General features: G+C 40.3%; 3 protein-coding genes and 1 non-coding gene across 6 annotated transcripts; 2 read left to right on the top strand and 2 right to left on the bottom strand.

Moving 5' to 3' along the window:
* Window positions 1–7,702: 7,702 nt before the first annotated feature.
* Window positions 7,703–18,521, bottom strand: LOC121880260 (probable acyl-CoA dehydrogenase 6). Of its 2 annotated transcripts, none has more exons than XM_042387424.1 (8): window positions 18,328–18,521; window positions 14,391–14,511; window positions 13,685–13,814; window positions 12,935–13,209; window positions 11,762–11,901; window positions 11,104–11,299; window positions 10,652–10,779; window positions 7,703–8,684 (listed from the first exon to the last, which is right to left on the bottom strand). In XM_042387424.1, exons 1-8 carry the CDS (start codon window positions 18,493–18,495, stop codon window positions 8,559–8,561), a joined length of 1,284 nt encoding a protein of 427 aa, XP_042243358.1. In that variant the 5' UTR covers window positions 18,496–18,521; the 3' UTR covers window positions 7,703–8,558. The 2 variants fall into 2 exon arrangements, with proteins under 2 accessions (XP_042243358.1, XP_042243350.1); XM_042387416.1 differs by lacking the exon at window positions 7,703–8,684 and adding an exon at window positions 8,730–9,058.
* A 1,356-nt stretch (window positions 18,522–19,877) lies between these two features.
* Window positions 19,878–23,126, bottom strand: LOC121854355 (ficolin-2-like). The gene is made up of 2 exons (XM_042348977.1): window positions 22,447–23,126; window positions 19,878–20,734 (listed from the first exon to the last, which is right to left on the bottom strand). Exons 1-2 carry the CDS (start codon window positions 23,109–23,111, stop codon window positions 20,560–20,562), a joined length of 840 nt encoding a protein of 279 aa, XP_042204911.1. The 5' UTR covers window positions 23,112–23,126; the 3' UTR covers window positions 19,878–20,559.
* A 1,116-nt stretch (window positions 23,127–24,242) lies between these two features.
* On the top strand, window positions 24,243–32,976 carry LOC121880242 (altered inheritance of mitochondria protein 44-like). Of its 2 annotated transcripts, XM_042387400.1 has the most exons (3): window positions 24,243–24,733; window positions 30,433–30,570; window positions 31,375–32,976. In XM_042387400.1, the coding sequence occupies exon 3, from the start codon at window positions 31,383–31,385 to the stop codon at window positions 32,868–32,870; it is 1,488 nt and encodes a 495-aa protein (XP_042243334.1). In that variant the 5' UTR covers window positions 24,243–24,733; window positions 30,433–30,570; window positions 31,375–31,382; the 3' UTR covers window positions 32,871–32,976. The 2 variants fall into 2 exon arrangements, with proteins under 2 accessions (XP_042243334.1, XP_042243341.1); XM_042387407.1 differs by lacking the exon at window positions 30,433–30,570.
* Window positions 32,977–60,332: 27,356 nt separating this feature from the next.
* Trnav-uac lies at window positions 60,333–60,405 on the top strand. The gene has a single exon. It is a non-coding gene; the product is annotated as a tRNA-Val (tRNA).
* Window positions 60,406–63,602: the final 3,197 nt, after the last annotated feature.

The raw sequence follows: 63,602 nt of genomic DNA, 5'->3' as shown, positions 1-63,602 counted from the left end.
GACCGCGGAAGCTGTAAATAACTTAAAGTGAGCGCTCACTAGCAAGCAAGCTGGAAAGGCACCGTGCCAGCTGAAACCAAGTCGTGTCATAGGTGCCACAGAGACTTTAAATTTTATTTTGTTTGTGTGCTTTCTCAAGGACTGAAACTGCCTACAATACACCATTCACAGGGAGATACAGTGTACGCAGTCGCAGACGACAACTCTATAGGCAACAGAGAGTAGCTAAGTACTTTTTCTCTTTACTTTTTTAAATAGGTGTAGATCTATACACAGTCTGCACCCCCCTCCCTCCCCCACAACAACAACCATGAGTTTGATATGTGATTACTGCAGGGAGACGTCGGATATGGAGGATATAGGCCTGACTAATGCAACGTTTAGGAAGTTACTAACTGCCATAAAGCATGATGGCTGTTGCTGGTATTGCTCTGGCTGCATAGTCAAGGTGAATGAAGCGATTGCAAGCCATAAGGGAACGCGTTCTCTAGGGACGAAAATAGATGAAGCAGGAGCCCTGCTGGTTGACAAACTGGAGCAAGTTGGGAAAGAGATCCTTGCTAAGACTGAGGAAGTAGCTGATAGAATGGAGGTGGTTGCTAAGAGGAGTTATGCTGACGTATTAGGAGGGCCACGGGGGGGGGGGCGGAGAGTAATGCAGAATCAGTACAGGTTCTACAGCAGATTGGGACTTTGAAGAAGTGTGTCGAAGAAATGAAAATTAACGGACCTACTGTTAGGGGAGAGGAGGAACACCAGGAACGGCTCCAGCGCAGGAACAATGTAATAGTTTTTGGAGTCACAGAGAGCCAGGCGGAGGGAACTGTGAGTAAGGAAACACACAATAAGGTGCTGTTTCAAAATATTTGCACAGAGGTTCTGAAGATTCCATCAACCCCTCAGGATGTGAGGAGGCTGGGACAAAAGCAGGGGGCTAAGCCTCGCCCCTTCAGGATCACACTAGTGAGTGAGGAGGAGAAATGGCAAGTTATTCGGCAGGCAAAAAACTTAGCAAGGAGCGAGGCATTTCGGGATGTATTCATTCACCCAGACCGCATGGTAATGCAGAGGGAACAGCACAAGAAGCTCCTGCAGGACTTGAAGCAGAAGAGGGAGGAGTCGAGGAGGAACGGGGACAGGTGTTCATGGGTTATACTCAGGGGGAGGGTAGTGAAAACAAGTGTGCCGACACAGGGCCAGGGGGCAGATATCTAGACGGTCCATCCCTCATAACGACCTTCAGGAGTGAAGTGCTTCCCCATCTGGAGTACTGTCACCCCATCTTGTCCCTGAGATATGCTAGGGTCTGTCAGTTGGTTGAAAATGTTCAAGGAGGGCCACCGGACTGGTGCCTGCACTTCGGCACCTCGGCTACCCTGAGAGATTGGAGCGCCTGAACTTGCCTAGCTTATACTACAGACGGGCAAGGGGGGACCTAGTTGAGGTGTATAAGCATCTCAAGGGGCACTACTCAGTTGAGTGTCCTTACTTGGAGCTGGCGGACGCTCGCCCCACAAGGGGTCACAGCTCAAGATTGAAGAAGCCGCAAGTCCAGAAAACCGTGAGGGCAAACTTTTTTGGAGTAAGGGTTGTAAACTCTTGGAACAATCTACCAGAGAGTGTTGTGATGGCACCAAGTGTGAGCTCTTTCAAGACAAGACTTGACCAACACTGGAGTGGGTTCAGGTACATTCAGGAGCCGGTGCATGCCCAGTATTTGCCAACAGTGCGTGACAGAGACGTGACCGATCGCCCGGGCGGCTAGCGAGCCGATCTTTTGGTGAAGAATATAAATGAGGAGACGTGACCGATCGCCCAAGCGGCTGGCGAGCCGATCAGTGGCGAAGAGGATAATAAAAAAAAAATATCTTGGTTAACTGTTAGTCCCCTCCCTTTAATTTAATTTTACACCACTTGGACTCTTCAAAAACATCCTCTCTCTGTACCCTCGCCTTGCTGGCTCTAAGGTCTTGCCTAGCGTAGATAACCACACCCCTCCTGCAGGATTCTTGAGATAGGTTCGTAAATGAGTCATATCCAGCAATACTGAACTCGCATTCCTCTGGGTTATAATGAGACAAATCTCACAAGAAGAAGATTACATATAGGTAGAATATTGATAGTATAAGAGTATAAAAGAGAGGAAGATTTTGGTAGCGTGGCCGTGATAGATATTTACTCTGTCAGTACACTTATCGTGTCTTATACGTCAATACACATCTATTACGTTCTTTAAGGCGACTTCTCAAACACTGCTTCGTTACAACTCTTTATTAATTACGAACATGACATGGACACATTAATAACACCTTCTATTGAAGTTACTAGGACATTATATTTACGTTACTAGGACATCATATTACGTTACTAGACGCTCTGACTCTCGGACACGAACATGAAATGAATACACTTCCCACATAAGTAACTCATCCCGTGGAAAGCTCTGACAAACACTCACGTGACCTAGGGAAGGCCTAGCAGGGAGACTGCTTAGCTGGAACACTGGTGTCGGGAGGGCGACTGCTTAGCGGGGACACTGGTGTCGGGAGGGCGACTGCTTAGCGGGGACACTGGTGTCGGGAGGGCGACTGCTTAGCTGGGACACCGGAGGGAAGTCCTGCATGACTCTCCTCCCAAGAGCGGGACTCGGCTGTGGTGGACCTCCTCCTCCGATCCCTGTGTGTCTCTCTCTCTGACTCTGCTAAATTCCCTGAGGGAGGACTAGGACGTCCTATATATTGGGATGCGAGCCGTCAGGTTCAGCTGGTCGGGGGGGTGGGGGCGGCGAAGGGTCTCCTTACATTTGACCTGGCCAAGGTGAGGTCAGGTCTGGACTTTTTCAGAAACTATAAGTTTTATCTTCTGGGAAAGTCATCAGGTGGGGCCGTGTGTATATTGGGAGAGAGCCTGCCGGTGCCCCCTTACATGTGTAACATGGGAGGGGAGCCTGGCTGATTTACAATCCTTGGTCAACCGTGAGAGTTACCCTACACTTGACCTCCCTAATGTCGGGTCAAGTCTGGACTGTTTTCAGAGACTATAAGTTATATCTTCTGGAGAAGTCATCAGGTGGGGCCGTGTGAGTTACCCTACACTTGACCTCCCTAATGTCGGGTCAGACTGGAGTTTCTGAGATGTAAGCTGTGGTCTGACAACCCATCACTACAGGGTCGATTCTCCTGTTCTACAGTTCTACAACTCCTACAATATCTGGTTGGTGTACTCTTAGTAGTGTTTCAAACTCCTCTCTTATCAAGGAACGTGTCAGTATTAGTGTACCTATACATGACATTCAAGCCAGAATTTGTTCTCGGTAACGTCTCTGCTCTTAGTAATAAACCCGCTCCCCCCACATTCTCAGAAGCTGCAGCATTTGCTAAGCAAACTGTATTTTGCAGGGTGTGGTTAGAAATGTCATTGTTTACACGGCGCTCGTTCCCTCCTGTCCGGTAGGCTGAGCTGGTGCCGCCTCCCGGGTGGGGGGTTGAGTGGGTGGAGGGTGCACTGCTGCCCCCTGGCCCTGTGTCGGCACACTTGTTTCCACTACCCTCCCCCTGAGTATAACCCATGTACACCTGTCCCCGTTCCTCCTCGACTCCTCCCTCTTCTGCTTCAAGTCCTGCAGGAGCTTCTTGTGCTGTTCCCTCTGCATTACCGTGCGGTCTGGGTGAATGAATACATCCCGAAATGCCTCGCTCCTTGCTAAGTTTTTTGCCTGCCGAATAACTTGCCATTTCTCCTCCTCACTCACTAGTGTGATCCTGAGGGGGCGAGGCTTAGCCCCCTGCTTTTGTCCCAGCCTCCTCACATCCTGAGGGGTTGATGGAATCTTCAGAACCTCTGTGCAAATATTTTGAAACAGCACCTTATTGTGTGTTTCCTTACTCACAGTTCCCTCCGCCTGGCTCTCTGTGGAATAACAATGCATTGATAACTGTCTTCACAAAGGCGGGACTCTGGGAGGGAACACAAGTGTAGCGTCTATGGGGAAAACACGTCTTCTCAGGGGTCGCTAACTCACTCATGTTTTGCGGTCGTGGAGTTTAATAAGAATCGTTGGTTAAATAGATCAGCAGTCAACGTGACCATGACAGTAATACCTCCTATATTTACAGTACCTGCTTTTATTGTTACATCAAAACCGTTTTATTGGAAATTATCACGTAAATAGATAAGAAATTACCATTGCAATAAACACACAGTATTTGCCAACTAGACATAATCCTGACAGCTCTGTCCTCTTGTTAAACCTTAACACTGTACAACCCATGTTCCACTATAATTTATGTATATATTTATAATAAAAATAATAATAATAATAATAAATAAATAAAATAAATAAATATTGAAGTGATAACCGTGGTAACATTATGAGATGTTCTTATTACCACCATGCTACTGTACTTTCCAGATGTTACATAATACTTCCTTGAGAAAAATGTATAGTATATATCAGGGGCCTAAAAGTTTAAACCACTATTATGGCGTGGGGCTCATTCTCCCCATTCATGCTTTCATCACTATCGGTCTCGCTACTCACCCTCAAGTTAATGATGCCAACCTGGGGGTGAATAGCCAGAGCGAGACCGATAGTGATGAGAGCATGAATGGGGAGAATGAGCCCCACGCCAGCGTGGTCTCTTTAATAACCACAGGTCTGAAGACTGTCCATGACCCTGTACTTTTTCCAATGTTTACCTTGGAGGAACTCGCCGGACTAATGAAGGAACCTGTGTATAAAAGTCCTACTGGAATAAGGGCCGTGAAGTGCATTATCAGGTACACCAGAGGTGAAGAATTGGAAATGGTCAACTTATTGATCAGGTTGATCTATGAAGTCAACGTGCGACTATCTTTACTAAATTCAAGGTGGGACAAGTAACACGAACGCTTAGGTTCATTTCATTGATTGATGAACATTTCAACACACAAAATAGTTGGTTGTTGAAGATGAGGATAATGCTTCAAAATGTCTTTACACACATTCCGAACTTTGTACAGTGACCTTATAGAACTGTGTATACACTGGTCCCTCGGTTAACGAACACAATGCATTCTAGACGGTTGCTCGTTAACCGAAACCATTGTTTCAATGGGTTTTGGGGTAATTGGTTCCAGCTCACCGAAAATTGCCTAAATTCAACAAAAAAGGTAGAAAAGTACACTTACTTTGAGGTGTGTATGTAGAAGGCTCCTGGATGATGATGATGATGGGAATTAGAATGGGGGTGGAGAAGGAAGAAGAGAAGGCATTGGGGTGGAAGAGAAGTCACCCCATGGCGCCATTTCACCCATAAAATTTTAGTTCTCTTGGTGTAATTCAAGATTATGTTCTTTAAATCAACACTGCACTGCATTATATATTGTCAATATATAAAATAAATTTCAAAATGACCAATAATTTGCTTGCAAACCAGAAAAAAAGCATTTAGTTGAAGAGTCTCAAGCAAGATGTTACCTCCACTGAAAAGACACAAAGACTGACGCCTGTATGGTGTGTTGGCAGGCTGGATGGCATGTTCAATAATTGTTAAAATTACTAAAAATTTAATAAACTTTTAAAATTATTGAATAGTATAAACTTCTTGATATTTACTAAAATGGTAAGGAATTTAAACCCTAGAAGCGAAAACATGTTCAGGTCAGCTCATAAGAAACTCGTTAATCGAGGGATTGCTCGTTAACCGAAGTTAAGAATCTTCTGGAAGGTAACTCGTTAACCGAGGGGCCACTGTATTAGGTTAAGGCACCAATCTTTTGACTATGTTTATTGTACTTTATAAATGCATTTGTAATATAGCGGAATCTTTAAATAAACTCTGAACATCAAGTATTGTCTAAATTCTTTATCCATGTACTAATATTTACAGTTGCCTATAGATATTTTGTTTTTTCACCATCTATATACATACTATACATACATACATGCAATAATAATAATACATGCTATACATACATGCTGTACATACATTCATACAGTACATAGATATATCAAGGATTCAAAGAAGAATTTTTTTGTCCGGATCCTACAAATGTATCTGAGGTACAACTCATTTATGAACATGCTGCAGACTTTATTTGTAATATCCTAAATAAATGTTTTGTAGAGGTAATTTTTTTATCTGAGAAACAGGCTTTATTGTATCCACATTTTAAAAGACCTGATCTTGATATTGAAAATGTAAGATTATCGTCTCCAATCCTCCCATTCTTATCAAAGATCATACTGTGTTAAGCTGGATCACTTACTTCCGAAATGAGTGATCCCTCTGGTCCAGTCAGACTATAGGAAACATCATTCAACTGAAACTGACTTTTGTAAAATTAATAATGATTCGGTAATAATCACTTGCACAGTTAAGTGTCTGCAGCCTTTGACACGGTGGATCATCTGTTGCTTAAGGATCTTTGGTTGTTCAGTGTCCGTGATTATTCACTCACTGCTCGAGTCTTATTTGTCAGAGCAATCTCGTTGTATGATGGTTAGTGGAATCATTTCAGACCCAGTCCATTAGCATGTTTTGGAGTCCCACAGGGATCAGTTTTGGGACCACTTCTGCTTAGCCTTTACCAATACATTCTATCGTACAGTATTCCCTCACTAACCTGGCCTGTAAGCCACGCCCCTCTTCTATACTAATAGCCGATTGGTTCATAGACAATTCAAACTAAATGTGTTCATAACTGGTAAGGAGACAGTTATCTAAAATAATGTTGAAATATCTGAACTATCAAAATGTAAATGATTTCAAGGCATTACCTGGTAGCAGTGAGAAAATTTTAAATATTTATCATAAAGGTCAATATAAATATGCACTTATACTCGCTCAATCCGGGGGAGGTAAAACACAAATGGGAACCAATCGGCTATTTGTAGCTATAGACGAGGGGCATGGGTTACTGGCCAGATGGTCATGGTGTTGCCTACTATTTCTATGTCGATGATACACAGCTTTACGTGCAATGATAGATGTCGAGTATATTGTGATAATGTAATCCTTGATAGCTGATATTAAGATTTGAATGACTAGGTGAATACTTAAGCTAAATGGTGGCAAAAGAGAGATTGTCATCAGAGGAAATACAAGGGGTGATAGCAAAGATGATTTTGGAGTTTACTATGACTCAAAACCGAATTTTAAAATGCATACAAATTCAGTGGTTAAGAGTTGCAACTTTTATATTCAAAATCTATATGCTGAGAAACAGGTTTTACATAGACAGCATCTAGTGACTCTTAGATTCTCTTATTGTCTTGGGTTGTCTACTGTAACACTTATGGGTCTGCCTTCCTAATTATCTATTGAAGAAAGTTCAAACAGTGTTAACAGCATTGCCAGGCTTATTTTTGCTCTCCCACTACCCCATTCTTGATTGAATTACATTGGCTTCCAATTAAAGATTGGATAGAGTTCAAACTCTGCCTAATGCCTTTTAAGGCACTTATACATGTATTTGGTGATCCTATAAGTATTTATCCAACCTACTAAATCCTCTGACCACAAGTTCTGAAATGATTTTGCTGGTGGGTTGGGATGGTTAGATTAGGTAAGGTTAGATTAGGTTAATTTAAGTAAAGTTAGGTATTGTTACATTTGGTTGACTTTTATTCTCACTTCAACCCAAATGCCTTGTCAGCCCAGTTTTTCTTCATTATCATTTAAACGTGTATCAAGTATGACGGAGATATTAATACACACCAGTATTTTCTCAGTTTAATTTGGTAATACATACAATCCATACATTCAACTGTGTCAACCCATCCATTACTGTATGAAATCATACAAAAAATAATTTGATACCTAATGCTATCTATGAATCTATTTACAGCACTGCTTAAGGTACAAAATTTTATACCAAGTGAAATATTTACACTTTGATGCAACAGTGACTTGACAGATTTCAGCACTCCTGAATTAGTATGATTAACTGCTTCTATTTACCTCCCCTACATATACGTGGACACATGTTCTTCAGTTATGTACAGTACAAGGTTTTCTGGTCGTGGCTTTTTCTTGCATCTCGTTTGGGTAAAGATGTTCAAAGACTTTTTTTTTACCCAGTCATCAGGCAGCTCTTGTGTTTAATGTTACAAGTTGACAATGTGTAAACTTAATGTTGAGGTGATTCACCTAATATATGGTCATTGTTATAGTTGATTGATATGAGAACTATTATTCTTAACAAGTTGGGTTATTGTTATAATTGGTAATTAACCAGAATCAATTGCTCAATCACTGGGATGGAGGACGTACAGTATGGTAAGTCTCTCTGAAATACCAAAATATTTTATGACTGTTTGTGTTTCAATGAACTTAACAAATAGCACAGATGTTTCTTCTCTGAAAATAAAAGGCAAGCTTTAATGAACTTTCTGGGCTATTTAATGCATCACACCAAATCTGACGGGATTCATCAACTGTGAGTAAGAATATACCTGAAGTTTGGTTCCAACGTATCAAGTAGAACCTAAGTTACCAAGTGGAAACCACTGGACAGACAATACCAACAGAAGCCCCACAAATATTTTCTGAGTTAGAAAATAATAAGTGGAAAACTTATTTTTTCCTTGGCAGGCGAGGCAGTGTGTCCATGTACTTGCAAATGATCATGAGCATCACTTCATCCGCTCCCCCACCGATGGATACTAGACGCATGTCACGGAAGAACCGACTCACAAGAACCTGTGGCAAAACAGTCGATGCAAATTTAAATAAATAAGTCAGTCAGAATACATATAAAGCCCACAGTGAAACAACAATCCTGGTATGAGTTATAAGATGTTTTGTGACGTTTATCTAAAATTAATGACACAAACCTAAAACAACTTGGTAAATTATGTGGGATTTTAATCAGACGATTCGAGACTTTACAAACTGTATACTTCCAGAATAGGGAAAAATAATACCTTCTGCTCTTATTAGAATATCTATTTAAGGTTCTTAGGGAGCTGAGGGAGTGTACCCATGCACTTGCAAATGATACCCAACATCACTTCATCGGCTCCTGCACCTATTGACACCAGTCGCAGGTAACGGTAGAATCGGCTGATTAAAACCTACGATGAGGGAGAACATTTTCTGTGAGGTTAAAGTTAAGTATCAATCAAAGCCAATTTTTACCTTTAGGCTAAATCGACACAAATATTTTCAGTTCTAGATTGTAATAATATCAGGTGAATTTGAAAATGGTTTGATGGCTGGATGCCACCACCAAGCAGCAACCTGCCTTTACAGAGTGACAACTGGGACCTACGTAAGTGCCCTTTTAGTTAACACGTCTGGGTCACAACTCCCCAGGTAATCACGGATCCCCCTTCTACAATTTGGTTCAGAGACTTTTTGTAGGAATTTCAGCTGCTCATAAAATAAAAAAAGGGTAAAAAAAAAGTTGTAATTTTGGTAATTATTTGTTGTACTGACTTTTGGAATAGCTGTACTGTAATTCAATTTTCTTAACAACACAAATTACTCACCATCTGTAATTTTCTTTTGGCGATTTATTTATTTTTTATTGTGAATGTATGAAAGTAGAGTCCAGCCGTTCCTCTATGTACACACCAGGATGTTTTTCTCTCGAGCATACGAGTATTATTCTTTACCTTGGAACTGGATTGTTGTTTTATGATTTGTAAACTTGATATCTTTTTACCTTGATTATTATCATTTGTAATTCACCTGTTTAAGTAGAGCTGGGAGAAGTGTTGGAAGACTGACCACAACACAACACATTTTTTTTCCTTAGAATTACTGTAATAGGAAAAGCCTCCCTGACTTTTGATATTTGGGTATGATAATTTTTTTATAAGTTTTTATTTTATTTTAGGAACAATTCCCTTTCTTAAATAGAGGAACAGCTGTAGTTGAACACAAAAATTTCATATTCCTCGAGAAAAATGAATCTTTGGCTAAAAATTCACCAAGGGGTAAACCTTTACTATTAAGAAAAAAAGTGAAAATATTTACTAACATTCAAAAGCTAAAAAAAAAATATTCGCCGACTTGTAGATTAAGGAAATGGAATGATGAGTTGAACCAAAGATTAATATAGATTTTTGTATATGTGGACTGAGTGCTTGTAATACATGAGTGATGACAATATTGCTACTGTAGTATAAGCATTCGTGGAATCTACACGGAAGCATGTAAGAAAGCGAGTGTACATTTCTTTGAGACGAAGTACATGATTAGAGAACTTCACTATGAGAGACCAAGATGGTAATGAACAGGAGTTTAAGTCGATGTTATTAGATGGGAGTGAAGGAAAGACTTGTGATGTAGGAACAAGGGGAACATGAGAAACAATGTGAGGGGTGAACAGAGAAAAGGTAATATAGAAGTGAGGAGGTGGAGTGGCAGTGAGAGAATTATCAGGCACTGAGGGGAGTGGATAAGGTTTGGTTAGACTAGGTTAGGTTAACTTAGGATAGGTTAAGTTAGCTTAACTAATCCCCTCACACTTCTAGGTCTTTTGTATGGGTCTTAATATCTTCACTCATAGGGGATGATATAGCCCAAACACCCACCCCCCCTCCCAGTACTCAAGTAGTTAAGACCCATATTCAATACAGTATTGAAGGTACTAAAAAGAAACCTTATAATTGAGGATAACATCACTGCACTCTGGCATAACATCACTACCACCAACTTACCTCATTTGTAAAGCCCATCCCACCCCAGAACTGGAGGCAGGAGTCAGTCACCTCACGAGCTAGCCGACCAGCCTTCAATTTTGCCATTGAGGCCAATTTTGTCACATCTTCTCCAGCGACGTACAGATCTGAGGAGAGTTAGGTGTGACACGTGAAAAGGGCATCGTCCAGTGTGACACTTAACAAGCATGACAGGTTTTCTCCAGGTATTCATGTGTCCTCCTGTACTAACACTGGACCCTTGGAGGATGGCCCTCACAGGACCTTGAGGGAGACCAGTTAATCACATCTGGTACAAGCAGGCTAGTGTAAATACAAACCTGTACCATGTAATTCTAAATTAAAAAATGTCTATGGAAAAGTATTTATCAGAAACCAAACATTTCAAGGACACAAAGACAAACTGACAACATCTGAGTAACAACACATGCACCCACTACACTTTAACTAACCAGTAGCTCTGTAGATGAGGGACCTCAAACATTCAATTTCTGTCTCTAGTTCAGCCAGACGGAAATGGATGCATTGGTTGTTGAGCAGCGGCTGACCAAAGGCTTTACGTTCTTTCGTGTAGGCAATGGTGCTCTGTATACAGGTATCCATCGGAGGGATAGTGAGAACTGCACCTGCCAGACGCTCCTCCTGAAACTATGTACAGAAAATAATATAATTTACTTAGTCCTCTTATTTGCTGCTGTAATGTCATTTAAAAACCTTTTAGTATCTAATATTTATTTCCAAAACCCCACAATTTTATGATTTCTAAAATATTCATAAATCGTTACATGTATTCTGTTTCAATGCAGTTATACCTACACACATAGACACAATTTCACCCTAAATTTTCAGCTGGGGGGGAATTAAAAGAAGTGAGAACAAAGTTAACGATAAAGAATGTGGGAAGATTAATGGCAAATTTCAGATGTTGTGAGTTAGTGAAGAAAAACCATAGCAGACCTGTTAATTTTAGATAATTTAAGACAGAAGGCACAGTAAGAATCAATAGGGATGTGCCTAATATGCTGGGAAATGTGATACTTTTTCTTTTGAGTAAACAATATATGTTAACACTGGAGTAGTACATAAGGGAGACATGCTGAAAACACTAACCTGCAACATCTGGTAGGTGAAGCCCATTCCTTCATCACCTATGATATTTTTGGCAGGAACCCTCACGTCCTCAAAGAATATCTGAGCTGTGTCAGATGACCGCATTCCCATCTTGTCAATCCTCTTGGTCAGATGAATGCCTAAAATATAAATAGTTAATATACATTGTAATCATGGGCTACCTTCTTGTACTGTACTGTTAATTAAAATGCCATAACTTAAACCATTTGAGAAAAAAGTTTGGTGCCGTGCCAGCCAGCCTGTAAGGAATTTTATTTAATTATATAGAAAATATATGAAAATTAATAATTTGAGGGTAATTGCAGCAAGAAAAAGGAAAATAATATTGCTTGAATCAGGGTCAGTCTGAGTGTAGAGTATATTTTCGGATTTAGTCACTTTCTTGCTCACTCTGTGTTACACTTGTTAAAGTTGTGGAGCTCCTGCAACTTTTGGTCATAAATTAGTTTTTTGGCATTCATAAGTTCTATGATTGTGATTTGCAGCCTTGTGTGTCAGGGTAATCTTGTAAGAGACAGAAACACGTGGAACTTCAGAACAATGTGAAAATAGCAGATGGCTATCTATGTTTTCATAACTTTGATGCACACTTTTTGAAATGTAGATTTCACACACGTGTCACTGTTACACACAACTCCTTAAATAATTTATATCATCATCAAAAATGTTAAAAATTATGTAGATTATTATTATCTACAAATAGTTTTTATTGTAGTCACTATTCTTATATCTTTATCATCCCCGATATTTAGTCATACTATACCAGGAACCTAACCCCTTTGAACATTTGTGATAGTTTTCAAGAACCTAACCCTCATGAGTAACAAGTGGTGAGATGCTGCTGGAACAATATTTTCTTTGTTATTTGAGAAGTAAAGCCAGCATTCAATAGGGTTCATGTATGTGTGTGAAAGTTGATGTAGCTTACTGGTGGGACTACACCAGTTGGATGACCTCGTGATTATGGCATACTTTATGTGGGCCGGGATAACAGAGAACAGTCTCTCCATCCCTCACTTTCTTGTAAGTCTCTTGCTAGATGTGTTGAACTATTGTTTTCCTCCTTCCATGTATTAATCCTCAACCAGGATTCTCACAACTGAAGTACCTGGACTGTTCCCAGTTCATCAATAACTCTCACAGCTGAGGTACCTGGACTATTCATGGGGACACAGATGAGAGACTTGTTGAGGTGAGCTGGTCCCTGGGAAGTGTTCGCCAAGAGACAGATCCAGTCAGCCTGCCATGCGTTGGTGATCCACATCTTCTGACCGTTGATGATGAGGTCGTCCCCATCGCGTTTGGCTGTGGTCTGTATGCTGGCCACGTCGGACCCCGCACCTGGTTCACTGACACCGAGACAGGATACCTTTTCCCCAGAGATGCTTGGAGCTAAGAACTCCTCCTTCAGGTAATTGCTTCCAAACCTGGGATGACATAACAGTAGTACAGTATATCACAAAAATGAACCAAACAAATATACAGTACAGCACATGACATGGATCACCTGAAGATTAGCCCCAAGCTTATTTCACCTTATGATTAACCAGTCTAATAGTAAACTAACCTAATCTACCAAATCTAACATAACATAACATAACCTAACCTAACACAGCAGAACTCGCTCACTTTCACTCGCACACCCATTAATACAGTCACACACTCACAGTGTAAGCAGAGACTTTTCTACCAACAAAACATATAGAAAAGACAATGTTTAGTTCATGAATAACTTCCTGATAACATTTCAGTGACAATGAGTCGACCATTCTCCAGCATATAAATGGAAAGAACGACGATGGGCATCAAAATATTCATCATATCCATCATTTTACCAGCTTATTGGCCATTCTGGCAGTTGGTCTGTACTGGACTTACAAAAATAAAAAATAACTCCTTCACCTGGCCAAAGCAGGGGTTGACATGTCAGTCTGGACAGCCACGGCCATGGGGATAGCACCACAGTTAATGGTGCCCAAGGCCTCAGACATGGCCATGCTGTAGCTGTAGTCAAGACCAAGTCCGCCATACTCTGAAATGTGGAGAGGCACTGAGTGATGGTAGTTAAATATTACCTTGTGCTTTAAACAGTGACATGTGACTATAACTACGGTGAAATTCTCGAAAATGTTTCTCTAAGTGTAAAGTATCTTAATGTCACACACCATACTGTACAGGGTGTCTCATAGGTCACACACCATACTGTACAGGGTGTCTCATAGGTCACACACCATACTGTACAGGGTGTCTCATAGGTCACACACCATACTGTACAGGGTGTCTCATAGGTCACACACCATATACGTAGTAGGAAAATCAATAACCTTTTCTATATTTTTCTTTACTAGGTGAGGGAACCACAACGCATCAACAAAGATGGCCGAGTATTTATCATTAGAAGAAGAACTCGGTTTAATATTCATCCAGATACTGTACAGAAAGTCAGATGCCAAACCAATCCCCTACAAAAGAATTCCATCAACAAAAGGCATAAGACAAGGAGAAATAAGATGAGAGGAGGAAGATGTGGGGGGAGGGGCTGCTAATCCTTGCATAATCCTAGTAAAAATCTGTATAAAATGACTACAAGAAACACCAACACACTAACCTTCTGGCTTACAAACTCCCAGGAACCCTGCTTTTCCCAACTTCCCGAACACTTCATGGGCGGGAAATTGACCCTCAGCTTCCCATTGGTCCACGTGTGGGTTGATCTCTGAGTCGATCAGCTGTAGGTAAAGTTAGGTTAGGCTGAGTTAGGTTAGTTCAGTTTAGGTTAGGGTTGGTAAGGTTGATCTCTGAAGCAAGCAGCTGTAGATAATGTTAGTTTAGGTTAATTAGGATTGGTTAGCTCAATCTCTGAAGCAAGCAACTGTAGGTAAAGTCAGGTTAGATATTCTTCCTCAGGCACTGGTTATCATCTGTGACTGTCCTTAAATTTTACCATTTAATTCACTTTATGAAGGAAAAAACATATAATGTCGCTTCTTCTGGGAAGTTCCCCGGCTTGCCGACTGTGCCCGTCAAATACAAGAATACCTGTGTATGTAAGTATACTCTATGAATATTTACTCAATACTCTATAATCAACTGAAATCAAGGTGTCACTGAAAAAATAATTATATTTGAATGATTTTGTGAAAATGTTTTACATGGATGAAATTATTGAACCATTCCAGTATATGGGTCCTGTTTCAAAGCTGTAGTATATATACATGTAATAATGACATGACAAAAGAGCAAGTTAAAAGGATGCAAGAGAGTTTAAACCCAAATAAAAGAATGGGGCCAGACAGAATACATGCAAGAATTTTGAAAGAAGCAGCTGATTAACTTGCATGTCCTTTAACACATACTGTATATACAATGTACGTACTGTATTGTCTAATGGTAGACCCTCCTGCCATATGGCATCACAAAAATTGTGACCAAGTCACAGGTTGCTGATCTGACTTTCTGCCTCATTTACACACAATTGCAGGGTCTCAATTGTTTCTCTTACTTTGACAACACAACATACAGTACACATATTGTTTCTCACTTTTGATCTTTTTTTTATTTGTTGTATTTCTTTATGGTTCTTTATTATTATTATTATTATTATTATTATTATTATTATAGTATTATTATTATTATTATTATCATCATTATAAATTTTATTTACTATGAATTATTAATAATAATAATAATATCACATTTTCACCCCCCAGGCACCGATGTGGGTCACTGACCTGTGCTCGGGTGGGCTAATCCCAGTAAAAAAAATAAAATAAAAAATCACTTTGGAGTGGAAAAGTTCCAAACAAATGGAAAGTAGCCCTGGTATAAGAAAGGTGATCATAGCTTGGCCTCCAGTTACAGACCCATTAGCGTGACATGCCAAGTGTGTAAAATCTTAGAAAAATTTGTGAGAAATGCTATTGCAGGAGCATTTGTAAGTTAATATGTCGTCAACAGCATGGCTCCCGAAGATTTAGATCGTGTTTACCAACCTCCTATAAAGTTTTGAAGACTGGCTTACCGTATGTGGGATAATGAGAATAACAATTTTGATGTACTGTAGTCTTTTGTGATTTCCAGAAAGCTTTGGACTCTGTTCCACATAAGAGAATTATATACAGGTATATGGTAAGTTAAATAAGTTGGGAATTAGAGGCCAAATCATAAACTGGATTGATAATTTTTCTAAGTGGTAGAAAGCAGAAGGTGGTGATAAATGGAGTGAAATCCAGCTGGAAAGCCATTACCAATGGTGCGCCACAGGGAAGTGTTATTGGCCGCTTATTATTTATAAGCTATATAAATGATCTGTCATCTGAAATTGATACATCAATGTGTAAAATATTTGTCGATGATACCAAGATCTCTGAAGAGGTTAATATGGATGCAGAGGAGATTTCAGGATTGCAGAGAAATTTAAATCTGATGAACAATTGGTCAGAGGAGTACATGTTAACCTTTATCCCAAGTAAATGTACTGTAATGCATGTCGGCAATGATGATCCTCAAATTAATTATTATATGAATAACCAAAGGCTGGATGGAGTAAAGGAAGAAAAGGATCTTGGAGTTGTGATATGCAACAACCTAATGTTTAAGAGTCATATAGCAGAATCAATTGCAAAGGTGAACCAGTCACTCAGACTTGTTAAGAGAATGTTTACCTATATAAATGAAGAACTCTTTAAGACTCTATATTTAACCTACATTCATTCTCATTTGGAGTATTGTGTACAGGTGTGGATGCCATATGACACAGGTGAGATTGATAGTATTAAGAGAGTGCAGAGAAGAGCAACAAAAATCGTACCATATGAGAAAATTCTGGCAAAATTGGGATTAACCACTTTGGAAGAAAGGAGTAGAGGAGACAATCGAGACATACAAGATAATGAATGGTTACGAAAATGTAGACAGATATAAATTTTTCCAAGACCGAATATGTCAAGGAAACTTGAGAGGACATAACCACACATTATAAAAGCAAAGAGCAAATAAAGAAAAACGATGACACGCTTTCAGTCAACGAGCAGTGGACAAATGGAATAATCTGGATCAGTATGTTGTTCAAGCAACAAACGTTAACCAGTTCAAGAACCTCCTTGATAGAGTCAACGCATAGTTGGCAATAAATCCCAACAGGGATAATTCTCACCAAGATACTACTACTACTGCTGTAATCTGTACACAATTTTATTATTACTGTACTTTACTATCACATAAAATACCACTAATTCAATTTATTTTTTGCTGTGGGCAGCAGTTAGTTTATTGTGCACCCCATCCTCACCTGGCGAGTGGTAGCACAAAAGATTTACCCTGTATAGAGCAGAGGTCACAAAGGGTGTTTCTCAGACCCCAATGGTCAAGATGATGTGGTGTTGAGTGTTCAAGTATTTTTTTTTTTTTTTTTTTTACAGGGATTTGCCCACCCAGGCACAGGTCACTGACCCACATCGGGACCTGGGGGGCAAAAATGTAGTAGTAGTAGTAGTAAGAGTGGTGAAATTTCAATCATAAACCGGTCTTTCTCTCTCGCTGTTATTAATATGTTTTTCGTAATGTTTAGACAATTCTAAGACCCTTTTCTTCTGTGATATTTCTGCCTGAAATTAAGGATAACCAAGATATTAATTTTTCAATATTATTATATTTGGTCGGTCACAAGTGTCGCCATTTGTTGTTTACGTCTCAAAGAGAAGGTCTGACCACTCATCGCACAGTGCTCCTTACCTCCATGTTGGCTTCTTAAGTTTTTCAGTACCAGAATAACCAGATATGGCTGAACAGGTGGAAAGAGCTGTGCCGACATTGGGATAGAGATTATTTTACGTCAATTGCAGAAAAATAGTTAGGTCAGGTTGGGTTAGGTTTTGTTGGTATTTTATTTGTGATTTACTAAAAAAAGTTTCATTAAGATTGATGGGTAGGGTGGTGGGGGGGTCTCAAAAACTATTGATTTCCGGCTGAAATGAATATCAAATTCGTTCGAAACTCATCAAATACCATCGGAAAAACATATTTTTAATGTCCAAACAAAGACCGATGCATTAGTGAAAATTTACCATAATAAAGACCATAAAGAAATACAAAAATAAATAAAAAACGAGGCAGAAAGTCAGATCAGCAACCTGGGACTTGGTCACAATTTTTGTGGTGCCATATGGCAGTAGGGTCTACCATTAGACAACACATTATGCTTCCAATGTCTTCCCAGGAGGTAGTACCTCCCTGTTTGGTAGCTGCCTACTACCTGTGCATTGTGTGTTTAGTTCAGTATATAGGAGTTGACTTGGCTACTGAATCATGAGAAAAGTCATGTTATCAGAGAAAAAGTGCTGTGTCATTGCTCACACAGTATACTTGGACTTTGGCCAAAATATTTCTTTTTTTTCAGTTTAAGACGTAGTGTTGGGGTGTGTGGCCATATATTTAAGTTTTCTTCACATTTACTTGAGGGCCATACTGACAGTGTGAGGTTATTCATAAGCCTGGTCACGCGTTAGTTATGGGCCTATTATATAATGCTTCACATCCTAACTCACCTTCTTCAGCGACCTCTGCAGCTCCTTGTGTTCGTCGGTGTAGAACTCAGCCGTTGCAGGAGCTTCTGACCTCTTTATGGAGGTTGTGGCAAGATTTCTGAAGAATATTAATCTATTTGACCAAGAGGGAAGGGATACAAGCCCTCTCCTCCCTACCACGGCCGCCATGGTTGTTGTTGACTTGTTTATCTCAATCAGCTGTGAAGTCGAGGCCAAGTGAGTTGCCAGGTCAGGAGATACACCTTGTCCTGCCTCTATAACTACCCACCAAAACCACCAGAGGGTATTTACATAGGTACAGTATCGGTAGATAATATTTCCATAATAACAAAAAAAGTTAAGGCATTAATTAAGTTTCGGACCATAATTAGTTACAAATATTTTAATGTCTGTAATCGTGTGTCGACCGTGACGTCATTGCTAGGTGTTAGGTAAGGTTTGTTAGGTAAGGTTAGGTCTTAAAATCATTTTGGCGATGAAGCCTTGATTTTTCTGATGGTTTTTGATGTGTTTTATTCGATTTTGATATTGATTTTCGTCGGAAATTACTCGTTATGGCTGGCGGGGGAATCTAGGCTTCATCACCAGAAGGATTATGGTTCGAAACTTAACCTTTACCAAAATTAATACAGTACAACAAATAGTGGAACAAGACGGACGAATTTCTATTTATTCTATTAATTCAAGGAACATGATTAGGCTGACTTACTTTTATCCTCTTCACCGAGCGTCCGCCAGCTCCAGGTAAGGGCACTCGTGAGATGGTTATAGTTAGGTCAACCCTTGTCCATCTGTAGAAGCTCGGCAGTTGCAAGTGTTCTTAAATTGCTTCTTGCGACGTTTTATTTTACCAGAAGAAAGTTTGTTTCTTAGGGATTTCTTTGAAGCATTGTCGTTTTTCTAAGGAAGTCTATTGTAATTTTTCCTTCAGTGACGTCCATGGTTGACTAGTTTCGAGTATTTTTCTTTTTACTTAACCTAACTTAGGATAATTTGTATATGATATTCTTATTGACCTTAGTTGTATGAAGAATTCGAGTTCTTGGTGTTGTTATTCATTACAGTATTTGGAGGTTTCATGAATACCCTCGGAATTATTGTACTGTATGTGCTATCAATTGTTTTAAGTGCCCTGTTATTATCATGTGATTTAGTATATTTGCATTATCTTATATGTTATCGGTATAATATTATCTCATACATGAAGTTTCGTTATCTTTAAGTACGACGATAAGCACTTTCGCGTTGGATCAAAATTGTATTGACATAGGAACCCTGGATAAACTGAAGAAGTCACCTGAGCTTGTCTCACCATAAGCTGGAACACCCTAATTTTAACTTAACCTAATGCTTCCCTAACCAACTTAACCTAATCTAACTTTTCCATCATATAACCTAATTTAACCTAACCTAATCTAACACGGGGTAATATCCAAGGCTAATCTCTACCTCATCTGAAACATTCCCTCACACCTGTAACAACCCAAATGAACAAAAGGTCTAAAATGAAATTAGACAATATTTTTTTTCCGATAGTTTTATTCGAATTATATTTGGGTTAATGACATTTGATTCAGCACTAATTGAAAGTCTACATCGGCTAGACTTCTTGAACGGCAAAAACCTCACCAGTAAACGAGAACTAGATCGAAATCATTGGCAATTTAAGCTTTTTGGGGTATCAGCTTTAGATAGTTTCTGGTTAAGCTGGTTAATCATTAGATGGGAGAATAATCTTAAGATGATCCATAAATATTCAAATTATGAAAGATCTCCTTTAGGATTTCGTTCTCGGTCTCGTATACACACTGTACATCATTAAACCAAACCAGACATAATGTGAATATTTTTTTGTGAGATAATTTGTCGTTTAGATTTTTTTCTCGTCCTGTTTAACGATGTAAAAGTTAGTAAATTTAGTGAGTCAGTACCAGGCTAGTCATGTCGGCAGGTGAGTCAGTGCCAAGCTAGTCACGTCGGCAGGTGGGTCAGTGCCAAGCTAGTCACGTCGGCAGGTGAGTCAGTGCCAAGCTGGTCACGTCGGCAGGTGAGTCAGTGCCAAGCTGGTCACGTCGGCAGGTGAATCAGTATTAGGTTGGACAGGTCGGCAGGTGAGTCCGTGCCAGATTGGACAGGTCGGCAGGTGAGTTAGTGCCAGATTGGACAGGTCGGCAGGGGAGTCAGTGCCAGATTGGACAGGTCGGCAGGTGAGTCAGTGCCAGATTGGACAGGTTACTCATGAGTACCAACTGGTCGTATCATCATGGCTGTGGTTCTGAGTGAGTAGTGGTAACCCCGCCAGCTCTTCCAGTTAATCCCGTCAGCGTACGAGGCGTGAGGGCCAGACAGATACAATCCATTCAGGTTGGATTTGTGACACTTCTCATACCACCAGGCCCCCTTGTACCTGTAAACACCGAAAAATTTAGGTATGTAAGTAGGTCACAAAACAACTTGTTATTTCACCTATATATTCTATATTTCACATACGTACATACATACATACATACATACTACCACCTTGTGTCACTCGGAATCCAGTATGGCGATCATGCAGCTATGATAAAATGATATGAGTTATTAAGGATGTCACCTTCGTTGGTGAGCTTTAAGGTGACTCGAGAGGCCGATACGGGATCGACAGGGTCGTCCACAGATTTTGCACATGTGGGGCACTACATCTAGTGCGGGAGGGGCGGCGGCAGCATCTTTCTGGCGCTGGCGCTTATTTGCCTCGGTATGCAGTCAGGCTAACTCGAAAGTATTGACACCTCGCGTGGTGCTCCTTCCAGGTGAGGGGGTCAATTTGGCACTTTATCAGATTTTTCTTACCTTTTCCCTTGCCCGTCAGTGTTATGTTTACCATTCGTTAGGTGACTGTACAGTAGTTGCTTTGGCAGTACACTGTCGTCCATGCGGGTAACATGGCCAGTACAACGTAGTTGTTCATGGATAATGGTAGCCTCGATGCTCCTACAGTTGGTACCAGCGAGAATACTGGCATTTGTTCTCTTGTCTTCTCAGCGAACTCAGAGGATGGAACGTAGACTATGTTGGTGAAAGTTTTCAAGTGCCTTGGGGTGCCTCCTGTATATGACCCATGTCTCGCTGCCATATGGCAGGGTGGGAAGGACCACTGCTCGATATACGTGCAACTTTGTACATCTGAAGACATAGGTACGGAGTCTGCCAAAGGCTTGAGATGCACATTTGATCCGATGTTGAATCTCTTCATTGATGTCCGCGGTGGTGGACAGGTGGGAGCCGAGATACCAAAAGTGGGTAACATTATAGAGGGTAGTACCGTTAAGCTGGGTGGATGGTGAAGGTGCGGCTGAACCAGGGTCAGGCTGAAAGAAAATCTGAGTAACATGCATTCTCCTCAAGACCAAAGTGTGCATACGCATCTGCATAGGTGTTCAGGATCTCCTGTAGGTCACGTTCAGTGTGAGCGACGAGTGTGAGGTCGTCTGCATACTGAAGTTCAGTGATGGAAGCTGCCAACGCCTTTGTTCCTGTCTGGAGTCGTCTTATTAAAAAGACTTCATCCGGTACTCTTTGTCCACCCCGCCGGCTAAATTGGCACTTGCACGAGTAAGGAAGGCAGCCAAGAAAATGGAAAAGAGAGTTGGTGTCAGTACAAATCCTTGTTTAACCCCCGTTTGGATGGGGAAGAAATCAGACTGAATGCCATTGTGCAGGACACTGCCATTCCTGCCATCGTGGAGTTGCCTCACAATGGCGATGAATTTTGGTTGGCAGCCAAAACAACTGAGGGTCCACCAGAGGGCTTCCCTGTTGACCGAGTCGAAGGCCTTGGTTAGGTCGATGAAGGCCATGTACAGGTCACGACGCTGTTCTCTGCACATTGAGATTCTGGGAGGAAGTTTTCCGCCCCAGGAAGAAGTCTGTTTAGGAGGACTCGGGAGATAATCTTGCCAGCTAGGGACAGCAGCGAGATCCGCGGTAGTTGCCACAGTCTAGTCGGTCTCCTTCATACTTACATACACACACACACACACACACACACACACAGATATATATATATACATAAAAAACATACACCAATATACAGTATACATACCGTGTGTGCATACATAACATATAATAAACACCTACTTCACAGAACAGTTGTATTTCGCTTTGCCGAAGTCTTTGTCCTTCGCTGAGAATCTCTGACCACCGTGAGTGCTAAAGGAGTCTCCAGCATCTCCCATGTAGCCGTTCACCTCCAGTTTGTAGTCGTTGTTTCGGTCGTGAACGTAGAAGAAGGTGTACTTGGCCCAGCGAGTTTGACCGTCGAAGTCTTCCAGATCAAAGCGGATTTCGTTGGCCTCCTGGTTAGTGAGCGCGTGGATGTGGTCGAGGCCGAGCCAAAACTCCCCTTCTGCCAAGTCACCAAAACCGAGGGCGTATTCCATCCAGGTGCGGTAGAAGTCAATCCTGGGTTGTTGGTGGCGGTGCTGGATGACGGTCCAGCCTCCTCCGTCAGTAACCATATCACACAAGACGAGAACGGGACGCTCGGGGCAGCAGTCGTAAGGGTAGATGTTGTACAGACCAGTTAACAGGAATCCCCGTTTGTACAGGTCATAACAGTTGCGGCTCATGTGTTGTGGTCGTTTAGGAAGGAATATCGGGTGGTCGTGGGGGTCGTGTAAAGTGCCGTGGGTGTGAAGTGTTTCGCCTTCCGTGCTGTTGGGGCCGTGCACATGAGCGTCCGTCGCGGCAGGTGACACCATTATGACGACCAGCACCAGCCAAGCCGTCGCAAGGTCGACCATTATGCCTCTTGACTCAGTTACCTGGAGGAGAGGGAGAGAAATAACCCATTACTGATCACAAGGTTAGTAATATTACCTTAACTGTACAGTACACAGAAAACATCTAGCACATAACTGCTGCAGTATTTGTTATTTCATGTTCACCGAAAGTCTTTTTTTTTTTTTTAGATTTCTGGCCACTTCAGTTAATTCATCTTCATATTGAAACTCCAAACAAGAGATTTATACACTATACTACAGGGGGTCTTGACCGATTTAGTTAAGTTTTGTAAATCCTAAAGGAACTATTATTTCCTACCTCAACGTGTTTGTATGTCAATGATGTCACTCGCCATTCTTAAAACTTTATAGATCCAAATAATTCTCAGTAAAAGGAGTTGTGAAAACTTGTACCCCGACAAATTCATGAAGTTCTATTATGAATGACTGACATTGTGGATACAAAGACTTACGGCTGAACTGGCTTCTTCCTTCCCAGCGATTCTGACACTCCTTCCAGTCCAAGACCCGGTTTATATATCCTCCATTTTCACCACAAAGAAAAAAATATACCAACCACTATGTTACAAACAAGACAGCTGTTACATCAACACGTAAAACATTTACTTAAATCCTGTCAAACTTGTGGGTAGTGTTGATGTCTGGTTATTATTCAGTGAACTAAACAAAAGGTATTTCTGAGATTTTATTACTCTTGGAGTTGGTCAAGATGGCGTCAGTTGGATTTTACTAATAATTTGATACATATACATGTGCATAGGTTTATTATTATTTTATTCATAAAATGAAATTTATAACATTTAATACATACTAATGTTAGTACTATATATTAAGTTATGCTAATGGAATTTCATCTACTAAACTTCGATTCAGCGAAAAAATTTCTTAAAAATTTTCGGTCAGTTGTATTATTAATTGTTAAACGTATTGTAGGAATTCGAGTAGAAATGGCTTTTATGCCTGCACAACCTGTAGTGTATGGACTATACGTTTGCCTAATCAGTGTAACTCGTGTGACCATTTTACTGAATAAAAGTTCACTGCCCAAGTGTGTACGTCTGTACGATAACAGGACCGGCAGTGCCGGCAGCAAGCTTGGCAACACCTGTGTTGTGGTGACGTGAGCAGACGTCAGTGGAGGAGGTAGTAGGTCGTACGCTTTTACAACATCGATATATTCACTTATTACACGTTTATATCCATACATTAACTGCTGAAATTACTCCTTGTTGTCTGGATATACCTTCGTGTTTTGTGTAATTCATCTGAAGAAAGAAGATGGCGGAATGAATAAGATTTTCTAATTTCCTGAGTAATAAAGGTTAAATCTGCATGGTGATGACTGATGAGGCTTATCACGTCCCCAGGGGAAAAGGAAAAAAGAGATAACGTAATTCATTTGAACTTTGTTGCTATACACATAATTATAAAAGTTGTAAGCTAAAAAAAGAAAAGGAAAGTGTTATGTAATGCCATTCTTTGTAAATAGTTTCTTGTTATTGGCGATATTTTGAAAACAACGATACTCTCCATAACAACATGAAACTTTTACCTTCAACTTCACAAGAAATCGGAAAGTTATGCGGAGTTACCCAACAGCTTGGCAAGTTACAGGGTGTCAAGTACGTGCAGTTAGTCAGTAAATAAGCACTAGAAGCAAAATATTAATGACAGCAACTTTAAAATACTCCAATACACTTGATATACCTGCACTGTCTAAGTACATTGTATACCTGCACTGTCTATGCAAATTGTATACATGCACTGTCTATGCAAATTGTATACCTGGACTGCCTGCAAATTGCATACCTGCACTGTCATGCAAATTGTATACCTGTACTATCTATGTACACTGTATACCTGCACTATGTACATTGTATACCTGCACTGTCTATGTACATTGTATACCTGCACTGTCTGCAAATTGTATACCTGGTGATTCAAGGTGAACTAGTTTTATAATTTTACATGATATAATATTACTTCATGTCAGAAACTGTGTCATGTCTGTGGTTAGGTTTGGTTATTATGAATCGTCAGACGTATATTGATGTAGTCTTGAGCCAAACGTCTACAGTAACTTGTGTAGGTAACTATGGTTTTCTTGATGGCAATTATCTATTCTACCTGTGTGTGTGTGTGTTTGTGTATAAATGTTTCCCTTAACACACACAGACACATGAACACACACACACACACACGGCAGGTATGTGAGGAATTAAACCTTGACCAATACCACGAAACCCTCACTGGTCGACGTCACTGAGAAAATGTCACCAGATGAGTTGATATGTCTGGTTAGCTTACAATACGTTAGGTTAGGTTTGGTTAGCTTAGGTTAGGTTTGGTTTGGTTAGCTTAGGTTAGGTTTGGTTTGGTTAGCTTAGGTAAGGTTTGGTTTGGTTAGCTTAGGTAAGGTTTGGTTTGGTTAGCTTAGGTAAGGTTTGGTTTGGTTAGCTTAGGTAAGGTTTGGTTTGGTTAGCTTAGGTAAGGTTTGGTTTGGTTAGCTTAGGTAAGGTTTGGTTTGGCTTAAGGTAAGGTTTGGTTTGGTTAGGTAAGGTTTGGTTTGGTTGGCTTAGGTAAGGTTTGGTTTGGTTAGCTTAGGTAGGTTTGGTTGGTTAGGTGGTTTGGTTTGGTTAGCTTAGGTAGGTTTGGTTTGGTTAGCTTAGGTAAGGTTTGGTTTGGTTAGTTAACTTAGGTAAGGTTTGGTTTGGTTAGCTTAGGTAGGTTTGGTTTGGAAAGGTTTGGTTTGGTTAGCTTAGGTAAGGTTTGGTTTGGTTAGCTTAGGTAGGTTTGGTTTGGTTAGGTAAGGTTTGGTTTGGTTAGTTTAGGTTTGGTTTGGTTAGGTTTGGTTTGGTTGGGTTTGGTTTGGTTAGCTTAGGTAAGGTTTGGTTTGGTTAGCTTAGGTAAGGTTTGGTTTGGTTAGCTTAGGTAAGGTTTGGTTTGGTTAGCTTAGGTAAGGTTTGGTTTGGTTAGCTTAGGTAAGGTTTGGTTTTTCGTTAGGTTACGTTTGGTTTTGGTTAGGTTAGGTTAGGTTAAAAAGAATTAACTTTGTTTAATAAATCATCCCTACCATTATACCGTGCGTGTACAATATCATAATGGGAATACTCATCCTTGACCAGCCATCAGAGGCAGGAGCGCCTCTGATGGCCGGTGAAGGTCGATAGTTACCTTGAGCCCGAGGTTGGTGAGAGGAGAGACAGCCTAGTGTTTACATAAAGGAACACACGATATGAAATACTCCTGCTGTTGTTACTTCTGATGTTCTGACCCCAGTACATACATACATACATACATACATACATACATACATACATACATACATACATACATACATACATACATACATACATACATACATACATACATACATACATACATACACAGTCAACATACTAGTATAACATCAATACTTACTGCGGTGAAATATTCATTGGATCGGTTGACGACCAACTCGTGTGTGTGTGTGTGTGTGTGTGTTATGTGTTAGTGAGAGAGAAATACGTATTGATAATCGTGTTAGGAGCTAGGCTAAAAAAAAATCGTACATACACAGATATACACATGTGTACCTGTGAGCTACAGACACAAATACCTTCACTCATACATACACTTAGACACATTTACAAGTACAAATAAAGATACATACACTCATTTACACTCCCATGCACGCATTGTACACACACACACACACACACACACACACATAGTACTGATATCAAACACACTAACTCCACGTAACTTGCTGCAATATACAGTAACATAAGATTTGGACACAAGAAAATTCATAAGCTTAAAACATCTGTGGGTGGTTATGTCTCCCCTTCCTCCAAACTTATTACACCTAGTGATTAAACACCTTATTGCCAACTTAGCCTAACCTTACGCTTCTCTAATCTAATGCTTCCTTAATCTGATCTAACCTAATCCCCCAGGTAAGTGGCATTAAGGTGTTACATCAGGAACTAATCTTCAGGTAATCTCTTAAATATCGCTATTACTATCGTCACAAATGTGGATAACGGGGCTGACAGACGTACAATACAATAATCACGCTAGGCTGGTGTTATTGATCGTGCCATGGAAGGGAAGTCGTTCTAATCATCCAGTTCGTGTAATCATTAGTATGCTCGTTAGCCAAGGTTTAATATTATACCCATCTGATTGAACTGCGATAAGACACCAAGATATCGTGTAAGAATAACGTAAGAATTAGACTGAGATTCAATCATAATATACGGTCACTTAACACCTTATTAACACCCCCCCCCCCTCCCTGTGTGTGTGTGTCGTGTAGTGCGTGTTTATTTCCAGGAATTTGTTGTTATTGTGTACTGTGCTCTCTCTCTCTCTCTCTCTCTCTCTCTCTCTCTTGACTAGAAAACACAGGTTGGTTGTAACATTCGATGAAATTAAGTTAGGTTAGGTTAGGTTGAGTTAGGTCAATTTAGGTTAAGTTGAATTCGGTCACCTGTGGTTCACGTTAGGTTAAATTCGATTAGATGATAGATCAGAATAGGTTAGGTTTGGTTAGATTAAGTCAAGTTAGGTTAAGTTAGATTAGATTAGATTAGGTTAGGTTAAATTATATCGAATTAGGTTAAGATGGATTATGAAAGATTCCTAAGTTAAATTTTCCTCCTCCCAGATTGGAACACCAAGGACTGAACCACTTTTCCCAGATTCGAACCCTAGAGTTGATCACTAGGGCCCGCTGAGCTTCAATGTACTGTGTGTGTGGCGTGTGTGGGCGCGCATGGGAGTGGTCGCAGGTAAACAGTAGAGGTGGATCGATCTGCTGCCCACGAACGGTCTACATTCATATATGAGCATAGTGTAGTGTGGCACGGTGCATAGTGTAGTAACTGTGTACAATATAATTATGTGTAAATTTGCTGTGTGTATTTATTAAAACTGTATATTATTATTATTATTATTATTAATATCTGCGGTAATTTTTGCGCCACGTGAACGTCAGTCCCAGTTTATTTTACCTTATGATTGAACTTCCCTAACGCTACCTGGGGGTTAGGTTCGGATAGATCAGTGCCGGATTTAGACCTGTGGAGGCCCATGGGCAGCCTCTTTGTGGAGGCCCCCCCTCATTATAATTACCCAAGAGGGTGGGGTGGCGAGTGAAGCGAGCCTAAACATCTGGGAGTTCCGGGGGGAGCTGTAAGCCCCCCGGGAAATTTTTTAAATTTGAACACTTCTTTGGAGAATTTTGAAGCCATATGCAGTTATATTGAGGAAATTAGAACATTGAGAAATTTTTGATTAGCTGTATATTTATTGATAGTGTACAAATTCCCAACACACACACACACACAAAAGTGAGACGTGACTGGAGTCATTCATGTGGTTTCAAGTCGACCAGCCCTGATATAGCTACTACCGCACGTCAAAAATTTTCAAGAGACTTCACAGAAAAGAATATATTATTAGTTTTTACAGAGATGATTCTTTGCTTTATTAATCAGATAAACTTCTACTCAGATAATGGTTCTGTCCAAGAATGCATGTATTGGCTTCTTTAAGTCCAAGGTCAGATAGATTCAGAATAAGTATTAACTCAACTATAAATTAAATTGAAATTTTGCATCCAATAGTAAAACAAATAAACAATTTAATGAATTTGATAAAATTATAACAAAAGTATGAACATGTTGGAAAAAACAAGAATTTTAATAAAAATAACTGCCATCGACCATGGATAATGTTTGTGGAATTCTAAATATATTATTAGCAACACAAACAATAGCATTCATTAAAAATATACGGCTCATAGGAAAACCAGGTACAGTATTCATGAATTTCAAGGAGTAGCTCGCCTAATTTCTATCACGCTTCTTGCTGAACATAGTTTTACGTGATGGAATAGATAAACATGAATTTTAAAGAATGAAAATAAAAATAATCCAAATGAATAAACAAATAAATAAAATATTGTAATATGTGGAGGCCCCTGGGCAGCTGCCCACTTTGCCCACTCCTGAATCCGGCCCTGGGATAGATTAGCGTTAGGATGGTTAATCTTATGGTGAGAAAATATGGGGAAATCTTCATAGTCTATTAAATACGAAAAGTTACTAATAATTGTTTATAATATACACGCGAGACTTGTGTTTGGTCAGTGGCGAGCGTGTCGACGTCTTCAGCTCTCAAGCACGACTGATCGCCTGCGAGTGACGTCACATTATTGCCACGACGCATTATCCTGCTTCACCGAGGAAACACCAAGTAGTTGTAAAAAGTGGTACTTATATCTAGAGAGAGAGAGATGGACAGCTAAAGTGAGAGAGTACACTCAACAGAACACGACACGAAACTTTGGTAAAGCACAGATGTTGATGACACGTGTGTGTGTGTGTGTGTGTGTGTGTGTGTAATAATAATAATAATAATAATAATTAACGGTTTATTGAAAGAGCTTGGCAGCCAGAAGGCTGAAAATATACAGTTACATATTTGGGGAATGGGTTACGAATTACAAATAATATACAAGTGACATAAGTGACACAAATAAGACATATAGTAACTTAGATGGGGATCAGCTCAAACTACAGTTCATTTCAACATAGTGACAGTGTAGGGAGCAGTGTTTACTGGGAGTGAATACACTGATTTATTACATGTTATTGATAATTTTTACAATGGTTGGGACTGGGCTGTTCTTATAGCGATCAGTTCGTGCACGTATGGGCTGGATGCGGTTGTGGTGTCGAACAGCAATTCTCGGACAGGGGATCTCAGGTGGTAGTAGGGGCCGGTGTCGGGGATGGTGTAGAAGCTTCTTACCAAATTTGCAGATGAGGCCGTGGTGATGGTCAGTGAGAGTCGAAAGTGTGTGTGTGTGGTACCTGACCGTGACAAGTTTGTTGGTGGTCCCTGTGACTTAATTATTTATTTAGACTGACTAAACTTATGGGCGAATCTCTTCCCGTTATCACTGACGATGGTCGAAAATTGAATGATTCTCGGCCTACCCTAACCTAATCCAACTTAACCTAACCTAATGGCATCTAACCTAACTTCACTTAATCTAGCCTAACCTAACTTCACTTACCCTAATATCATCTAACTTAACCTAACCTAATCTTTCAGGTAGCATCATTGAGGTGTTTAATTAATCATCAGGTGAACAAACGCTAACATTTTCCTAACGATTTCCATGCAGTCATTTTATTAATTTATAACAATATAACATTTCAATTATATATTAATTACTTATAATTATTTGATCTTAATTGACCTTATTAATTTATAGGTCAGGTTCAGTGCTTAATTGAATCTTTTTTTATCCGGTTTGACCTCATAGGATGCTGACGTAACCACAAAACTTTGCATACCGCTTGAGTCGACTATCGGTGGGATGGACAGCAGGGTACAAGATCTATGGTTCACCTGTTGCTGCTACCTGCAATGATGTGATCAGTTAATTACTACATGCATTCAGGTGGACTAATACTGTATACTGTGTATCCTAGTATTTATCTTTATTCTATTCTGAGAATTGAGTTATTATCACCGCTATTGGGTTTTATATCTAGAAGTGTAAGTAACAAGAGTGCAGAGGTCTTATTGCAACTATATCTTGCGCTAGTCAGGCTGCACCTCGATTATGCGGTTCAGTTCTGGTGCCCCTATTATAGAATGGATATAAATTCACTAGAGTCGGTGCAGCGAAGAATGACAAAAATGATTCCGGGACTTAGAAACCTTCCATATCAGGATAGGTTAAAGAAACTTAACTTGCATTCCCTAGAAAGACGAAGAGTGCGGGGAGATATGATAGAAGTATTTAAGTGGGTGAAAGGAATCAATAAAGGGGATATAGATAAAGTTCTTATAATATCCGAGCAGGATAGGACTCGGAGCAACGGATTCAAGTTGGATAAGTTCAGGTTTAGGAGGGAGATAGGAAGGAACTGGTTCACAAATAGGGTGGTGGACGAGTGGAACAAGCTTAGCAACTTTGTAGTAAGTGCGGGAACTCTGGAAAGTTTCAAAAGGAGGCTAGATAGATTCATGGATGATAGAGAGTGGTAGTAACTCTCGACAGGAGCTGCCATGCACAGGCCAACCGGCCTATTGCAGACTCCTTATTTTCTTATGTTCTTGTGTTCTTATTGTAGTTGTTGATGGTGGTGCTATAATTATTATTATTATTGTTATTTTTATTATTAGAATACAAGGAGGTGATATAATTTGGTTAAAGTTAGGTGGCTATTCTCATTATTCACTGTGTTTTCCCCGGCAGGTTAAGTCATGACGGCGGAGCGTCACTGGTATGAACCACCGCCCCCACGGAGCTGGCACCCCAGCCCAGCCGACCTGCGACGCCTCGAATCCGCCTCCTCCCTCAGAAAGGCTCTCCTCAACCGCTCTCCCACCAAGGGCATGGACAGAGTCTCTCTAAAGTCTTCCTCCAGCGTACAGTCGGACGCATACGCCTTGGATAAAAATATTTTGGAGAGGAGTTTCAAAGGCTCTCTTTCAAGTCGCGTACCGTCCTCCACCGCTACCAGGGCGGGTCTTCCTCCCCAACGGATGGCGTCTTTGGCAAAGAACGCTTCCTCCGTCACAGATCTTAATGCTACTTATGTGTTCAGGAAGCTTAAGGACAATGCGGACGTTGAAAATATCTTGGCGAACTCGCCCCCCTCGAGGGCTCGAAGCTCCGGTATCACCAGATACGAACCCCTTCCGGCTATCTCCTCCCTGCACCAGGGGTCGGCAGTGATGGACACCAACAATAACAAACACCCGGAATTCGAACCGCCGCCAATGATCCGGAGCAGAACTTTTGATGTTATTGACACTCATATGATGGAGTTGCCGGTAATTGATGGCTCGTGTGAAAGAGGTGAGTCAAGCAAGACCCCGACACACACCGTTACTGTCAGCATAGAAGGTAAGCCCTTAGCGGAGTTCCTCTCACACGCCAGGGATGGTCTCTTGAAGTCTCGTCCGAGTACCCGCTATGGCAGGACTGAGGCTGTCGAGGCCTACACCCTCCCCCAGCTGACGCTCAGTGTCAACAACTACCATAACACTAAACACTTAGAAAGTTGTGAACAGGAAGACCTTCAGCCTCTCATAAACAGTGATGCTAGTGACGATGAGAGAGAATGTGACGATACTAAAGAAACTTCTGCAGGAAACTCTGCCCTAGAGTCACTTCCGCTCGGCAGTGACAGTGACACCGTTGGAAATGCTAATAGATCATTGCAGGGTGAGAGTGACTTATGTGACGTTAAATCTGCACACAGTTGCGAGTGGGAGGAGCGTCCTTCTCGCCGTGCCAGTGACCTCACAAACCGTGGAGTAAGTTCAACGCAGGAAAGTTCTGAACTCAACAAAGACAGTGACGTAACAGAACATAGTGGACGTTTAACACCAGCAACTGCCAATGAGAGCGAAGAGGAGGAGGAGGAAGAAGAAGAGGAGGAGGAAGAAGAGGAGGAGGAGGAAGAAGAGGAGGAGGAGGGTGAAGAGAAGCGGGAGGAGGATGAAGAAGAAGAGGAGGGAGACGAGATTAATGTGTACTTTAGGCTTCCTGATGACTCATTACTTTTGGTGTCTAGTCCTCGTGAACAGACGCTGGGGGAGCTCCTGCAGGTGGTAGGCAACACGCGGGTGGGGGGGAGACGCATGGTGGTAGCACAAGGCGACCTCGATGAGCAGGACCTTACCAAGTCCTTGACTGAACTGGGCCTTACCGACAACACAACACTGTATCTCTTGACCGAGTGACCGCGCCCGACCTAACCTAACCTAACCTAACCTAAACTAACTCAGCTTATGCTACCCTATCCAAGCCTAACCTAACCTATCCTAAACTAATTCAACTTATGCTAACCTAACCTAACCTATTCTATCCTAACCTACTTAACCTAACCGAACTCAACTTATCCTAGCCTAATCCTATCATAACATAACCTAACCTATCCTAACGTAACCTATCATCCTATCCTAACCTATCCTAACCTAACCTAACCTAACCTTCAGCACACCTCCCACGGCGGGGCTAAGAAAAGTTGGAAAATATTACACACAAAAATCTTGAAAACTGAAATTAGTTAATGTTTTGTGATCTATTCCATCTTAAGAAGGAATAAACTCAACCTTCCCATTGAACAAATTAACTCGATTCTTTCCCTCTTAAGTCAAGTTTGTTTTGATTCAAATTTATGTGAGATAATAATGCAAAAAATCCGTTGTTTGTCATGTGAATCAAATTTGTGAGACAATAATGACAAAATCTCCGTTGTTTGTCATGTGAATCAAATTTATGTGAGAATAATTACATTCACTGTTTGTTATGTGAATCAATAATGGCTCAAATCCATAGTTTATATCATTTTAATCAAATATGTGATACAGTGACTCAAATTCATTGTTTATATCACGTGAATCAAATCTCTGTGAAACAATAATGACTCAAATCCACTGTGTATGTCATGTGAATCAAATCTCTGTGAAACAATAATGACTCAAATCCACTGTGTATGTCACGTGAATCAAATCTCTGTGAAACAATAATGACTCAAATCCACTGTGTATGTCATGTGAATCAAATCTCTGTGAAACAATAATGACTCAAATCCACTGTGTATGTCATGTGAATCAAATCTCTGTGAAACAATAATGACTCAAATCCACTGTGTATGTCATGTGAATCAAATCTCTGTGAAACAATAATGACTCAAATCCACTGTGTATGTCATGTGAATCAAATCTCTGTGAAACAATAATGACTCAAATCCACTGTGTATGTCATGTGAATCAAATTTATGTGATAGTACGACTCAATTTCAGTGTTTATGTTACGTGAATCAAATATATATTGATATCAACAATTTAAAAACGATGGTATATTCTCGTCTACTGGTGAGATGAGCTTAATTTATCATCATTATTATCAGGGCTTATTAAGAGTCCAAAAGGGAGTGGACAAAAGAGTTTAGAGCCATTAATCAAAGTATCGATTATGTTTTTCTTTTTCTTAATTTTCTTTTCTTTTTGTTTTTGTGCCCCAGTGACTTTTATATATATCTATATATATGTGACCCGGTATTGTTATTATTGTTGTTATTGTTATTTGTATTAGTTTTTGATGACATAATTCTTCTTTTTCTTCTTCTTCCTTAGCCACACCTCTCTACCTTGACTTGGGAATCAATTTAGATAAAACTGTAAATATTAACCAATTAATTGAGATGTTTACTTGTTGTTTACGATTGTATGAGTAAATAAAGAGTGTATGACTGTGTTTGTTGTCGTTGTTTTGGAGACGTAACCTAACCTAATGTAAATAACAGTTTCAAACCTAATCTATTTTAACTTAACATAATCTAACAAAACCTAACCTAACCCATTCTAACAACATAATCTAACAAACTTAACTTAACCTAGCCCACTCTAACAACAGCTAACCTAACCTATGCTATCCTATTCTAACATAACATAACCTAACAAAACATAACCCAACATAACTAACCTGGTGATGAACTACAAATATCATCATGGTCACGTTACATATGATGACACTGATGTTTTATTGCTCCATATAGATACAAACGTGTTCATGGGCATGGGTAGAAAGTGGATTAGCATCGATCTCCACGAGGCTCAGTTTGTACATTTAGCTCTGATGTGTGAAGAAATATTTGCTCTTTATGCACGTGATGTCATCTTGTAAGGCTCTATCTTAACAGCAGTCCAGGGTGGCTGTCAGCATGCTTAGGGGAGGACTCGGCTGTCAGCATGGTTGGGGGAAGACTCGGCTGTCAGTATGTGTGGGGGAGGACTCGGCTTCAGAGGAACAAGTGACTTGCTGGTGAGGTATGTTGTATCCCTATATAGAGGAGGGAGTGACGGGGATGGCTTCAGTGTTGTGGGTCCGTCATCTTTTTTTTTATTACAGTACAGTATTATAAAACCAAATGTAATTATGTAATATTTTTGTGTTACCTAAATGAGTCATATAACGTACAGTAGAGGAAAATATTGGTTCTTTAGAATAATTGACAAATAAACACATGTAATTTATATTGTTACATGAAGGGTCTTATAAACTGGTCTTCCTCAACAAGCTAAACTACTGTAACCATACTCTTGTCACACCTTGAACTATGCCACCCCCCTGACATGTGGAGCACTTACAAGGGTCGCCTGTGATCTAATATCTTGTGGACCTGAGCAGCCAACCGAGTGTAAACCGCGATCACAGAACCTTAAGTATTGTGAATCATATTTTCTTGTCATACAGGTCACCCATTATGTCAGGCCTTACCCCTGTGTGTAATTGTGCTTAATATTGAGTTTTTGGCCCCAATACCTATGGCAGGTGTTTAATTATTAATTTGATTATTTTTGCTCTTATTTATTACTGATAATTTTCAGTAGTCGCCCACAACTCCACACCAAAAAGTAAAAATAGGTCGCTCTGCTCGCCCCCCCCCCCCACCCCCCTTCCGCTACGCCACTGGTGATGTAACACTGAAAAAATACGATAATAATAATGATAGAAATAGTAAACATAACATAACATAAAACTGTACTAGCTAAGTGTATGAGTGTTTAAGTATATAATATTTTAAGTGAATATATACAGGGTTCTTGTTACGTGCTTATCCATTGTGCCGAGAATCTTTTAAACGTTTTTATAATAGTTATCCTATAAAATTTTGTTTTCTTTTTACAACGATTCAAAGAAAACTAAATTGTAACATTAACTAAACTATTTTTTTTATAATGCAGGTAATTTCAGTGTTTTAGACTTACAATTATTATTCTTGATTTTTATTGGTTGTTCTTGGATATACTAATCCTTATTATTATTTAATCTGAGGAAAACTCTGTATTTATTGAAATGTATCGATCACAGCGCGGGTAGACCAACAGCAGGAGTCACCCGTCATGGAAATCTTCATCAGTCATCCTTCAACCGTCATGCAGAACATCATCTGTCATCCTTCACCCGTCACTGAAAACTTCATCCATCACGCATGACAGAGAACTTCATCCATCACTTCCTCACCATCTCCAAGGTAAGACAACAGCCAAAGCCTAAAGTACAATTTGACCTGACCTGACCTAACCTAACCTGACCCAACCTAACCTACCACAATGGGAATGAACAGTAGGATTGTGAGAACTATTTTGCAACTAGCCAGGATTTTTATAGCCTGTGGAACAAAGATATAAGTTAATATAGTACAGACCATATTTATATAACTAAAACACTGTAGATTAATGAACGTTTGTCGTGTAGCGTTTATCTAAGATCTTGAGTATGACTTAAGTTTACCTTCGTGTCCTTCATCGCCTCCTACAGCAGCACTTTTTAGGGTTACCTGTGAACAAAAACAGAAAGAGTGTTGGTGTGTTGTGAGAGGGTTGAGGTAGGGTGTGTGGGCTGCGACGGACCACACATAGGTTGGCCCACAGTAACCTCGCCAAGTACCATCCTAAAGTGGCTAACCTTCATCACCTGACACCTGACAAGTGTTCTTAAGGTGTTCACTTATATCCTCAGTACACTACTTATTATCAACCTCTATTCTTAAAAGTTATCTTGTATAAATTAAAGCCTATCGAATGATTATTTAGTAGTGTAAAGTTAGCAGATAAGTGACCCACAATAGATTAGTCACTGCCTTAATCTCACCAACGTTTTCTGATAAAGATGTTAAGTTTCAATGAATTGTGCTTAATAATAATGTTACCTGACGCATCTCACATATAAAACTAATCCTAATGAAACAGATGGTGATGATTATACGCAGTGTTTTTAATATACAAGAACAGTATCTCTTGTTTTTCATTTTTTGGGGGATTAGATTAGGTTCGGTTAGATGATGTTAGGTTAGGTTAGGTTAGGTTAGGTTACGGTAAAATAAGCTGGGGGCTAATCTTCAGGTGATCCAGGTAGAGTAAACAATTAGACAGAGGTACACACGGTGGAGAACTCTTTCATGTCTTGGGGATACCTGCCGTGGGGGGGGAGGGTTATCATGAGAGGAGTGGTGAAGGACGGGGGCGTGGTGAGGGACGTGGAAGTAGGCGTGGACGTGGTAGTAGGTGTGGGCGTGGTGAGCAGGTGCAGGGTATGGGTCAGGTGAAGTGTGAGGGAAGGATTGTGAGCAGTGTAGGTGAGAGCGTCGCGGGTGAAGGTTGAGCCAGGCGATGTGTGTGTAGCGTCGTCTGCGTCACGTGTGTTGTATCCTCGAGCTCCCTGTACCTGTACCCGTGTCTCTATACCTGTATCTCCGTAACTGTACCTGTGAGGTTCTGTCGCAGGTAGGTCGTCACACACTGCTGGTCTTCAACAGTTTGCCGCTGTATATCTGACGTGCACCTCAGTCCGTCGTGATCGTCACTATGGGGTTCCAGCAAACATCGCCCTCCTCAGCCAATGGGCAACGTGTTTCATCCCCGCCTTCTGCAGGTAGTAACAAGGGGCGGCGGCCTACCACCTTGAGTGTGGGTGCTACATCTGCACCCACGAAGAACTCCCCTACAGGCCGGGCGCCCTCCAGTCCTGCCTCAGGAAAGTCTTCGCCTACTCGCTCACAAGCACCCAAGAGGACAGCCAGCATCGGAAAGGGGTCTTCGCCCCCCACCAGGACCACCACCTGCCCTCAGGGTCCCACACTGGCCACGGAGGCTCGCAGTAAAGTGCGTCCCTGTGGCTGCTCCAGACGACACGGCGGCGGCGGTCACCATCACGGCTCCCATACTCCTGAGACTACCAAGGGTGAGTCGCTTACTGCACAACCTATAACGAAATTAAGATATATGTTGAAGATTTTCTATTGTGGGGATGACGATTACTGTTAGGGCAGGAGGAGGATGAGAGAGAGACAAATAAAAGAGAGGGAGGCAGTAAGAGAGACCAAAATTCTAATATTGCGCCAAATCTGACCACATGAACTTAGCCTTTTATTGGTACAGTATATGCCAGGATAGACTACTGTACGTGACATATTATTACCGAGTTCTTATTCTTCTTCTTCACTCTCTTATCGTCCCTCTCTTCCTTCTTCTTCCATTTACTTCCTTTTCTTCTCATATCCCACTTTCTATGCAGTAGTTGTAAACGTTAGCTGATCACCTGAAGATTAGACATCCCAGTTTAGTTTACTTCATCTGAAGATTAACCACCATAAACCTAACCTAACCCACCCTATTCTAGCTTATCCTACCCTCTTTTGACCTAATCTTAATCTAGACCTAACCTAACCTATACCTTAACCTAACTTAACCCCCTCCCGGAAATAGTGTAAGGGTGCCTAATAATCAGGTGAAATAAGCCGGGGTGTCCAATCTTCAGGTGATCCCTATGAACCATCCATAATACTTTGTACGAGAAACAAGTGACTGACGATGCTGGTGGCCTGACTTGACGTAGAGGCAACTCAGCAGTAAGAAACGCGCGAAGACATTAGGTGGTAGCCCTTCTTTCTTTACCACCACTGACTGACACACACATACACACACACCCACACACACACAAAACTATACGTACACATGTGTTCTGTGTTCTCACTCACTGGAAATGTCACTAGTAAAATGCAGTATCATAGTTTTAGGGATCGTTTTATAATACTCTCAGGTTTTCTATAATGCTCTCGGTTAATACGAGGGATCAAGGTTATCACTGCTGTGTTAAGTTTAGTGCCAACTTAATAAAACAGTGAGGTAGGGAGTTGGAGTTGACCACATCGCCGCCTGGAGGGTATGTCAAGGTCAGGCAAAACACAATAGCCAATGTTAAAATTATTTTTTTAGATACGATCCTATAGGCCTAAATTCCTTCTAAATTAACCCAAAAGCAACCATATAATCATTATGTTTACTTTTTGTTGCCTATTTAATGATGGTACTACAATGAAAATAAAATTAATGGTACATCTGCAATATTGATCATCTCACGGTAAAAACAAAACCAAACTGCCACATTCTCCTCGGCTGCCTGAGTCGTTGGTATGTACTGTTGCGGAAGGTTATGGTGTGGACGTATATGGCCAAGTGGTACTGTCTAAGTGCACACACACACACACATGCTAGGTAATGGCTTTGACTTTCTCTTGCCTCCTGTACATTTTTGTTTTTGTTTTTAGTTCTGACTAACCAAACTGTTAAAGTTCTTCTACGTGAGGATTTTTTTTACGTTAATTTAACTCGACTGCCACTCTTGGTCACTTTTAATTTTACTAAGGATAAAAAAGTTCAGACATACACTGTATTACGTAAAATTCTCTCTCTCTCTCTCTCTCTCTCTCTCTCTCTCTCTCTCTCGAAGTATAATGTATTTTAGTGTTTCAATATAGTGTCATTCAACGACGTTCACCAAGTCCTAACCCCTTCACTACTGAGGACGCCACTTTTATTTACTAACGAGTAACGAAACGCGATTTTATTCAGCTCAGCGGTGACACTGTTAATAGACATCTGCATTAATAAATACACAAGACAACTACTAATAAAAAAATCGAAAATCCCTGCAATGCAAATTATCTTAGCGGAGTGGTGGACGTGATAGCTGTCGGCCGGAACAGACGTGAAAGTATCGACGAAGCTTCCTACCGAGTCCAATAAAAACGCCGCTGACCCACTCTAATTGCCACTCAGATAAGGGAGACACGACAACTTACAACAGAAGAGATCGTGGTAACCTAATCACGACTAAAAGAATGGAAGTACATCTACAACGCCTAGTGCCTTAGATGTGATCGCAGCTTATAAGGAATCTTGCTACTGAAGTGGTTCTTGTCGAGTTCCAGACTGTGATGGTGGTCTAGGTGAACCTTTCAGCCGCACTAGGTGTGTTACGGAACCTTTAATGACTTGAACCAATGAAGCACGTTAAGGAATATAATTTTTATCTCTTTTTTTAGTTTTGTCTTGTTTATTTAGTGTAAAAATCTGCCTTGGTAAACGGGCATAAAAACGTTAACTGTTGAAATACATTAAATAACATCTTTTTCTAGGGAGAATATGTCTTAATCTTAAAGGACAAGTAAATGAAAATAACATGTTGTTGCATGGAGTGATCATACTAACACTACGGCCTGTGTAGTCCCTCTCTCACTTAAACCTCTACCACATTCTGGGGCGGGATGACTGGCAGTTCTCAGGGGTCTCTCCTCCTGCCCTTACAGTCTTAATGTGAAAGATTTGTCAACCCTTTGTTCCTTCTTTGTGTGTGTGTGTGGAGAGAGAGAGAGAGAGATATAATAAGTAAATACAGATTCATAATATTACTCAAGAGGCTATATTTATCGCCTTCCACGTCGCAGTTGCCTTAGACACAGCGGTTGTCTGATACATGAGGTTTGACCATTACACAGTCACTAGCCAGGTCACCCCAGCTCCACCACCTACTGTGTACCGCCCCTGAACCACCTGTCTGATGTTATGATTGGCCGACTGTTCATAGCTACTGGACGATATGATCTGTTTGTCCGTCTCTGTTGACCTATCAAAATGTCTGTCTATTTGTTTACCCATCTATTTGTTCATCTATTCATGTCCTTGTCTATCTACGTATTTTATTAATATGTTTTTAATCTCCATTTACCTATCTCTCTATTTATTTATATATCAGTCAACCTTAATTCCGTCCTGGAGGAGGCGAAACCACTTTAGACACGCATATTCGAATTCCGGCCCGTAAAACTAACCGGGATGAGTTGAACGAATGAAAATATACATGTCCTTCCAGCCACCAGCAATGAACACCCTGTGACGTGAAACCAATTACTTGAACTTTTTATTTAACAAAACTTTGATGTTTATCTAAATTGTTGGGTTTGTTTTTATCCTCATGAATGAAATTGCACACATCTCCCAAATACCTGTTGGCTAATGAAGTGTTTTTATTGTCAATTTAAATGAGGCACATACTTTGAGATACAAGCCTTGGGGTGTCCAATAATATAGCCTAATTGTTTCCCGGCAAGTGTACAGTTCGCGATATATTATAAAATTTGGCGACCAATTGCTTTATATAGATCATTTTTGTATGTTAAACTGCACTACCCGCAGAAATACCCGAGTTAAGTTGTTGAATCGCACTGTTATTTTATTATTATTAACGTCAACGCCGTTTTCGTTTTAGAGAGGAACGAGATGTAAAACTGTTATACTGTAAAGATGGTTGGTTGTAGTCATAGCTGCTGAAGGGACTAGGATGAAAACACAAACATAAGTGTCCAAGAATCGAATATTATTATTGTAATCTGCCAATCGCGATAAACAACCACCAGTTAGGTCACATAATGCGAGGCTTGTGTTGACTAAACGTAACCACTAACAGAAAAGGTTTGAACAAAATTTGCATCACAATACAACGCGTCACAAAGTCCTTGTTGGAGCCTCGCCGCTAGCAGGTCATTATAGTGGGGAGAAAAATTTGCATTTTGGGTGATCTGAAGAGAGAAGTAGAGCCATTACGCTGCACTGGCGAGGTGAAGGGACGCCAGAGGACGAATTCAACAAGTTTGGGGTTGGAAAAAGATTGTGGTGTGATTACGGTACAGCTGGCGACACATACATTCAAAGAGATATGAATTTTGTCTTAAATTCTTAATCTGGGGGGATTTATTACAGTGTACATTAATTACTGATCAGGAATATGTACATAAACACCTCAGTTGTTGAAGACCACTGATTCATTATAACAACAATACAGAAGTTTGTGTTGTTGTCCCCAGTACACAGGAAGGTGTCAGGTGACTCAAACACTAGATTTGTAAATTAATGTAAACACTACGATCTAGCATCAGAAACTAGTTTAGGGCACGACAGCCTCGGTTACTGTTTTAAATCTTCCCGGTAAGGATCACTGAGGCTGAAAGAACGTTAAGTTATGTCTGGAGGCTATGTCGGTGGTATAGTATAGTGATAACGTGTATCTCTCAGTGTTATGTTCTGGATTCAATTCCTGAACCGGGACACCCAACCAAGTATTGTATCACAGGTTTCTCTCAGGCACTACACTTTCCTTCTGTACTAACACTGAACATTGAAGTTTATAATAAAAAAGAAGACCAATCCCCCGAACGGTTAGTGAGGTGATAAGTGGTGAAATGATAACTCAAATAAAATTAAACACCATTACTTTCACTGTCTCGATCCACCAAACTTACTGTGTTTATGTAGAGTTAATACGATGACGTTAAGTTTGATGTTAAAGTACGTTGTAAAAGTTTGATCATATAACTTTAGGAAGCATTGTAAATTTTTCATTAAAGAGGTGAGTTACTTTGAGTTAAGTTTCGCTCACAACAGTAAACACCAAATAAAATTATTATTACTTTTACTTTATTATTTAGTATTGGCTCTGTGTCCGGTGTGCCAGTATAAATGAAGCTTCGGGCGAGATGGTGTGAGGGAGGGGCAGTGGTGTTTGATGGCTCGGGGGGGGGGGACTAGGGATAGACTCCACCCTGGGAACTCATGTTTTCGTGCTAGCAGTCAGCCCACGCCCACCTACGCCCTGATAGTCATACCTGTGGAGGTCATCACAGGTAGAGGAGGATGCATTTAATAGGTTCATGGTGTGTGGGCGTGAGTGTGTGTGTAGGTACAGTATTTATGTGAGTTTGTTTATATACGTTTTCTATGGGAGTGTGTTTAGGTGTACAACACTTCAGGGGGGACATGTGTATATCAGGAAGTATAAAGTTTACATCAGGCTGAGGCGGCTGTAATATTGTCAACCTCGTAGGCCAAAGTGCATTATACTGTACATACGTGTGTAATAATAATAATAATGGTAATAATAATTAGTGGTTAATTAAAAAACGTACAGCAGGCGAAAGGTTGAAGGTATACATTGGATAGAAATGAGTTATGGCACAGTGATCCGGGGGAGTGGGTCGTTTAGCAAAAGGTATAATTACACAAGGAACATAAAGTGAACATACAAGTTATTGTTTACATATTCAGATTTTTCAGATTTTCACCGCGAGGAGGCTAGTTTATTGGGCACCCCCTTGCAACCTGTGCACGGCGAAGTGCAAAAGTGTTTACAGCGCCCAACAGGGAAGCCTGTGGAGTTGAAGCTTGCCTTCTTGACTCATGCTAAGGACGCAAGAGCCTGAAGGGCCATGGCTTGTGTCAGCTAGTTACATATAGCGACATGAGGATGAGAGTGGGGACTGGTTTCATGACTCTGTGTGAAGTCACGTAGGCCACGTGCACTGAGGTGTTGAACAGCGAATACGTGGCGCAATAACTCGTTCACAGGTGATAAAACCCTCAAGCTAACTCTACAGTACGTCAAGACGGACAGGTACTGTATCAGTATCAGGAAGACGCTGCCGCCGCTCTTCTCGGTTCCCGCACTATTATAGGTGCAACCAAGGTCTATAGAAGGGTGCAACATGTGCGGACAATACTGCTGGTCCCGTGTAGGCCGCTCGAGCCTCCTAAGAGCTCGCCAACTAAGGCCACACACACACACACACACACACAACAACAAGGCCGAGAAAAATCCAATAAATAACTCGGCTTCCTCTCACATATTACGCCCCATTAAGTCGCGTCTTGCCCGATTAAACGCCCATAAGCTTATAAAGACACCGTGGGGTAATTGGTTATCTGCCCATTACTCTCACCTGACTCGTGTGTTATTATGTCTTCGTGTGATCATACATCGAATTAGGTAAGGTTAGTGTTAAGGTGAAATAAACTTGGGGCGAACTTTCAGGTGATCTTTTTCATGATATTTAACCTTTACCTGTGCACCCCAATGGCTCTAATTAGCGGTGTTAGAGCCTTCAGGAAGGAGGTGCTGGGCCAGGTGTAAGCGGCTCCACCCTCATTAAGGAAGGATAGAGGTGGGCCTGGGTGAACACCTTGTGGGAGATCAGTTGTTATTGTTTTGTTGTTGTTCTAATTGTTATTGCTGTTGTTTTGTTATTGTTGTTGTTGCTATTGTTCTTGCTTTGTTATTATTGTTGTTTTTGTTGCCGTTGTGGTTGTTGTTGTTTGTGGAGGTTATTGTATTGTCTGGCAGAGGTTCCTTGTGAGGTTAGGTGAGGGGATGAGGTTAAGTTAACTTTTAGATTGTATTAGTTTAAATTTTAAGCTTAGTTAGGTTAGAGTTTAGGTTCCAATATATTTATGGGAGGTTCCTGTCGTTAGCCACCTGGGACTCATCTGTTCACCTGTAGTTCGCTCATCCTTCACTCGAGAAGTCAGGGTATGTCGCCCGCACCCTCACGCGAACAAATATTGACCCGCTGCCCCTCCCGTTCCGCCTCCAACCCACCAGTAGTATCAGCCTCTGTACATCCCAGCAGTTTTATCAATAACTCTTCTTCTTCTCCCTCTTTTGGCAAAATGTATTATTTTTATTTCTCTTTTGTGTCCATTTTATGTAGTTTTTTTTATTAAACGTGTAAAAAAAACACTTGCTAATTTGGGTCCGTTTAGGCAGGGTATACTGAATGTACTTTACCCTTCAGAAGTATTCCTTTCTCAGACAACTCGAATTGATCTAACTTAATTTAACGTCACACGCTCAAATATAAGTAAATATCCTCATAAACAGAAACATAAAATAATAACATAGTAAGATATTAAATAAGTAAATAAAATAAATGAAAGTAAAGACCATTTTCCTTCCCCCTTACTGCTCTGGTGATTCATTGGTCCGAAGATAAACTGATCCAAAGATTCACTGCTTCAGAAATACAATGGTTCAGTCTTTATTCTTATGATTCATTATATCAGATGAATCATTGTTTCGAAGGTTTCGTTTGGCTACGGCCGTAATGACTCAGGTGTCGACGGTCAGCAAAATCAAAACAACAAGCAAGTTCCAATGATACACCCAGACAGAGAGATCCTGCTACAGCGCTCAATTCGCCCTACAGCACCCAGATCGTCCCTACAAGCACTCAATTCGTCCTACAGCGCTCAATTCGCCCTACAGCACTCAATCACTACAGTTCAGGAAATATTAATCTCAGGTTAACGCGAAACAAAGAGGGACTCTCGTATCTGCTTGCCTGGGGTGTTGTCGGTGCCTCTAGCGGGTGATTACTCGTCTTATCCCTCCCACTTGACGATAAAAACCCAACATTCCTCAGCGTCTTGTTTCTTTTATTAACCTCACAGCTGGTTAGGTCGTTCTGGGGTCACAAAAAGGGGGGGTCATAGATTTAGATTTTAGGGGATTCATAAGTTATTCCTAGTTTTCTCTAACCTAACCTAAGAGTTTATACATCTCCAGCTTGCGAGGAAAATTCAACGTAGGAGCTTTTGCGAGTCTAGACCCTGGGGAAGGATAACTTGTCATGGCAGTGCTGTGGGCGCCGCTAGAGGGCTCCAGGACTTCCCCGCCGAGTCATGGCTACCAGGGGCCCCGCCGTAGTTTGGTATAATCCACGCGTTATGCGGGTGAGATGTATTTTGATTGGCTCTCGTTGGCCTTGGTGGTTACTGGTATATGCATCCTGCTGTGCTCACCACAATATTATTTAACTAGATCAAACCAAATGATTAAATTAAGCTGATTTAACCTATCCTGACCTAATATAACCCAGCTCCACCAAATCTAATCTAACCATACATATTCTAACCTCATTCAACCATTCCTAATCTAACCTAACTTAACCAGTTCACGAGCGTCAGCAGGAGAAAACAAAATAATCTACAGTAGAGGGCAGCGAGAGGGGCAGCAGGGTAGACGAGAATTAACAGAGGTATGGGAGGTGGTCAACTGGTCCTGTCCCTCTCTCTCTCTCTCTCTCGCAGAATGAAGACATACTCTTTATACGTCGTTTAAATCCGCCATGCCTATACTCTTTGAATCTGGATCACATAACACTCCATTTGTCCGCACAATAAACCAAAGTTGAAGACTAAATTGTCAGCAACAAATAACACTATACATAACTTTAACTAAAATTGAAGACAGGTCGACGGTAAACAAAAAGAAGTTAGGAATAATGAGCTTAATTAACGTTTTATTTACTCTAGTTTATTTTACATTTTAAATTGTCATGTGGCATTTATATAAAAGAAAATATCGAATTTATTTTGAAAGCAAAATAGCCAGACGGGAATTTGTCAGGTAGTGTGTAGGATGAGTGTACTGCATACCGGACGAATAAATATATTTGAAAGAAATATTTCCCGTATGACTCATATAGGCTCCCAGAGTTACAATCTTTAAACAACAATACACTCGCTAACTCTTTAACGACCTGAAACTGGCAACTCTATTTGTTGTCACTCTCTAATCTAACATTTTAGCTTTTATTATCTTACCAAAAACTGGAATTTAAATGGCATTGGGTTAAATTAGAAGATTAATAAAGAAGTTATTCCATTAAACCCCCGCGCTACAAGTACTACTATTAATGGGTCAATCACTTATATTTAAAAAAAAAAACCCGTCCTCATTTACCAGGTACCAGTCTCTTTAAAGCTCACTTATATTAATTAATACAAACTTGGATTACCCTCCCCAAAAAAGTGAACATCAAATAAACTCTCTTTTATCTCTATCGTTATATTTCCTAGTGGATTCTTTGTTTACATTTATCGAAGTATTGTTCCAGCGTAAATAAAAAATATAATATCTTACACAAGTTTATAGAATTGTGTAAGGATTTAGTGTTTGTTAAGTTTTCTGATCGTATTACAATTTTAAAATATCTAAAATCTTATTAAATTAATTTTTTTTTATTCTGTACTCTAATAACGCGTTTGAGAATTGATGGGACAACATATTTTTGAAGTTGTGTTATTCTAGTACATAAAGTCATAAACAAGATAGTCAACAGGTAGAGACGATATTATGTTTTGAGCAAGTTTCCATTGTTCAAAAGCTCGAGTCAGTGAAACATGCTTCGAAATCTTATAGTTCAGACTGTCCAGCGCTTGTGGTTCTCGGAATGACTGGAGCTGTTGTTAGTTTCCCCAAAGAGCTCGGCTGTGGTTGTGCTCTGTATGTGTTACCAGTAGCGTTGTGTGTGTCCACTGGCTAGGCAAGAGGATTTTCGATAATTGAATTGAATACCACAGACAACACATCATCAAAATCGAGGTATGGACTTTTATTGTTACTTTTAAACTTACACGAATGAATATAAAGAGTATTTCATGGCTTGAGCAAGTGGTGGGAGAAACGGACAAGCATAAGTAAACAAACGTCTCTTCCACCCAAACCGATGTTGTCTTGGATTCTATTATTGATACGTATTTTTATTTGTTATAGACCTTTTAAGTACAGCAGTGTAGACCCGGTGTGCTCATGGCAGGAATAGAATGAAATTACCTAAGTGTTCAGATCTGTTGAGAATCTTGCCTAAATGAATATGACGCAAATTCCAAGCTAAATTGCGGAGGATGTTGGCTGCCATTATCAATTTGAAATGGCTGAGTAGTTGTCACTCGTGCGATCTCTCCATTATACAAAGTGGTTAGGTCAGGTTTTTCTGGTGTAATTACAGGGTAGATGTTTGTCATGAGAGATTTTTTCATGTGTATTTAGATAAATGTGGCACTTGCACAAGAAATGAAGGTCAGTTATACACAAAACACTTAAATACAGTAAATCAGAAACAAAAAACTGTTCTCATATCAAAATCGCTCCGCAACCATCGAATATTTATCAACCATTTAACACCATCTCAGTGGATAGTTCCTTCTAAAATAAGACGTAATTCTGTGATTATGTTTGAATCAATGAAACACTCGAGTCTTGCAGTTGGTGATGTAGGAGGGGAGAGGTCACTGAAATAATGGCAAGTTAACAGATTTATAAATTACTAGATTAAGATTCGGAAACTTTCTAATCTTACCCTAACTTAATCTCGTTTATATGGCTGCTTTATTCTAACCTAACCTACTTGCTTTTGTTACTATACTCATTTCGACAGCTGACTAACTTAACCTTACCCAGTCATTAAAACTTGTTTTCCCTGATTTGATATAGTTTATAGTAATTAACTCCAATAACAGTTATGGGAAAATCTGTTATTTTTGGTTAATACTTGTTTTAATTGAACAGATTAATTTGTTCCCATTTCTGTTTATGAATAATGTGAATGTGAATGGAAACAAAAATACAGTTTTTCTCGAGGCGTAGATTCTTCGGGTAATCTTGTCATTAATTTCTTATCTGAACTCTGTATTGCTGCCAGTGTCTCAAGGCTAAATGTAACATCTGCCACCACCTGCAGCCAAGTTATGTGCACCTCTAGGCATAGTAAATAAAAGATGCCCTGTTTTATTTTTTTTTTCAACTTGAGCCAGAGGAAGACGTGTACAAAAACATACCAGCTCTCCTTCTATCTTATGTTTACCATAATCACTATAGAAGGGAACAAAAAGGCCTATTATTTGATCCGCCGCTTATGTGTTCTAAGTCATTGTGCCTCCCGGACTGGCGTGAGTGACTCTTTAGAAAATATTGACTACTCTTTGGGTGGTGGTCGCCTCTCTTTGTAAATCATTTTTGAAGATCTTGAACATAATAGAGACAAGAATATTGTTGTCATAATGGAAAGTCGTGTTGAGGTGGCCAGAGGAGGTAAAACTGAGGAAAATGTGACCCACAGCTGGTGCTCTCCGTCGTAAAAGGTGCTGCAAGTTTTTGTGATCGAGTAAACAAACGGAAGCTATTCTGATTATTCGAAACTTAATGGTAGTTTAATACGGTGTGGTCCCATGAGTGGCTGTGTGAGGCTTTACAATATGTTTTTATTATGTATTTAAAGACTTACACGTGTTTTTTTTTTATTAAATGTAAACGCAATGGTGATGCTAATTTAACCATGTTGCTTCATGTGTTTGCGTGTACAGGTATATGGTGTTTCAGTTTTGTCATTAAATATACTGGTTTCCCATACTTGTATATATCAATTATTAATTTACGAGTGAACTTTTACATACATATTTACGTTCGTACTTATGCGTGTGCAGGGTACGTGTTAACTATACACATTAGTTGCATCCTGTTTATCAAGGTGAAAATTATAATCTTACTTTGTTTACAACGACGAATGAGAAAAACCGCTTCTAACACCTCTTTGTTCCTGGTGTCTGGCCTTGATCGCCTCGGGGAATAATCCAGGTTTTTCTCTAGCTGTTAAAGCCTTTTGACATATCAAATAATAACGTTATTTCCTCTTGTGTTTTTGTTAAGGAAGTCGAGTTTGATGATTGACATGGACGTAATTAGGAAAAATGACAAGGCTGTTGCCACTACCTGTTCTGATGCTAGTTTGTGAAGTGTTATTTAAATTTTAGATGTTATTGTTTGCTTTGATTTCAATAGCGGGTTTTTTTTTATGGAATGTGTCATCTTGTTAGGGCGTCACAAAAACAAATGTCTCTCTTTTAAATAATTTCACCGACAATCGCCTTTCCTGTTCGTCTCTCTCTCTCCCTACATTATGCCTTATTTTTTCCTGTCTTATTCCTGCATTTGAGTCATTTTTCCCCTTCCTCCTCTTTTTTCTCATCGAAATTACAGAAACCGCTGTAATTTCGAGAATATAAACACTTTTTAATCCAGACGCCAATTGGATGAAGAGTTGGTTTGTAGAATCGACCATCATACCTCATAGATCTCTTGTGTGTGTGTGTGTGACGGGTGTAAATGTCCTCACCCCTCCCGTCAACCCACATGTTTGACAGATGTACAGTGGGGTGACGTCATAAGGGAGGGCAGGTTGAGAGGAGCTGCCTGTTGGGGGACCTGAGCCACCGGAGGTCAGTGGACTGGTGCAGGGAGACGCCCCCCTCTGTCACGCCTCCACACTGCATTGAGGGGGAGGAGAGGGATTTAGTTCAGAAAGTGTGTGGATTTTATTTAGGTTAGGTTGATTCGGGCTAGATTATATTAAGTTAGGTTAGATCAGGTTTGGTTAGGTTAGGTCACGTTAGATTAGGTTTGGTTAGGTTAGGTCACGTTAGATTGGGTTTGGTTAGGTTAGGTCACGTTAGATTAGGTTTGGTTGGGTTAGGTCACGTTAGATTAGGTTAGGTCAAGTTAGAATAGGTTAAGTTTGGTAATAGGTAATTGAAGAGTAACTTAGATAAGCTTGTCTTAATTTAGGTTAGATTAAGGAAGTTAACGCTGTTTTAGATTCGATAAGGTTAGTTCAGGTTCCTTTATTGACAGTTAAGATTACAAGAAGTGTTGTTCGTTTTTAGGTAAATTGAGGTTACCCATTCATTAACATAAGTCTCCACGGACTCAATTTCTGACAGGACCTTAATTAGCTAATGTAAGTGGAATGAATTAGCTATTGTGTATTCTTTTAGGAATATAATTAGCTAAGGCAGATGTATTATTTTCGGGCTTAAAATCCACCGTGTCAACTTACTCAACCTAATGTATTAATACCTAACCCTACACTGGTACCCTGTTATCATACACATAGATGAGAGGTATGCATTCACGTTAGATACAGCGTCTGCTTGGCTGATTCGCGAACCAATGATGGACTGTAGGTACAATCGACACAAAAACAAGAGTTAAGAATTATAGTTGGTAGTAAAAAAAAAAACCCAGTTAAAAACGGACTTGTAAATTAAAATTTGTATTTCTTGTTCGCCATATTTGTGTTTACTGGGTGCAGCTCGTCGCTTATTGGTAAGTGAATTAACCAATCAGACGTCATCTTTGTGCCAGTGAAGGATTAAGTCAGGTTAGTTGTATTTACATGGTGGATTTAAGCTTGTAAACAGTGCAGGTAACTCATTGCACCTGAAAAGTAATTAGGGTGTGTGTGAACAGTAATTACAACATCTACAAGATTTTCGACTTTGTTTATGTTTTTCAGCATAAGCCAACCATTTACGAGGGATCGCATGGAGATAAGGCTCCCAGCTTATTTCACCTGATGATGCAACACCTTAACCTATCCCCTCCTTCCCTTCAGATCATCATAAGGTGAAATAAATGGAGGGGGTTAGTCTTCATGTGATCTGCTACGACGAAAAAGATATCCTTCGATCCTATGAGAATCCTAGCCCAGGTTCCTAGTTCCTCGAAGCCGGTCCTGGGGGATGGGAGTCCTCCACATGTTGAGAGAGAAGTAATGCCCCGCCCTCTGACCTTGTAGGATCCCCCGGCGGCCACCTGCAGGAACCTCAACTCCTTTACCACGTCCTACGAATACCTACCAGGCTTCCAGATGTTCCGTGTTGCTTGCGTTAGTTTTCCTTCTCTGCAAATCACTTTAATGTTCATGGTAAAGTCTCGGCGCATTTTCTGAACCATTTCTAGGGATTGCTTTTGTATTTTAGCCCATGAGAGCCAGTTAAGATAAGTTATCTGCCAGTAAGGAGAAAATTTTACCTTACGAGCTATTGAGGATATTACACCACCAGTTAGGAGACCATTTTAATCCACGAACCTTTTGAGAATACGTTATCATATCACCACTTAACGTACGAATTTCCACCAATATAATTCCAAATGCTATAAAGTTCTTCATGATTTATACTCGTTTGAAGTCCACCATTTTGTCTGTAATAGCGTACTGTACTGAATACTGAAGTTAGTGGAGACGGTAGAGTATAGCGTTCGTCTAGGTATCGGATTTATGTTATATACTGTGTGTGAAATTGCGAATGTCATTTATTTCCTCTTGGTGATTTGAGTCTTCATTGACGTAATATTTGTTCTAAGTTTTTAATGTGACTTGCGAATATTATTTAGTGTATTGATTTTTTTTTTTGCTGTTAAGAATATTTGTTCATTTTGATTATGCTGGAGTGAACGTACACACACACACACACGGTCCATTCTGATAAGCCCCTAACCTAACCTAACCTGTTGGGACTGGGACACCAATAGCAGTACGTATAATTTAGGTTAGGTTAATGGCCTATTAGGACAGGGAACCCCCATTTCTAATAGGTTAGGTCAGATTAAGGGCTCCATATCAGGAACCCATTAGAGTCAAGGAGACCAATTAGCGCGGTGAACATGGATACGGTACGTGGCTGTGGGCGGACATGACTGCTCAGGTAAGAAGTCAATTAGGTTAGGTAGGCAGGTAAGGATTATGGCGGAGAGAGAGAGATTGAGTGAGTTATCCCCCACCTGTTGGTAAGCTTATTCTTCCTGACTACTTGACATCCCACCACGCACTCTACTATACACTTCTTCACTCTCACCAACACGCACTCTTTATCAATCACTCTCATTCACTCCACGTCACCCACTCCTGTAACTCCTCAATCCTTCCCCACCCCACTCACTCCCCCCTCCCCACTCACTCCCCCTCCCTCTCCTCCCTCCCCACTCCCCCTTCCCACACTTCCCCTCCCCACTCCTCACCACCTCATTCCACAACTCAATTCAAGCTTACTGTATTAAGGGGTAATTATACAGTAGTTATAGGGGGTGGGGGATTAAATGTGAGTTATAGTCATTGAGGGAAGGGTTAGGTACTAGTATAGGAAAGAACGTGGTTGCAACACACTTAGAGCAGTAACTTGTTGCATGCAGGAGCCGTCATTTGCATCGTGTTGGGGGGGGTGGGGTGGGGGTGGGGGGGTGGGTGGGTGAGGTATTTGATTTATGGTTGGTTCTTGTAAAGGGGTTTTGTTTTTTTGTTTGTGTGTGAGTCCGATACTATTAATATCAGCGCCATCATCACTATACCGCTACCATCACCATACACTGCACACTACTATCATAATCACACACTACCACCATACACCACCACCATACACACACACACACTACCACCTCCACCATACACTACTACCATACACCACACACTACCACCTCCATACATTACAACCCACCACCACCCGCTGCTAGACACCACCACCACAACGCAGTAAATCCCAGCCCTCCACCTTGTTACTATGAACGCTAAACTGGCCGGAGGATCAAGACTTTCACCTCGGTACCTCTTATCTTATCTCATCACAGTAGCCAGTTGTCCACACCAGCACAACAATGGCACCTCCTCTCTCTCTCTCTCTCTTTCTCTCTCTCTCTCTCTCTCTCCACCCCCGTCAGCCGAGTGATTAATAGTCTAAATCACATCGACACGCCCTTGACAGTTGCCTAGTCACTGCTTGACACTGTAGCACCTCCCTTCCTCTCTCCCTCACCTTGACAGGCAGTGGGCCAACTTTTGTTTTGACATCTGCAGGGGACCTAGCCCATTCCTCCAACACCGTCCCCCTAAATGGATAGGTGTGTGTGTGTGGGTAGGTAGGTGTGTAACTTTTGGGAGGCAGAGTTGAATGAGTGACGTGTGTGGGTGACTTCATTAGAGACGGTGTGGACATGCTTGACAGGTGATATTGTGTGTCGGGCAGGTGTGGACAGAGTTAACAGGTGTTAGGGTCTTAAAGTCCTCTTGCTCTCTCTCTCTCTCTCTCTCTCTCTCTCTCTCTCTCTCTCATTCATATGGTAACAACCCGACCTTGTCACGCGTCATAATAGTCGCCACCCGCTTGTCCAGTAACGCCCATGGCCTTTCCCTTATCATCCCTCTCCCTCCTATCCCCTCGTCCCATCTCCCACAGTCGCCACCTACAGCTAATGAGGACATAATGTAAATCTCTTATCATAAACGCCACAATCTGGGAACTGTATTGCTTAACGAACCCAGAAGGATATATGTAAGCTGATCAGTTCGTCCCTTATCACGATTTTGTCGCTACTTTGGGAGAATCTAAAGTGTTGGTAAAGAATCAAGACAATACTGATGGTAGTTCATTGTAAGAAATCATCTAATTCCCATTAAAGTTACTTAAGAAAACAGTTGTGCCTATTAACATAACATAAAGGACGGTTATTATACTGTTACCTTACTTTGCCGCGACTGAAAGAAAATTTGGGAGCTACATTGTCCAGGTGTAAATTTAAAGTTATTTTAAACCAACACCAATAAATAATACGTACCAAAAAGTCAAGTTCCTTAAGTTCGTTGCCAAATATGAAAATATATAACAAGCAGAACATAACTACAAAAAATGAACCAAAATACAAGAGTTGTGTGTATTAATGTAAACAGTTTCCTAAATTAGCTAAGTCTGAAGTCAGTGTAGGAAGCGTATCCACCTCCAGTAAGTCTCTCAGAGCAATTTCGAAACCATTGTGCTTGTTATCGTTTTTGTTATCAAGTCAGTCAGTTGGTTGATAGTTGGATATGTGGAATATTTGTGGCGAGAACCTTATTAGAATCGCAGTGACGCTAGGACGAGGATATGTTTTTAACGTGAAACTACAGAGTATATTTTCATCTCTTCCCTCAAGGACACTGTGGCGGAAGCTCTTTGGGTTGTTATTGTAACTTGCTCAAAAAAATAAGAAGAAGAATTTTTACGATTTTATGTCAAGACAGTATGACGGACGAAGGATTTTGACAACCCTACCGAGATAACAGGAGTCGCGGTTCTCACATAAGTTGATCAGAAAGTATGTACCTTAGCCTTTAAATATTGATGAAACACTTTAACCTAACCTAACCTAACCTAACCTAACCTAACCTAACCTAACCCAACCTAACCTAACCCAACCCAACCCAACCCAACCCAACCTAACCTAAAAAGATTATCATGCCACCAAATTTTCTACTTGTAATATTTTAAGAATCTTTTATCGTAGCGGTTACTTATGTTGGTAGAGGTTTATAAGAAAGAATAACACAATTTTACATATTTCAGGCAATATTGCTGGAACCGCGTGACCGTATGTAAACAGTAGGACTTGGTAAATGTTAACGTGTTTAGATTTTCTTAATTTAACGTTCATGACTATTCTACGTGGATTTTATTGTTTTTATAAGAGAGTAAAATAAAAATTATCTCCATTACACAACTCGTTTCTGAAAAAAAAGACTTCAAATATTGGTAGAGTAGCTTAAGGTAGTAGTAGGGGGGATTATAACTCGCACACCACGTTAATAATAATAATGATTCACCTTGAGTCCTTTCTCTTTAATGGCACGGCTTGAGAGAGAGAGAGAGAGAGAGAGAGAGAGAGAGAGAGAGTTACCTCGTGCTTAAAATTCATAGTAACCATCATACCTTCCATTCATGTCCATTCAACGGAGGTGTGCAAATATGGCCATGGTTCCTCCCCCTCCCCCCCCAACCTACCTACCACCCTTCAACGTATAGCCTCGCCAGGACCAGTAAGTAGCCTAGTCCTCCTCTTCCCCCCCTCCCCTTCCTCCTACTTTTTTCCCCTTTTTATTTCCCCAGGAACTCACTTCCTCCCTTCTCATCCCTCCTCCCTTTCTTTTCCTGTTTCCTCTTCTCCTTTCCTCCTTCCACCTTACTCCTCCCTCCATACTACTCCTCCCATACTACTCCCCCCTGCCTCCCCCCCCCCACCTCCTCCCCCCCCATACTACTCCCTCCCCACACTCCTCCTCCATAATTTAATATGCGCTAACCAAGCCTCGCCAATCACCCGTAAGTGTATTCTGGTATCGTGTTATTGATTAGAAGGCCTTATTGATAAGTTGTTTTGAAATTGTGATTGCAATATCCTGAAGTTGTCTTGATTTTAATAATGACTGGGTTTTTTTTTAATTAATGGCTGTTTTACTAGGTGTGAAAGGTATTGTTAATTTTTTATTTATTTATTTTCGAAATTAAAATAGTTAACAGCTGGACAGTGACATTATGGTGGTAGCCCTGGATTGGCTAGTCATGGCTCCCATCCGTACCAATCAGTGTAGGTTTGTGACGTCACCTGTGTATCTGCGCGTTCGAGTAAAAAAATATAATAATTTACTTTTATCAATTTTCTAAGGAACTTGTTTTTGAATTTGTACATCGGAGGGATAAAGGAAGATAGAAATGACAAAATAAAAATAATGATAAATTCACCCAGGGAGATGTATTAGTGAAATATGTTTCTTCCTCAATCGGTACGTTTTGCATGTTGTGAATCTTTGACTTGTCTGTAAACACATTTACCCATTCCCTATCGTCACCAATCAGCCAACACCTTAGCACGCCCACTATCGCTACCAATAGACATATTTAGCGAATTCATAATTCACGTTAATTAGCCCAAATTGCGTGTAAATTGGATGTACAAATCGCAAATGTCATCAGTTAAGAAAATAAGATGAAATTTACTTAACATTATTTATTTCGCATTATGAGGTCATGTCAGTGATTCCAATTGAGCAAGATACTGATTTTGGAACGTGTGTGTGTGAGGGAAGGGAAGGGGTTGTGGGAGGGTGGTGTGGTGGAGGAAAGGGTGGCTGGGAGGTGTGGTAGGGAGAAAGAATTAGATTAGAGGAAAAGGAGTAGAGGTGATAGTCAGGGGTGTGTGGTGGGGATAGAATGGATGAAGGGAGGGTGATGGTCGGAGGTGTGGTGGGGGATAGAATGGATGAGAGGGAGGGGGGTTGATGGTTGGAGGTGTGGTGGGGGGTAGAATGGATGGGAGGGATCGGGGGTGTGGTGGTGGTGAGGGGGGGGGGTGGGCTTTGGCTCACTGGTAGCATGGTGCCACACTGCAGTTCAGTACCACACATATGGCGAGTATAAGTTATCCTCTTGAGTATGGTGTTGACCCCTTAATGAATACAGTGATTTAACACCATTAAGTATGCTCTGTTGGTCCCTTGAGTACGATGATGTCCTCCCCCGAGTACAATTATTTACCTACGTAAGATATCTTGACCTGAGTACGAGAATTGATAATATTGACGTTTTCTGTACACAAAACACACCCTACTAACGTCTCCTGTACACACACACACACCTTTAATGTCTTCTACACTCGAACATTAATACCGTCTCCTGTACACAAAAAGATTACAGAAACAGTACGGTATAATATCTTTCGTACTGCCCTGAAATGCTCCTTTGTAGACGTTTACAGTTTAGAATATAAAGTGAATTATCATTATTCGTGGAAATACGGTCATACCTGTAATTAGATATATGTTACGCCATTTGGTGAAAAAATAACTCGACAGGAATCGTGGTAGTCAAACTAAAATCAGTTTCAATTGTCTGGTTGGTATATTATCTCTGGTTTTCTTGGTGTTTTTATTTTAATGACGCGCCGGGATGTATTTATTTATGTAACGCATGTCAGTTCGGAATGTAGGTGTTATATCCGTAGTTACAGGCTAAGACAGACAGACAAGACACTTACGCCGGGAATCTCCACCAATAAGCAGAATACTTCATAACCAGACAATAGGCGACGACCCCGAGTAAGCGTATCTACTGTGTGTCGTAAATAGAGAATCCATGTTTGGCTCACGAGAGGTACTCACTCGGCTGGTAAGTGGTAACACGGCCGCCACTCTGCTGATGTCCCTTCCTACACTGATTGGCTGGTAGATTTCGCCCCACCGACAGTGTTTTGTGATTACCCGGTGGGGATCATGTGCGAATATATTTCATCATATTTTTCAACCGTTTTCTTGAAGAGCTGTTATATTAGCCTAGCGCTCTGGGAGACAAATTTGCCACCACGTTTCAGGTCGGAGGTGGGGGTCAGATCAAATCCATTCATTACATTCTATCTAATTTTGTCATCAACGAAGCCAGAGGGGGGGGGACGAGGCCTCATCCATCACCTACCATCGCCCTACAACACTGAAAATAGACTAGAGATAAATAATCACTACTTGCACTTTACGTCATGGCGTAGGCAGGCCACCACAAACTTCACCCAATATCCATCCTAGTAATATTTTGTTACCATTATAACCTCAGAGTCCTCATTGAGCCAAAACCTTGAACTGTTAGATATTAAGGGACCATTTAGTCATTGAACCCGTGCTACACTAAAAGCTTTCTGTAGAAACTGGTTAAGAGACGCGCGGGAAAAATGTCTTGAAGTTAATTCTGTCGACATGAAGTAGAATGAACTTTATTTATTTGCCAGAAAGACCAACCGACTCTCACATCAACAAATTGCGTTCTTTATACATTTCGTTCAATATATAGATATTTTCTTGGTGGAGATTATAAAAGTGATATTGATGCTGTTGACTTCGTGTATTGCTATCAACGCCCATTCTGGATCTGTTACAAGGTGTCAACAACAAGGAGCCAGTTTAATTTCCTGTGTTGTCAAATAATGGCTTCCGTGACTCAGATGTCAGACCGGAATGAAGGCTACTCAGACACACTTACTCCATTATGCGTCATTATTATATGCTTGTCTCTAAAAATGGTTTGTAAATGGGGGTAGCTTGGTGGATTAAAAACACCCTGAGCATGATTGAGCTACCCTTAGGATAATAGATAACTCAACACTCTCCACTCGTCCTCCACGCTCTTGTTCTTGGTGTTCCATTTTATATTCATTATCAACGTTCTTGTGTCGCGATAAATTATGTACGACAATAATTATTCCACTTTGTTCATTTATCAGCGGACGAAACAAGGTTATACTTAATTTACGAGAGAGAAATGTGAGAACAGGAAGTAGTACAGACATCTTAACCTACTTCCGATACTTTCGACTTACAAACCAGAAATTAATTATTTCCTCGGGATAATTTCCAGATTTGTTTTCTTAATTACTGCCTGTAGCTGGAATCAGTATTTATTATTAGTTGTATCTTGTTTCGTTCTACGTCAACATTCTGGTAATTACAGTATTTTTTCTTTATCACTACTAGATTAGATTTTTAATCGATATACAATAATTATGAATATTTCCCTTCCTGGAGTCAAGTAAATAAAAAGGTTTTCTCTGAGTTTCTATTTATGGATGACTAAAGTGTATTTTACTAACCTAGGATACGCGTTTAAAGACATTGGTTAAATAAGACTTTCTTCACTACGGGGACGCCACGTTTGATATATTATTTGGGCAATACCAGAGGATCTTATTCAGCACAGACAAGCTTCCATACGCAAAACCTTAAACACCTTGGTTGATTGGTTAATTTTACGAAAGCATTATTACATTAACTGGATAAGCTTAGAAGTGTGTTTTAATATTTTTAAAGAGTTATGTTAATTTTAATAAGGACTTGATAACGTGTTTAAAGGGCTGTTCAAGCACGTAAGTATATAAAGGTTGTAAGTACAGATACACACAGGAACCTTTGGGAATCCATCTTTGTGTCGTAGCTTAAGTGAGGCAGATACGTTCTCACATCACCAATTAGGAAGAAAACTTAACGTAGGAAACCTTTGATAAATGGCGTTCCATAACATGCTGATTTAAGGGCTCCACTGTTGCCTCTTATGGGTGTAGGGAGGAGGTCACAGAAGGGGTGGGTCAGAGAGCCTTGGTACATAGCCGGTTGACCTTCCTCTCTTATAGGTCGTGGTGGTGGAGGGTGAGAGTGACGAGGTGATGAGTCGGTGCGTATTTGAAAGTGAGTGTGAGGGTGCGTTTGAGTGTGGAGAGTGAGTGAGGGTGTGTTGGAGGGTGTGTATTTTGAGTGTGTGTAAAGAATGACAGCATGTGTTGGAAGTATGTTAGTGTGTGTAAGAGTGGCATATGTAAAAAGTTATTGTATTGTATTCATCTGATTATAAGCGGGTGTATGAATGGAAATTACATGCTAGTACAGAGGAATCAACTGTAATCATAGTTAATACAAATACGTGGCAAGATATTACAGTTATATGACCAATTACAGGATACAGCAGTACAAGGGCGTTTACTGGCAGTGTGTGTGTGTGTGTGTGTGTGTGTGTGTGTGTGTGTGTGTGTGTGTGTGTGTGTGTGTGTGTGTGTGTGTGTGTGTGTCTGTGTGTGTGACCACTTATTGTCATTATTGTGTGTGTGTAAGATCGAATCCTTTATGACAACAGTTCCTACGATGTACTCTGGCTACCTTTCACCCTAGAACTGCGGAGTCATTGTTTACGTTACCCCGGATCACTTGTGAATGAGACTGTGGGGACAAAGGCGAGATTGACGTCACTACACATCTAGTCAATGAAATCGTATTAGTCATGCGTACTGAAGGGGGGTGGGGACGATCACCCCTCCCTAGCTAATAAATTATTCCAAATAAACCGTTTTAAGCAAAAAGTAAACAAATAATAATAACGATAACGGAATAAGTAAAAAATGATTGAAAGGTAAGCTCATTATGAACTTACTGAAAAAATATTAATTATTTCGTATTTCAACAATACCTCGGTACATTTAGTTCAGTCCCCCTCCCCCCTTTGCCAAATATCTAGGTACACCACTGACTCTAATGAAGGAATGGATTTATGGATTTGGGTGTTTCAAAAGAGTGTCGAGCTCTCGTAGTGTAGTGGTTATCACGTCTGCTTTACACGCAGAAGGTCCCAGGTTCGAGCCCTGGCGAGAGCATATGTTTATTTTCTCGGTTTTAGGGGCAACTCAAGCGTCAGGGAGGAGGAACGTGTACGTACAGAAACGCTTCCGAGTCTTTCTTTATTATGAAGAATAATATTGCAAAGCCGTGAAATAACCTGTTAGTTATTGATGTGTACATGAAATTAAGATTGGTTAAATTAGGTTAGATTAGCTTATGTTTGCTAAGGTTATGTAATGTTAAATTAGATTGGGTTAACAGGTTATATTAGGTTAACTGGTGAACTTTTTTTTAGGTTCTTTTACGTTAACTTAGGTTATGTTATGTTAAATGCGTTAAGGTGTTTATATTATTATTAGGACGGAAAAAGACGAAGTACCCCGTATGTAATTAAGGCAGTCTTAGTGTAATGTTAATGTTCATATTTGGATGTTTTGGTGTTTTAGCTTGAGTCAACATCCTTACAACATCACTTACGAGAATTATTGATCTTACGAACCCTTCATCTGAGACACACATCAAGGCCTAGTACTCAATGGATAGGTAATATAAGCTCCTCCCATTTATTCGCTCTGGGCTTGTGATTGGTTGGACTCACTCTGCTCATTTTTTTTTGTAGGTACTGTAAATGTATTTTGTTATCCCCGAGTTAATGAAATAATAAAAATAGTAATAGTAATAATAATAATACAAATAGTAATAATAATAAACAATGTTTTTACGGTTTATTTGCTAGCATTAGGTACTGAATATTTTTTATGATATTGATAATATAATTTATTTTGGAGGGGGCTTATAAATCACAATGAAACTGAATCTGACGTTTTGAAGGTTGAAGCACGACCTTGAATGTCAAGCACGGAGTGGAGAATTACCCCGTATGCCTTGTTAGGTATAGTTGCTGAGCTTCGGGCAATGAAAGCGTGACGTCAGAGGAGCACTGATAAAAGGAGTTTAAACACGAACACTCCTAGAGCCTCTCTCTCTCTCTCTCTCTCTGTTTCCCCATTTTGATTTTGTATACCCAATAAAAACTTTTTTTTTTAGAATTAATTAACGTCTGAAACGATATCTTAGTCCTGCTGTGCACTTGTGTGTAGTGTAGTACTGTATAGTATAATGTAGTGTAGTCGTGGTGGGGCGGCGGCGTTCCATGCAAATACCACACAAGGTCATTAGTCACCATAAGAAGTTCTCTCTGGACCATCTGTTAAAGAAGGTTCCTCCCCGCCGCTTCTTTATACACGCGAGCGCTTGGACTAGTGTACTTGGTAACTGACTCAGTTATGCAATGTTAGGTTGATACCATATTTACATTAACACATTTACCCGTACATATATATATCACTCCAATTGTAAACTTGTATTTGAAGCTTTTACCGAGTAACTCATTCTTATTATATTATTGTTGTTATTATTACACAGTATTGAATGGATATGAATATAAACTTTAGTAATTAATGTTCGCACACAAACAACTACTAGTACAACTTTTCTGTCAGCTATAAGACAATGATACGAGTTATTAGGGATGTCGCCTTCGTTGGTGAGCTCTGAGATGACACACACACACACACACACACACACGGGCGAGCAGGGAAAGTGATCACACCTGTCACCCTGTGTAGTCCTACGGGAATGACCATTGCCACCATCAGCTATCTTGTATGGTTCACTCCTTCTATACTAGGCTACTATACATGGTCTCTACTATGACGACTATCTTTCCCAACCCTGTTCTTGAATATATTACCTGCACCTTAATTCATTCCGGCAGATATCCAGAGTTACCGAGGCTACCTCTTCCCCTTTCTTCCTTCTCAGACTTTTCTCTCCTTACGTTTATTTCATTAATTCTCCCATTCACCTCGGTTATTCACTTTCATTCCCTTGTGTTTCCTTATGTATTCAATCTTTATTCATTCGTATTTATTCATTTATCTGGTTGTTTTACATTTTTATTATGATCTGTCATTGTTATTCATTCAGTCATACTGTTATTCTTACATTGTCTTATTCATTTACTCACACTTATTCACTCGACTTACTTACACATTCATATCCTCTACCACACACACACACGCTTACTTATCCACCACCTCACACTCACCCAAGGAGTACCAATAACCAATAAGTGTATAATAGCACAAAAGACAGCAGTTTTTGAACCTGTACTGTTCTGTGCAATGAACTGATAATGTAACTAAATATAATACAATGAGTGTAGTGGTGTCAAGAGAGGTTGTTGTCTTGTGGAGCTGTGTATTGGTGATAAGTTTAATAAAAATATACACCAATGAGTTGCCAACCAGTGCGTAAAGATGACAGGGTAGACTTTAAGATGGCAAAGAAAAGAAGTAAACTTAATAACCAGGGCTGTGGAGTCGAAGACAAAACCTTCGACTCCGACTCCTCAAATTTTTATGCTTCCGACTCCGACTCCTTGGCCTATTTGTAACAACTATTTCTACCATCCTAATTGTAATTTGTATGTTGTAACCTGCATAGGTAAAAAGTAAAACACCGTGGCTATACTGCTACAGCTTTATTAATGATCTGGACGATATTTAAGAACTACAAAAAGATGATAGGCTTGACTTTCAAAGTTTCAATCAAAAGAAAAATAAATTTATTAAGAATTTAAGATATTAACTAGAAAACACCATTTACATATATATCTAAAAGTTCGATCTCAGCATATGAATTTTGTTTAAGCTCATAATCTGATGTGGATCTAAATGATGATCCTACAATTCCTTTTAAAGTAAAGTTATATATTTATGTACATTAAAGAAATGAATACCTTATTAAGGAAAATGGATAAACCTTACATGATTAAGTTATTAAATTAAATTTGCCTTAATCTCACCAAAAACAGGTTGTAGCTAATTGTTGTGTAGCTGAGAGCCTCTGTGCAGTTTTCAACGAAACAAAATTTGATATAATTCAAAATTTCAAATGGTAAAGAAAAGACTATCGTCCAAAATTATAGTGCTATACTGTGCCTGTTACAATAAATTCATAATAATGCTTATAAAATGGAAATAAATTCTTTTAATAATTTAAGAAAATTAGTGGGATCAGTGGAATCACTGCAATGAATATGCCTGAGTTCATATATTTGTTCTTAGGAACAGAATAGCTTCAGTCGGAGTCGGAGTCTGGACAATTTTACCGACTCCGACTCCACAAGCCGAAATTTCCTCCGACTCCTCGACTCCGACTCCACAGC

Source organism: Homarus americanus, unplaced genomic scaffold, assembly GCF_018991925.1.
Source record: "Homarus americanus isolate GMGI-L3 unplaced genomic scaffold, GMGI_Hamer_2.0 scaffold50564, whole genome shotgun sequence".
Lineage (NCBI taxonomy): Eukaryota > Metazoa > Arthropoda > Malacostraca > Decapoda > Nephropidae > Homarus > Homarus americanus.
Note: the sequence above shows the minus strand (reverse complement) of the source record. Positions and strands in the feature narration are given on the sequence as shown.

Excerpts from the sequence above, each read along its gene's own strand:
- LOC121880260 (XM_042387416.1), bottom strand. The coding sequence starts at position 18,495 with ATGGCGGCCGTGGTAGGGAGGAGAGGGCTTGTATCCCTTCCCTCTTGG. Across the intron at positions 13,815-14,390 it reads GGGAGTTTGTAAGCCAGAAG|AGTATGGCGGACTTGGTCTT; the intron begins GTTAGTGTGTTG and ends TCCACATTTCAG. Across the intron at positions 11,300-11,761 it reads TCACCTACCAGATGTTGCAG|TTTCAGGAGGAGCGTCTGGC; the intron begins GTTAGTGTTTTC and ends TTCTGTACATAG.
- LOC121854355 (XM_042348977.1), bottom strand. The coding sequence starts at position 23,111 with ATGGTCGACCTTGCGACGGCTTGGCTGGTGCTGGTCGTCATAATGGTG. Across the intron at positions 20,735-22,446 it reads AAATACAACTGTTCTGTGAA|GTACAAGGGGGCCTGGTGGT; the intron begins GTAGGTGTTTAT and ends CGGTGTTTACAG.
- LOC121880242 (XM_042387407.1), top strand. The coding sequence starts at position 31,383 with ATGACGGCGGAGCGTCACTGGTATGAACCACCGCCCCCACGGAGCTGG.